This window comes from Phaethon aethereus (assembly GCF_964289735.1).
Source record: "Phaethon aethereus genome assembly, chromosome: 1".
NCBI classification, from domain to species: domain Eukaryota; kingdom Metazoa; phylum Chordata; class Aves; order Phaethontiformes; family Phaethontidae; genus Phaethon; species Phaethon aethereus.
The window spans coordinates 187,197,276-187,258,615 of NC_138575.1; the positions used below are offsets into that span (position 1 = coordinate 187,197,276).

Below are 61,340 nucleotides of genomic sequence, written 5' to 3' on the forward strand. Positions count from 1 at the left end.
AGCAGCTCAAGTTCGGGCTTGACCCCAGCAGCTGGGGGCACCTCTTTTGGCGGTCGTTGCACAGATAGAAGGAGATGAGAGTAGAAGCTCGTGTCTGGTGCAGCTTGTTTGCTGTGTAACACCTTCTAGGTACGATGGGGATGCTGAAGAGAAGTCCTGCCTCAGCCATCTGACCCTGCCCAACGCACACACGTGTCTATTCACATGAAACACAGTGGTTTCTTTCCAAGTTGAGAACAAGTGAGAGCTTTTTCCCATTTAAATGGGAGGTTGCAGGTCAGACTTGGGGATGGCATGGAGGAGACAGAGCTGCCAAGCTGGCACTTCATAGGGAGGCAGTGGAGAAGGAAGAGGCACCAATCCTTGGGATTTCACCAGTGTGGGGTCAGCACCTGAGAATCAGTCGATCCAGTTCTGTGGCAGGACCATTCGCTCCCACACCTTCTCTGCACCTCCTCATACAGTCCTCCACTGTCCAGCTGTATGGAATTGAGACTCCTGAACCGGAAAGCTCTTCCTTGGGCATCAACAAAAGTCCCAGATGTACTTCTCTGGGTATCTCAACGTTGTCCCACCTTGTACCATGCAAACATACCCAACCAAGCACAGGCCTGGATGGGGCTGAGGTTGAGACCTGTCTTACAAAGCTTTCTCCATACCAGGCCCCTACCACTTACAACCTCAGCTGCCCTACAAAGTGCCCTTTAGTGACTGGCGCCTTGTAGATGTGGAGAAGAGGCAGGTGTGAGGCATCTTCTGGACTTGGGAAGGTGGGTTTGCACCGTGTTTCCACTGTACAATGTGCTGAGATTGGTGCGGGTGGCTGGATGTGAGCCCAGACCTTCAGCGTACAATGGAGATCTCTGTTCTGGTGTAAGGATCCTTTCGCTGAGAATTTTCCATCCCTTGAGGAAAATATGCTAACAGGCTTTAAATAATTAAACAAATCACATTGCAGGCAAACCCAAGTTGATCTTTAAAATGCATTATCCTCAGAAGGCGAGAGAAACGCTCAGTGCTTTACACCTTCCTCCAACCTCTTCACACATTAACTAATTCATCGCACGAGGGACCACCCAGCTGCATCTCGACCACAGAGCGAAGGCTACACCAGTCACCTCCGTCTTTAAAACCAGTATTGCCACAGCTGGGGGCCAGGTTTCTTCAGCGCCAACAAGTGCAGGCAGTGGGGAAACAAAGCTCTTTTCATTAGGCCGAGCTTGCACGGAGGACGTCGTTCCCACAGAAGCACTTGCTGGTCTCGGCCGGGAAGGGTGGGCCTCCCTTATGGCAGTGAGATGCTCTGGGGCAGCTGCAGCCACTCCCTTTACAGGAGGGGTTGTGTGGTCACAACCACGGAGAAGTTTGGCTTTCCATGGGCAGAAGCAAGGAAATCAGCTACCTTGAGCACCTCCCATGGGCCACCGAGGTTGTGTATGTTGGAGATCTTCAAACAGAGGAAGGCAGAGCAGCTGCGAGGCAGTTCTCTCCACCTACCGTAATGCTGCAGATCATTTATCTAGCTCTGTGCAAGCTAACTCTTCTTCTTCCCCAAAAACGGCCCGGAGACAATCCTCACTGTGTCTGCCAGACCGTGTGAGGACAGGTGAGCAGCCTGAGGTCCGTCAGCAAGGAGAAAGCCTTGCCGGCAAGGAGCAGGGAAAGGCCAAGCCCACCCTCAGCCCTCCCTGATGTCCCCCCAGCCCACCAGCAGTGCTGAGGTTCGCCCCTGCGCTCGCAGGACCCCGTGGAGGACAAACGGGCGGGCAGAGGCCACCGCCACCCCCTCTCCAATTAGCCCGGTTGCACAGGGTGGCGTTTTCTGGCTCCTTGGCTCTCCCCTGTGCCGTGCAGGGCCCAGAGCAGACGGACCGTAACACGCGGAGCTTGAATTATGGGACAGGTCCCCGTTTCCAGATTAGGGAACACCAGGGAAATGGTGGCTTGCGGCGCCGTGGGGAAAGCCCTGGGAAATGGGGTCGTGCCGGGGGCAGTCACGGCTGTGAGGCCCACGGCAGCCAGCTCTTCCCAGGAGCTCACTGCCCCTTCTCCCGCCTCACTTGGCCTGCGGGTTCATGGCTTCATCCCTCGCTCTCCCAGGCTGTCCAAGGTGAAAGGTCCCCAGCTCTTTTCACGCTATTTCTCAAGCACTGGCTCCCCTCAGCTGTCCACACGCGTGAGGACCCCACTGCTCCAGGCTTGTCAAATCACATCTTCGGGAAAGGAGATTTGGCCCTAGCCAATATTATTATCGTCGCTGTTGCTAGAGCTTGGTTTCGTACAGAAAGCTCTGGAGGGAGGACGGGGAGTGCCCAGAAATGATGATTGCTCTTGGTCTTTCTCTACCCGATCTTTTATCTTTCAGGGAAATATTTATCCAAGCGGTCCATGGCTCCCACCTCCAGTTGAGCCATGGCACCGTACGCTGAACCTTCCCGTGAGAACTTACCCTTTTTTCCCCACCGTGTCCTACCCTCGGTACAGAGTTCCTCGAAGGAATGCACCTCTCACAGCCTTCAGTGGGGAACAGAGAGGCCCTGGACCACCTCGATGGATATGTCACGCTCCCCGTGGTCATTTCTGAGGACCAGCAATCTCAAGAGAAGGCATGGTAAAGTGACAAAAAGGGTCAACAGAGGAGTAAAATTTAGCTGAAGACGTGGTTGCACCAGGTGGCTTATTGGTTCTTTCACCCTGCCAGATTTAGTTCCTTAAATCTGATGTGAGGGGAGGGTTTTTTGGAAGAAACTTTTTTTTAAAAAAAAGTAGGGATTTGAATCCAGAGGAAGAAGTATTACAGATTGGATCAAAAAAAGCCTGATGTAAGATGCTAAATGAAAGAACAGAGCGTAGGTGAATAAGGATTAAACTTGCTGGAATCAACCCGTGCAAACGCCTCACAAAGGTAATGAAAAAAAAAAAAAGTGTTTAAAGTGTTGTCAGAAGGGTGAGTAAAATATATGTTTCGAGAGATTGTATTTGTGAAAAACATTCTGGTACTGCAGGCACCTCCAGTACAATCTCATTGGAAATATTTCCTAAAGTCAGGTCATGAAATTATTAGAAAAACAGTGCATAGATCGAAAAAGAGAAATATAGTTGATTCATGGGTGCTTTTGGATGAGAGGGGGAAAAAAAAAGCCAGTCTCTGCCTTTGCTGCAAAGCAAAAAGAAACTTAGCAGATTTCTTGTCAAAGTGTAAAGAAGCCTCTGGGAAAGAAACAGATTGATGCTACCAAATTGTTTAAGATAATAAGTACCTCCAAAGCACAAAGCCATGGTTGGAAGTTAAGAAAGAAACCAACCTATGAGTAATTTACACAGCATAGCTACAAAAGAGACCACATTGTTAAAGGTAGGAATGAAAGTATATAATGACAGCTAGTTATTTTATTTCATTTCTTTAATTCAAGGAAAACAGAAGGCACAGCCACTAGCTAAATTAAGAAAAATAAGATGAAGACATATGGATAAATGGGATTCAGCTCTGGGGAAAAACAAATCAGCCTTTAGTGACCTGGGGTGAGGAAGAGCAAACTGAGATGGGCCATATGTCCTCACCCGATCGTGGAAGAGGAGAGGAAGGATGTGGGCTAGGCGAGGTCCTGCACCCAGCGTATTTTGGGCCATCCTTTCCAGTGGGGCCAGCTCAGCTACACGGTGCCGTCCTGCTGGGGATGCACCCCAAGCAGTGCAAACGGGGATCCCCATCTTCTCTGGAGAGTAGCATCAAAGCAAAGGATGTTGCAGGGCTTTTCAGGGAGAATTTCAGAGCCTCCCAGGAAAAAGGGTGGTTTTGGCGTTTGAAATTTTGTGTGTTGCTGGTCAAAGAAGGCAGGACGGTGCCGGTGCAACCGCAGACATGGGGCATGGGGGGGGGAGGAGGAAAAGCGGGTATCCCAGGGGCACCGCAACGTCCAGGGTCACTGCAGAGATGAGGGCTGCAGTCATGACATACGTATGTGGTTTTTCATCCTTCGGTCTCGCTGCCAGCAAGAATCCATAGAGTTTCTCAAAATCCTCAGGCTGTCATGGGTTAAGTACCAAAGCCAAGATTTTCTTTTTCTGTAGGACTTTCTTCCCCAAAGGACATTGGTTATTTTGAAGAGACATCAAGTAAGTGGGGCCTGAACCAGCACTGAGTTACGGCGGTGTAAACCCATGGAAAAGCAGAGCAGTGAGCCGGGTGCCTGGTCTCAGTAGCTCTCACGAATTTCTGTTCAGGCCATCACGGAGTTCATGATGGGGACACTTAGAAAATGAAAATACAGAGCATAAGGCACCACAAGAGACTTACAGAAAGGCGCACAGCATCACCAAACCCTTCTAATTTTTAGTGTTTCCATTTCTCCTCCTAAATTTTTTTCTTTAAACTGAAAAATAATGAGAAAATGTGCTTCTTTGAGACAAGCCAGTACTATCAGCTAAGCAACCTCACGTTCATCGTAGCACTCCAAGCACTCTGGAATGCATTTCAGCCCAGAGGATAATAGTATTAGACAACCAGAAAGACTGTCCTGTAAAAGACTGTTATTATGATTGCCAGTCTCTGAAGTTGGCTTAATCCAGCTGAGCACACACATGTTATTTAGAGAGGAGCCTGAGCTCAGACACTAGTATCATCGTCATCTTTATTGCAAATGAAGAATTCAGCCAGTGAAAGGCAAGTCACTTTTTTTGTCCTAAGCCCTGCAAACGCTGGCTGTTGCGCTCGTCCTTGCGCTCCGCAGCGAGCGTCCGGGGCTGCTGAATGCTGGGCTGTTTGTACGGATTTGCATCCGTCTAAAAGATCCCGTTTTCTCTCTTGTCACCTACTCAACCAGACAGCTAACGATGAGCTCCCTGCACCCTCCAAGGAAAACAAATAGGTGCCCACATAAAAGGCAAAGCATGAGCGCAGGGGTTAACTGGAGGTGGTAAGCTGCAAACTGTATAACAGGAACATTTTTTTTCTCTTCTGTCTGCTTGAAATTTCATGCTGCTCTTCCCCCGCCTGTGGAACAAAAGAAGAAGAGGCAGCGATGCTCTGAGTTGGGGAAAAAAAATCTGGGATTGTTCACTGCATGCGAAAAATATGTTTGGAGGATTACTTGGGGGATTTGCACCTTGACTTGAAGAGAAAATGCCGCACTGCTGCTCTCCCAGGGTTTGGGCAGAACGGCTCCCTCACAAAGGGCCAGTTCTCCCACCCACACCTCCCCACATGAGCAGGACCTGCCTCACAGCCCAGTCCACGGAGGACTGGCAGCTGGGCACCCACTCCTGCAGATCGGCTCGTGGCTGGCACCGTTCCTTGGGATCGCGGGAGTCTGTCCAAGCCAAAATGTCAGGGCGACTGCCGCCCCATCAGTAGGGTGGGGGTGAGTCCTCCAACCCCATCCTTTGTGTTTCCAGGGGTGATATTGCACTTCACCACACAGCACCTGGAGTGAAGGAACCTCCACAAATATCCAGCATAGATGTATTAATTACACCTATTCATTCTTGCACCGATAGAGTCTTTGCTAATGCTCCTCCTTGACACCGCGTCCTCAGCTGCCCTTTAGCTTTGCACTTTTGACACTGTCCCACACAACATCCTTGCCTCTAAATTGGAAAGACATGGATTTGACAGATGAACCACTCAGTGGATAAGGAATTGGCGGGATGGTCACACTCAAAGAGTTGCAGTCAACGGCTTCATGTCCAAGTGGAGACCAGTGGTGAGTGGTGTTCCTCAGAGGTCAGTACTGGGACCGGCACTGTTTAACATCTTTGTTGGCAACATGGATGGTGATACTGAGTGCACCCTCAGCAAGTTTTCTGACAACAGCAAACTGTGTGGTGTGGTAGACGTGCTGGAGGTCGTGTCAACATGTGGTCGACATGCTGGCCAGGCATGAGAGGTGGGCCTGTGCGAAACCTCATGATGTTCAATGAGGCAAAGTGCTAGGTCCTGTACATGGGGCAGGGCAATCCCAAGCACAAATACAGGCTGGAAGGAGAATGGATTGAGAGCAGCCCTGAGGAGAAGGACTTGGGGGTGTGGGTTGATGAGAAGCTCAACATGATCTGTCAATGTGTGCCTGCAGCCCAGAAAGCCAACCATATCCTGGGCTGCATCAAAAGCAGTGTGGCCAGCAGGTCAAAGGAGGTGATTCTGTCCCTCTACTCCATGCTGGTGAGATCCCACCTGGAGTCCTGCATCCAGCTGTGGAGCCCTCAGCACAGGAAAAACACGGACCTGTTGGATTGGGTTCAGAGGAGGACCACCAAAATGATCAGAAGGCTGGAATACATCTCCTATGAGGACAGACTGAGAGAGTTGGGATTGTTCAGCCTGGAGAAGAGAAGGGTGTGTGGAGAGAGAGCAGCCTTTCAGTACCTGAAGGGGGCCTACAAGAAAGCTGGAGAGGGACTTTCTACAAAGGCATGTAGTGATAAGACAAGGGGTAATGGTTTTAAACTAAAAGAGGGTAAACTTAGACTGGGTATAAGGAAGACATTTTTCCCAATGAGGATGGCAAAACACTGGAGCAGGTTGCCCAGAGAGGTGGTAGATGCCCCATACCGGGAAATACTCAAGGCCACATTGGAAAGGGCGTTGAGCAACCTGATCTAGTGGAAGTTGTCCCTGCCCATGGCAGGGGGGAGTGGAACTAGATAATCTTTAAGCTCCCTTCCAACCCAAACTATTTCATGATTCTATGGAACAGTGCAGCCTCCCTCAGTCCTTCCATTCGCATCCCAGGGAAGGAGCCATTGAGGACCCAGATGGGTACCAGGATGGGGGCACAGCTGCTCCCCCAACTCAGTCGCAGGGAAGCAGCTCAAACAGGCTGAACTCCAACGAGCAGCAGCTCTTCCCAGGCAAGTGCTCCCTTCCTGGCACGTTATCCCACGGGAGAGATGAGCACAGGGGCCTTAAAATAAATCTGCCTTTTTAAAGCAGCGATGCTAAATAGAGGTTTGAGATCAAAGGCTGGGATTCTCACATTTTGCCAAGATAGACATATCCATTCACGAGATTTTTGGTGTAACAAAATACTTGCTAATGAAGAGAATCTTAATCTTATTATTAGCCCCAACCTACAACAGTATGTCATTCAAGAGAGGGCTAGAATATGCCCTAGTTTAGGCAGTTGCACAGTAGGCTTCACTTTTGATTTAATGAGCTGTGATTGTGTTTATTTTCGGTGGTAACTGTGCCCATTAAATTTTTGTTTAAGGTCTGATCATTAATGACAGTAATCGACAGGAAGGATGAATTTGGGTTGAAGGGAAGGAAAATGGGGATGGTGGCTCTGGGATTTGGTCCCCAAGCACACGGAGGCAAGGCTATCAGCGGGGCCTGAGTTTTCTCCAATTTGGCGTCGCTTGATGATGGTTTTTAAGCTATTGGTCACATCAGTGAGGGCACTTAGACATGAGAAACAGCAAAGATTTTTGCAGTTATGGAGTGGGGCACAGAGGAGAGACGAGTGTAGGAAATCAACTGCAGGGGCCAAACCTGCCTCTTCAGGGCACTCAGAGCTGGGATGAGCTGCGGTGGGACAGGGTCATTGCCTGGCCTCTGCTGTCAAGATCCCAGAAGGTTTAAGAGAGGACAACATGTCAGTAATGTGCAACAACTGAGCAGAGGAGACATAAACCTGCCAGATAAGCAAAATAGAGAAGAGAGGGGAAGAGAAATATAAACGAAGGTGCATACTTTGAGGCTGCACCTCGAATCCTGTGTTCAGTTTTGGGCCCCTCACTACAAGAAGGACATTGAGGTGCTGGAGCGTGTCCAAAGAAGGGCAACGAAGCTGGTGAGGGGTCTGGAGCACAAGTCTTATGAGGAGTGGCTGAGGGAACTGGGGTTGTTCAGTCTGGAGAAGAGGAGGCTGAGGGGAGACCTTATCACCCTCTACAATTACCTGAAAGGGGATTGTGGTGAGGTGGGTGTTGGTCTCTTCTCCCAAGTAACAAGCAATAGGACAAGAGGAAATGGCCTCAACTTGCACCAGGGGAGGTTTAGATTGGATATTAGGAAAAATTTCTTTACTGAGAGAGTGGTCAAGTATTGGAACAGGCTGCCCAGGGAGGTGATGCAGTCACTGTCACTGGAGGTGTTCAAAAAACATGTAGACGTGGCACTTTGGGACATCGTTTAGTGGGCATGGTGGTGTTGGGTTGGTGATTGGACTAGATCTTAGAGGTCCTTTCCAACCCTAATGATTCTGTGATTCTGTGAAAAAAATTTTGCTATTGCAGAGTTGGTTAGCACAGGCACCGCTCCGGAGTGAGACAGGGTCACATGTGCCAGAGTCTCCTCAGTTTAACAGCCCCCCTCTCCAGCACGGTTGCTTGTCTAGGAAACCGGAGCTGGACCACTGGGCAAGCAGGGCAGGACAGGGCAAAACCCAGACTGCCCCTTCATGCTCTTTTTGCCATTTTTTTTGCCTCTGCTTCCAGCCTTACGAAGGATACTCTGCTCTGCACTTGATAACGGCCGCCCCAAAGGGTCCAGCACCACTCATTTTCCAGCGTCAAAGAGTGCACGCACAGCCAGGCGCATGCACATTTATGTACAGGCAGGAGGTCCATACGGCGCATGGAGGGCACACGGATGCAGACAGACACACGGACAGACACACATAGCTAGTTGTAGCCCTGAGTTTAAGCTTCCCATGTACAGTATTAGAACGAGCAAATAGATGCAGAGGAACGTCCCTTCCAACCCAAATTCCTCGGTGATCCTACTGTACTTTAGATGCTCAGAAAACCAACGGAGCAATCACGAGTGACGAGGAAATGGAAGAAATCCCGGGGATACGTCCGCTTTAGAGGTCAGGTCGCGAGGTATCCATGACCTTTTTAAACGAAGAGATGAAATTATCCCCTGTGCTGTGCCCGCACTGGGGCGGCTCCAGGCCTGGGCTGGCTGCCCAGCCGCGGCCCGGGGCTCGGGGGGAGGCAGGGCTGTTTGCCTGTGCCCCACATCGAGGTGTTTTGCAGAGCAGTCACCGAACAGCACCTTGTCGGCTCTGGCGCCTGTGAATTCTTGTGGCAAGTGTAAAAAAAAAAAAAGTAGTTAAGACGCTGCTTCTATTTTAAAAGCTGCTTTTTACGATGGCCGTCTGTCTGCTGGGGCACTTCTCCTCTCTGCAATGGCAGGCGGGGGGGTATCCCCTAGGTATCCCCAACAACCCTGCCCCCCCTAAACTGGAGAGAAGCCCCGGAGGGGGCCGGGACTGGGCTGGGGGTAACAGCCCCGGGGAGCTCCGGCGGCTGCTGGGCAGCTCAAGGGGCTCATTGTGCCCGGAAGGGGGGCGGTCCTGCCCCCCCCCCGTCGGGGCAGGGGCCGGGGCGGGCCGGGGCGGTGCTGCCCCCCCGTCGGGGCCGGGGCCGGGAGCGGGGCCGGGAGCGGGGCGGCGGCGGAGCGCGGGGCAGCTCTCCCTCCCGCGGCAGCCATGGCTGAGGGCTCCGAGAAGGTGCCCATCGCCCGAGCGGGGCCCGAGGATGTGGAGCGGGGCCTGCCCCCCGTGAGTGCTGCCGGGCGGCACCGGGCGGGGCGGGACGGGGTTCGGGACGGGACGGGGCGGGTAGGCACAAAAGGGGCCGGATGGGATCGGACCGAACGGATGGTTATGGGTCGGATGAGGATGGGTCGGGTCCGGGAGGACGTGGCGGTCCGCACGGCCGGGCCGGGCCGGGGTCCCTGCTGGCCCGGGTATCCCTGCCGGCCGTGAGGGTGTAGGGGTGTGTGTGGGGGTGTGAGGGTGTTGCGGTGTGTGTGTGGGGCGGGTGTTGGGGGGTGTGTGGGCTCCCTGCCCTGCCCCAGCCCCGCGCTCTCCGCAGGCGTACGCGGCGGCGGCGGCGGCGGGGCCGGGGCGGCTGCTGAAGGCGGGGGCGGCGGTGCTGATCGCCGGAGCCCTCCTGCTCCTGGCCGGGGCCATCGGCGCCTTCTACTTCTGGAAAGCCACCGAGCGGCAGGTGAGCGCGGCCGGTCCCGAGAGCGCGTCCCTGCAGCCGGCGGGGTTTTGGGTTGGTTTGAGCTGGTTTCTTACAAGGAGAGGCACAGGCTGGGCATTTTTCTTGCCAGGTCGATAAAGAGGTCTTTAGGCAGATCTTTATTTTCTCCATGCTTAAAAAAAAAAAACCCAACCCAGCCAAACCTAAAAGCCAAGCCCGTAATCGTTATCTTTCTTTACTGGCTGTGTGGACGGAGCCTGCTGGAAGCACATTTCTTAATGAACACGAAACGTGTCTTTGAGAGCACAGACGCTACATTGATCCTCGGCAAACTCAAACCCCAACAAGTCCCCGGGGATTCAGATTCCTGGGCAAACTCCACCTCCCAGGACAAAAAAAAGCATTGAAACGCGTAAATTCCTTTTTCACATCATCAGCGTTCTTGGTCCAGATTCTACCTGGACCCTCAAATATGTAATGTTATATTTAACCCATTACCAGGCACTGTTATTTCATGCCAGTGGTTGGTATGATTGTGCATACACGAAAGCATTTATGGTTAGCAGCTGTGGAACAATTTTTAAAGTCGTGTAAGTTTTATTATTTACCTTTTCTGGGGTACGTGAAGAATCCTGTGTGCGAAGAACAAAAGTGAGAAGCAGCTGATCAGCCTAAGAACCGAACTTGGAGCATTGGCATGCATTTATCTATTAATGTTTCTTTGTTTACATAAGATTTTGGTTTAAAACGTATTTTGAAACATGATGGTGTACATTTGAATGTAACTTGCTCCATAAGTGCAATTAGTATCTTTGAATTTACTTTGGAAGAAGTTTTGTACCGCCTCCAGCCCCACGCTGGTCCTGGTCAAAGGAGAGCCTTGTGCGAATCCCAGCAGCCAGAGCAGAGGTCCCCCCCTGAGGTACACCCGTGCACACAGGGATAATTCAGATAATCAGAAAGTACAAGGTTTTACACCAAAAAGACAGGACACATTGCTGACCTCCAGGACATGCTGCAAGACCTGTCTGTTTCTGTAGGCTTTTGAAAAAGAAGGACCCGAATGGGGACGTAGGCAGGGAGGGGACATGGTGGGGTGGGTGCATTCATGGAGTACAGGACAAAGTTTCCCCCCTTTTTTTTTTAAATTGCTCCCATCATCTGAATTCTGCTTGGCAAAATGTGTTACCTTTGTAGTTGTCATTAAGCTTCAAAGTTGATCTCCAGGTGAAGACACTAGGAAAGCTTAGAGTTATTTTTCCAAGCTGCCTTCGAACTCAGAAAGGTACATTTGACTTCCAAATGTTCAGGCAGCAACCATAAAAAATTATATTTAGGGTTGTTCATAAAAAGGTTTAAGGCAATTTTTAAATTTTTATTTTAATTCTTTACATTCTCCCATAACTGACAGGGGTAACAGTCTCAACTCTAGCTCAGCCCCTAGCAGAGGAGACCATGTACTCTGGTCTGGTTTTCTGGACCACGTTCAACAGGAGTCCTAGACAGTGGAGAATATGGGACTGAATCTATATAACTGAGGAACCATAAATCTTTAGCACCTTAGACTTTCCTGAGTGAAAGTGAGAGAAGAAGAAATTTGTCTCTAGCTGTCAGTGTAAATTTTTCATGAAAATGCTGTAAGGCTTTTTTAAGACCAAAAGTAAACTGCTTGTGCAGCACTTTTAGCAGAACTGCACAAGAGGATCGAAAACCCTCCCCACAGATTGTGGTCCTCCAGCAAATACAAACCACGCTGCAGCTTTCCTCATTGAAAATAGGATAAGAGCAAATACGCTGACAAGGAAAATACGAGTCTATACAACTTCACATCCAATTTAAACAAAGTTCACATCCATTACAAGCTGAGAAACATGTTCATATTCAAGAACTCGTTTTCCTGTGCCTCAGCAGAACATCCTACGAGATAAATAGGGGCTGGGCTCTGTTAGAGGAGGGTGTTTGCTCCTGCTCTCCTTTGGGAATCCTGCCAGCATGATTCCTAAAACATGACCTAGAAGAAGGCTTTTAAGTCTGAGTGAGCCTGGATGTGGACCCATCCCACCTTGCTTTTGAAGTAAAACTGTCAGTACTACTGGAGTTAGTTAGGTTGCTCAGGGCTTTATCTGGTTGGGCTTTAAAAACCTCCAAGGATGGAGCCTGCACAACCTCTCTGGACAACCCACTCCACTGCCAGCCTGCCCCGACGGCGAGGTGTTGCAGTAGGGTGGTGTTGGTTGTTGGAGGGTTATCAAATGCCTACAGAAATAAAAGTTAGGAGCTGAATAGGGATACGACAGTCAGATTGACCCATTGCCTGGTGTAGGAGGAAGGCAATAAGTGACTACTGACGTGTACTACTGGTCTTTTATCAATTCCAGGTGTACAATGTTCACTATACTATGAGCATTAATGGAAAAGTACAGGATGGATCAATGGAGATAGATGCTGGAAACAACTTGGAGACATTCAAAACAGGAAGCGGGAAGGAAGAGGCTGTTGAAATTCATGATTTTCACATTGTAAGTACCACCACCCTTCTCTGTCATGCAACATGCTCCACTGCTGGACTCTAAGGATACCCTGCCCTGCCCTGCCTCCTCTGCCCGAGTCAGTCTCAGGTTCCATCCCCCAGCTATCCACACAAACATCCTTGCTCTCCCGGCTTGCTTTCACAGCAAGATGGGCAGTTTCCTCCAAAATGAAGTCTAAGTACCTTTTGGGGATAGGCCGTGCCAGGTCCCACTCCGGGAAGCAGTAGGGATTAGGCTGCATTAGGTTTGGCTCCACGTAACAATTTGCATTTTCAAATCATTGACCAGAGCTACAACATGTGCCCTTGGGGTCTTGCTAGAAAAACATTCTGGCAGGCTGCGACACAGCCCTTGCATGATTTCATATGATTTGAACTAGAAAAAAACACCTTCCCCTCCTCAAAACATCACCGTTTTCAGGAGCATAGGGTCAACACAGTAAGCCAGGTAGACACCAAGGAGAGACCACTCAGCCACCCAGGCAGCTTGCTCTGCCCTGAGACCAAGGATGGGAGCTGCTCTCCATGGCTTGGCCCGGCTTCATCCCCAGGGGAGAGGATGGAGGCATTTAGCACAGCTTACGCATCCGTGTGCCAAACGCATGGTGCTGGGCCGCTTGGGCTGATAGCAAACACGTGTGGGTACGCCAGCAACTTGGCTGTGGCTGCTCGGCGCAGAGCCTGGGCTAACAGATGCCAAATCTCAGCAGAGCTCAACAGCTGGGATAGAGTGGTTCACTGAGCTGTACCACCTCTGAGCTACTACAGGCACATCCATGTGATGTTGCAGAAACCTCCCGACAGGGCCCAGATCCTGCAGTTAGCGTTCTCAGCTGCAAAACACTCAACTCCAGAGTTAAGTCCTCTGTAAGTCAAAGCAGCACGTAAAATAAAGGTGCTGCTGCTAGGAAGACTTGCCCAGGGCTTCTGGAGCAGCCACTTTCCACTTGCTGAATCTAGAAAGGTGAGGAAATTCAGCTCCTTGTCTTCTCAGCAAGTACAAACAAATCCACGCCAGGAGACCCAGGACGCCGACTTTCCCAGCAGCTGCGGTTCAGCCTTTATGAAACTCTTGTTAGCATCACCACAGCAACATTATTAGCAGCTGAATAAGGGCACCCACAACAAGCTCTTCTCATTTGCCTTCACCCTTCCACATCTGCACAAAACCACCGGCCCACTGGCGAGATGCTGAATCCGTGTTTCCTCCCTGCGTGCTGCTGGTAAGCTACCGCCTGTCCCAGCCGGGTCAGAAGTCAGCTCCCAACACCAACCAGCTGAAGTGACCCCCCCAGGGACAGTGCCCGCTTGTGCTTACAGAGGGCTGGGGACAGGCACAGCCAGAGCAAAGGGATGTTGCCAGTTGGGTTTTGAGCCAGGAATGTACATAAAGGAGAAAGAAATTGAAGAGATGCGCTTCCAGCGGCCGAGTATTTATATTAGCAGCTTTGGGTTGACTGGCACTGCTTGAATGATTGCACGGTCAGCGAAGACTTGGAGTTGATGACGTTAGAATACTTCTAGCACGCTTGGTGCACCCATCCCCTCTCTCACTGCTTTAGAATTGGTCATTTTGTTTTGGTGGGCGTCTGTCCAACTGTACAAGACTTGCAGGCACACAGGACGAGACTCGGGTGCCTCAGTACCATCCATCTCAAGCTGCACGAGATGCCTATGGCATCCATGATACCCACACGAGGCAGGTGAGAGGGGTCATGGGGACACTCATGGCCCCCCTGGCCTGGCAGCCAGGGGCTAGGGCAGAAAACCAGCGTATCTCCAAGGGCACACTAGATCTTTATATTTAGGTGGTCGAGTGGAGCTCACGCAACCCTATGAAAGCCATGCAAATTTTGCAGTCTACAAGCAGACATCTAAATTCATAACGTAAAAGAGAACTCTTTTGTGGGTACTCAAAAACCTACAGCAGAAACATAGAAAATACAGACAAGGACCCCCTGCCCAGATGTTGGTGCCCCAGGTGCTGGCACATAGCTGGCAGATAGGACGCTGGACTTGTAGGAGTCCTGCAGCCGTCTGGAGCTGCTGGGATACCCGTCTCTTGCTTACAACTAGACATCCATGGTTTAGGCAATTGCATTTCACCCTCGTAGGCCAGATGAAGGAAGTCCCACACACAGATTTCTGCACCAAATTCCCCGTCACGAGCTTCCCCTTGCTGTTACGTGTATAAATTGGACCCAGCTGCCCCCAATATTTTTGTAAATCTGTGTCATAAGGATACCGCCCCGCCAGCTAACACGATTTCGAGGCTGCCTACGTTAGGTGCCAAGTTACAGTTCAAATCATGTCAACTAATTCCTTAACAGAGCTACTCCAAGTAGCCTACAGCTGGCATGGAGGCACTTATATAAAACACCCCCATGTTTCAGCAATCGAGCGAAAACTTCTAGACCCATTTGACCAAAATTGTAAAGCTAAAATGATGAGGGAGGAGTGTTTTATTGCATCTCTTTTTAAATAAGATTTAACCTTCAGACTAAAAATTCAGCGGCAATTTTAGCAGAGCTCGAACGCTTTCTTGGGGGTGGTGGGGAGCTGGAGGGCTGCACACAAGCCCCTGCCTTCTGCTTTTGCAGGGCATAACTGGAATCCGTTTTGCTGAAGGAGAAAAGTGTTACATCAAAGCTCAGCCAAAAGCTCACGTCCCCGAAGTTGATGCTATGACTAAAGCAAGCCTCTCGTCTGAGCTGGTAAGGGATAATTTTTTATTCTTTTTTTTAAAACAAATCTTTGTATAGAGAGGGTCTTAAAGCAATATTTAAATACAAATAAAAATGACATTTGAAAACCACTGTGGATAGTGGTAGGGTTGGACAGGACAGTTGAGAGCTCGCTGACGGATTGCAAAGGGACCCTGAGAGGTAAGAAAAGTAAGATTGGCGTCGGAGGTGTCACTGTGCCCAGGGGCATCGCGAGAGGCTGCAGCCTGGGGAGTGGGGGAAGCTTTAGACCGACGTCTAGCAGATCCACAGGAGACCTCCGTGACAGTGGCATCTGCTTGAGATCAGGCCACGCACAAGGCTGGAAGGGAGAGGATGGAGGAAGCAGCTGCTTTAGACAATGCAAAGAGGGGTAGTGGTAGATCTCAGGAGATTTCCATTAACACTCTCGAGCAGAAGCAGGGACTCCATCACTCAGGTCCTCTGAAATAGTCAATAAAGGGAAATTGTGGAAAACATTATTGCAAAAATTCAGCTAACTGAGAAAAAATAATAGTTTTAAAAAAATTAAGAATTTGCCTTCTTAGATGGCATCAGACTTCATTTTAGGACATCATGTTAAGTAAATTTGATGGAATCTGCATTGCAACCGCTACAAAAGCTGCCATTCTGACCCAGATGCTGCCAAAACCTCTCCTGACCCCACATTTGTAAAAAAGCCCATCGCTTTAGGTGTGCAAAGCCTGAGTTTCCCAGAGCTCAGACCCCCAAACCCATCGCTCACACAGAGGTGGCTCCAGTGACTCGAGTATGGCCGAGTATGGCCGAGCCTGGGTGCTGGCAGGGGCTCAGCCACGGGCAGGAGAGCACAGGAAATCCACAAACCCTTTCCCTGGGTTTGCACCACTGATGAGAAAATAAAAGTAGATAAAATTAGCTGGGAGAGAGGTGCCATTAAGGCTGCACCTACCAGCAACGGTGCTGTGATTACTGAACGTTGACTTTAAAATGAAGAGGGAAAAAAGGTCTCTCTAAATCCAATCAGTGAGGCACTAGCAATGTTACAAAGTCCCATGAAGTTGGTGAGATTTTCCTCACGATGGGGAAGAGATCTTGCCCAAGTTCCAGGCAAAGACCTAGATCTTTCCTGCCTTGCCTTATTTTAAAGGCAGCCTGGGCCTCTTGCCTTCATTAGCACGACTGCCTAGAGTCAAGGTTTCCAATTTTTCATCTTTTTGTAAGAATAAAGTCACAGTCCTGAAGACGTTCTCCTAAAATAGTCCAAAAGTTATTTCTAATCTTCTACCTGGCTACAGTAAACCTCTTTCCTTGTCCTGTTTTCTGTGCGTCTTCTCCAAAGACACATCACCAACACAACCACTGCAATAAATCATATGCACCGAGGCCAAAACGAGCAGCTGATGTAATCACAGAATCATTAAGGTTGGAAAAGAGCTCTAAGATCATCAAGTCCAACCATCAACCCATCACCACCATGCCCACTAAACCATGTCCCGAAGTGCCACGACCACATGTTTTTTGAACACCTCCAGTGATGGTGACTCCACCACCTCCCTGGGCAGCCTGTTCCAATGTTTGACCACTCTCTCAGTAAAGAAGTTTTTCTTAGTATCTAGTCTAAACCTTCCCTGGTGCAAGTTGAGGCCATTTCCTCTCGTCCTAAATTAGTGCTTCCATTGGGATATTCATCTTTCCCTGTTGCTCGACTTTCCAGGTTAGATGTATGACAGGAATGGCCAAGTAGTATTTCTTTTTCTAGAGCAAGTCCCCGCCTCTGATGTATTTAGGAGAAAGTATGTAAGAAAACGGCATACACAACACACATCATAACCCACACTGCCTATAAAAATGGTTGATTAAAATAAGCTTTTATAGATACCCAAACTCTGCCTGCTCACAAGTCAGGATCATCTCAAACAGAAACAAAGGGTATTTTTATTTCTGAAAACTAGATTCAAATATTTCTAATGCTGCTAAAAGCTTAAGTGGGAGAATATAAATAAAGAGCACTTCTCACTAGACAGATTGGATAGCAAACTTGAATGACTTGAGACCTACAAAAGAAATCAATAAACACATTAAAGGAACAGCAACTCGATGGAATAAATTGATCTAGTCAGTTATATAACAAGTTTTGATGACTTTTATGGAAGCAATTTAGAATTTTAACTTTGAATTCATACTGGTTTTCATGATTCAGAAGTTGGTTTTCTTTTAGTATTTCACTGTTGCTGTAAAATACTTACAAATTTTATGTAAAATAATACTTTGAACTAACAACTTTAAAGAATCAATCACTGGCATTTTCCTACATTACTTTGAAGATATGAACCAAAAACCTGCAGGGTACACTTCAAAAAGGCATGCTCCTTTAACTCGCACTTCAAGCTTCTGGTCAATTGAATTGCTTTTACCAAACGAGACCTTTAATCAGACCGATCACATTGACATAAAACTGGAAGCTGGAGCAGTTCTCAAACTATAATCCTCTCTAAAACTTTTGAGCAAGATTTTTTTTTTCCCCCCTCCTATTGTAAATATAGTTATCTCTTGGGAGTACATCAAATGAGAACGGGGCATGACAGAAGATTAGCGTCTTGTTTTCAGCTGGTGTATTTCATTGCTGTGCTCTGCTGAACGTGGTAAAATCTTCACGGTTTCTACCACCTGAAAAACTGGTGCTTTGGGCCGAAAGATCTCTGACACCTAGTCCTTTTATATGGGGCAAAAACCTTAAGGCAGAGACGGCTGAAATCTTAGCACCCAGCAAAGCTGACAGGAGTTTTGCCATTCGTTTCAGCGGTGGCAGCCCTTACTCAGGCTTTGGCTCAGTACAATCGCTTCACATTCATGAAATACAAGGACGCTCGCTATCAGCTGTGGCGGGTGATTATACAGTTTGATGCTCCAGAATTCACAGCAAGCAGGCACGTGACTGTTCACTGAGCTAGCAAAGGATTTGTGCTCTTCTATTTGCAGGAAGATGAAATCATGCCCGTGAGATTTGACGAAAACTCCCTTATCTGGGTGGCTGCAGATGAGCCTATCAAGCATAACAGTTTCCTAAGCCCCAAAATTTTAGAGCTTTGCGGGGATCTTCCAATTTTCTGGCTGCGACCAACATATCCCAAAGGTAACACTTCTTGTATTTGAAAAGTATGTTATTCCTCCCGTTGTCTAAACACCTTCCCCAAATCAGGTCTGCCACCGAGACTTGTGCATCTGGGAAACAACACCTAGACATTTGGTGTTCCATACCTGCACTTCCTCAGACAAATTTATACCCTCCACACGAGTGACTTCCTATGAGATGAAGCATTGCCAGAGAGGTCAGCCTCCTTCTACAGAAGGGCAAGACGATAGCTTAAACTAGCCCCAAAACGTTTAGGCAGCTGACACCAGGTAGCAGCAACACCCATACCTGGCCAAGAGTTAGGGAACCAGCAGGCTCCTGATCTGGGACCATAGCCTGTCCTATTTCCCACCCGCTTCTCCAGAGGATTTCACTGGAGTGGAGGCACAAGGTACTTTAGCTACACAACTGGCAGATGAAGTTTATGAGGTCCTGGAGGCAGTCCCAGGACTGAAGTACTCCCATCACCCACAGACAAGCTTAGCAAAGGTGTTCAGGAGTCACCAGGGAGACGGCAGCTTCTCCAGGTAACTTCCAGGCCTGGGAGGAGAGGAGAAGGCTTGAAAAGATTTACTCCTCCTTGGTCCAGTTAATATTAGAACACTCAAAGAGGGAAAAAAACCAAAAGATTTTAGAGCACCTGTGGATCCCAACTGCCAATATTTTCCACTTTTCTCATGACCTTTCATATCCCACTGGGCAAAAGAGCAGTGTCAAAGCTGTCTCAAAGCTGTTTCCACCAGGCTCACCAGCTGCCCTTGGGAGCAGGGCACCAGTCTGTCACAAAAGCACTTTAAAAAGTGAGATGTGTATGACTGGTCTTGCTAGCGCTGGCAACTGCTGCCAAGTTAACATCTTGCCAAGTCACCATGAGGTGGGTGAAAACAACCAACCAACCAACCACCCCAATTCCACACATGTTTTGCCTCAAGGAGAGGGGAGGGGGGGGAAGGCAATCTCACACTCCTTTGGACTGACACTGGCTGCAGATACAACACAAGAAGGCAAGCAGCTCCCATGGGGATGCTCATCAAGTTTGCCACCACACAGTTTCATCTTTCTCTCTGCCCCCTCCTTTTTTTTGATATCAAAAGAAATCACTGAAGCTTTAGGTAATGTGTGGATAAATACAAGGACACACTGAAGATAAGATTATCCTATTTCTTCAGGTAACCAAAGGAGAGAAATGAAGAGAAACAAACGCCAATCAGAACCAAACTTCGATACAGAAGACTTGGAAGCTGCTACTGAAGAAGTGAACACGAGGTCACCCACCACACAGCTGACTCAAGAGCTTGATCGCCTATCTAATGAAACCAGCCCAATGGGACAAGAAACCGATCAAACACTTAATCCAGACAACCCATATAATGTAAGTGTTTGCACTGTAATCTTCTTTCAGAGCCTGAGACCATTGTAGATAGGTAATACTAGTGATGTGGGTTTTGTCTTTTTTTTTTTTTATTTGTTCAATCTTTGCCTGTTTAGCTTTTCTCCAAAATTACTGACTTGTAAAAAACCTAAGAAGTTAAAAAAAGTCTTCCCTCATCCTCTTCTCCCTCCCTTACCCCAGTTTCTATTAGACTTCAGTCTGAAACAAGCACAAGTGCTTCAGGTGGCAAGACTAAGGCAAGTGGATGCCAAGTTGCTTTTCGGGGTTCAGGTCCATTCAGAAGCAGCACTAGAGAGATCCAACAAGGATAGTACCATATGAAAAGAAACCAAAGCTGCTCATGATCCGACAGCTGATCCACACCATTTACTGACAACGTAAAGAGAGAATCCAGTAGCTGGAAACATACTTGGTCCCCAAATAGAAGTTAGTATCAGAAGTGACTACTACAGAGGAAAGCAGTAGTAGGGTCTGGTTGCAAAGAGATCATGGTTAAGCCAAGTAAATCAGTTTTCTCAGCCCCTTCTCTACCAGAGTAAATGGCCCTAATCTAGTAAGCAATTGACAGAGGAGAACCTGGAAATAGTGGGTGGAGGATGAGCATCACGAAATTTGTTCTCGCTCTTCAAGATGAAGCAGCCCACGGAAAGAGCACAGGAACCGCCCCGCTGTGTCCCAACACCGTTGCTGCGCTGCAGGAAGGCTGACTGTACAGTAGGCACCTTCCAGTCTACTGCACCAGCGCCAGACGATTTACACCCACCATTTGGTGCAGCAGGAGTAAGTCATTTTAATACAACACTGTCACAAGATAAATGCCTCCTGCTTTGGAAATAAGTCCCAGCTTTGACTTGACGTTTATGCAACAGCAGGAGATCATTATACTGTGACAGCGTTCTGCCGAGTTGACATCCCTTAATTAAACTTAAATTAATCACTCCAAATAAAGTGGATCTGAATCAACTCTCTCACGAGGTCAGTGAAACAGCAGCAGCACTGGAATGTAACTTCTCCTCACAGCTACTAACATGACCATGTCCATGGGGCCCAAGCTGCCCTCTCTCTGGAGGGCAGCGGCAGAACAACTGTCGCAGGTCCCTTCTTCCAGCCAGAGGTTCCCTGGGCCGAATGGAGAACGTCCCGTCAGACGCGGTCACCACACTTCCCTCAGCCTGCAGGTCAGGACTCACTTTCACCAACAGTTACTGTGTAGATGCCTATATCTAAGCTTTCTTTAGAGGCAGATTCATTCAATTCAAAGAGAACCACCACTTATACTGTAGGCATTTCCCGTAGGACGAAATTAATCCTCCCTAGGACTATTTCTCTTCACCCGCTATGAGTGGAGTCTGGATGCTGAGCTCAGGTGTAGAAGGTCACACTGCAGATTATCCGAGTTCAAGGAAGATGAATCCTGCCCAAGGAAGCGACACCCTCCCCGCTCTCGGGGCTGGAAATGGGTCGCTGGTGGCCTGAACAACACCAAGCTGTCGCTAGCATCCTGAACAAGCCCAGAGAAGAGACAGCATCTTTCCGTGCCTCACCTTTTCAGTGTGCTGCTAGTTTTCTGAACGAAAAATGCTCAGGTAAAAAGCTAGGTGTTACTCAGGCATTTGCTCTTTGCCTCTGCTTTTCTTGAAATAACACCAGTGGGAAAAGAACAAATGAGCTTCAAAAAGCAGAATATCCAGGTTACTATTTTGAAGGTTGAAGGCAGTAGCAAGAGCCTGATTTTTACATATTTTATGCTTGCCTTCCTCCATGCAACTCCTTACTGTCAGATACGGAACAGGCAGAATTCCGACTGTCCACAGTGCACTTAGGTGTGGCAGAGGGAGCAGAAAAAAAAAAGCAGACTGAAAGACAAGGGAGAAATATTCAGAAAACTGCAGGGTAATAGCTTACTGAATAGTTTCCTGGGAATGCTGTAAAAAGCATTAGAATACAAAAATGAAAACAAAACATCAAAAGCACAGCATACACTTCAGACATTGTCAGCTACATAAAAGACACAGGTAACTGTCTTGAAATCTTTTCCATCACTAATATTTAAAACTTGTGAGTTTATTGCTGCTGGATCTTTTGCAAGGACTGTAGAAGAACAATAATGAAGTTAGAGCTCCCTGTTGTTTCTTTCCATTTTACATGGGTGATTGCACCAGTTCTACACTTCTACCAAACAGAGTGAGATGAAAGAAAAAAAATAAATAAAGCAAGATGCACAGATCAGTGGAAGTTGTGTTAACTTCACCAGGACCAAGATTTCAGTTTTTACCCTTTGTAGGGTTAACAGGAGCATCGGTATATTCTGCATTCTCTGAGAATGAGGGCACCAGAATGATTATTTAATATTTTACATTTCAGCAACTGGAAGGTGAAGGGATGGCTTTTGACCCCATGCTGGATCACCTAGGTGTGTGCTGCATCGAATGCAGACGAAGTTACACACAATGCCAGAGAATTTGCGAGCCTCTCATGGGCTACTACCCATGGCCTTACAACTACCAAGGCTGTCGTACCGCCTGCCGAATCATCATGCCCTGCAGCTGGTGGGTCGCTCGTATCATGGGTGTTGTGTGAGAAAAGGCAATCAGAGCCTTGAGAAAATAAGCAGGAATGCAATGACGACAAACCGGTAAAAGGCTACAACCAAAGCAGCAGTACCAATCCTGGCTTTTAAATCAAAGTGTGTGTTACTGCACTCAAAGCAAGGTCAGATATTCTAACTGGAAATAAAAATCTTAAGTTAATATTCCATTAGCTTTACAAATGACAAGGGTATACTAGCACTTACTGAATTAAAAAAACTAAGACATCCCAAAAAAAGACAATATTAAACTTTGCTCACAAGCTGGTTTAGCAGTCCATAAGCTTGCTCATAAATCCAAATTCAGCCTTTCAAAACAAAACACTCACTCCAAGCTAGATGTGAAAATTTACGTCCAATTAGGCAACTAGCTCAACTTGTACACTTGGGAGTACCTTTCATCCATGTAGCTTACTTAAATAAATCACAAGTTAAGTTGCTCCCTGTTGCTATTCACACCAAGTTGCCAGGTCATTATGAATGGTTATAAACCAATTACAGCATACCTTCCCACAAAGCTGCTCCGGGGGACACGGGAAAGCACACATTGTGCTAAATTGGAAACAAACGGCAGGAAAAGGGGCTGCGGAAGGGAATGTGCGTGGCTGCAGAATCAAAACCCTTTGCACATCCCAACATCAAAGCAGCCCCGGCATCAAGAATCTTGTATCCATGATACCACTGTAGTGTCTAACAAGTATCTGCTATCCAGCTACTACAGCAAAAGTATTTACATGCAGTTGTAGACCAAAGAGTCTCAAGACCCTTCAGAATCTACAACAGCCACTGTATTTATAAATCCTTGAACTAGACACTTTTGACACAAGATTACAACCCTTCTTTATTCCACATGGATAGCAGCCATTCACGCTAGCTCCTTTAGCTTTGCTGAAGCTAACCTCCATTCCCCACAAGAGAAACTGCTTACTGGTAAGGGGGGGGCGGGGAGGGGGGGAAAGAAAAAAGCATTTCTAACCTCTCCCTTTTTGCTTAGGGAAACTGCAATTATTTGGATTGATCCTATTACATATTACATCTCTAAGGAAGGTACTAAGCTGAAACACTCGCAAAGATGGAATGACATCTAGCCTAGGGAACAATTTCTAGCCTTGAAAAACAAAGATAGAGGTATTACACTGCCTTCACCCATACTGTACATCTCAAACCCTACCTTTGAGTTTATGGAGCCATCTACATGGACTTTATAAAGAGAATGGTCCAATTTTCCTTGAAGTTCACTTTCTGGAGCATTCATTTTTGTGACTAAACAGCTCTTGAGATGTTGCAAGCCTAGTAATGTTATTAACACTGCGTGACACAGAAAAAAGGAATTAATTTGACATAATCGTGGCTTAAAGAAAATAAAGACAACCTCATGTGGAATGCTAAACCGCGTATCTAAACAGCAAAGTGTTAATGAGAATAAGATGAGAATAGAATTCAGTATTTTGTTCTATTGTAGCTTTTTTAATAGAAGCTTCACCTTCCCTCAATCTGAAGAACACTTGCTTTGAAATATTTAAATTAAAAACTTCTTAAAGTGGGATTTAAAGGCCTGTTAAATTTGAGTTTCTGCTTTTTAAAATGAAAATGACCTTCATCATTATGTTGTTTTAGAAGTATGTCATTCATATGCTTAGAAAAGTCATTTTGCCTTTTTTTTTTACTGCAGATTAAACAAATACATTAAAAATGGCAATCACTTTCTGTGGTTTTTTTCAGTGTAGAAAGTGTAACAGTATCTTTAAGTACATGTTCAAGAACTGTCTGGAGAGAAAAACAAGGGCATCAGCAAGTGAAACACTGAAGGCAAAGAGAAGGAAATGTGACTGTATACACAAATGAGACTGTTGCTGTCTTTTATGTCTAAGGCCATCTTGGGGCAAGCCATGACCTGCTCTTCTACTTGTTCCCCCCAACTTAAAAAAAAAAAAAAAGTCGTCTTCAGAAGCCAGTAAAACACGATCTTGTAGACTATTTCCATGTCTAGGTGTTCTTACCAAAATTAACTCTTCCTAAACAAAAACTTGTATCAGTTGTTTTCTAGAGGCAGTCACAAAGCATATAAGAAGTAAAAAAAATCCTACTCATGAATGCGTTAAAATGTCACATACAGCATGTGTGCTTTGAGAACTCTCTTGTATGCGCCATGCCAAGAACGCCCCAGTGATCGTAAGAGAAGCAGACACACTACTTACACAGTCTGTGACTAGTAAAATTGCTGTAACTACAACCTAGCCTAAGTACAGAGGGCACAATTTATCCATTTCCAAAATGATATGCAACAAAATGCCTTCCCCAACTCATGCTTTAAGTAAGCAAATTCGTATTTACCTATATATCATATTAAAAAAAAAAAAAAAACATCTCTCGCCATGGCAAGGTGGAAAAAAAAGTCTTATTTAAGCACAGCATCTAATTTGAAGGAAAGTCTGAGGCAACATAGGAATGACAATAAAACTAATGATCTGACAGTACGGAAAGCAACATTCCCCACAGTGGTGGCTCAGACTACAGTTCTAACTATCCGCATCGATCCTGTTCACTACTGTACAGCATTTACTACCAAGGTTGCGGACAAGTTTTTCCACTGCCACCACAAATATAATGCATTGCACACTGAAGAGGTTACAACAAGTCTGCATTTGGGGGGCTAGGAAGGGAGGATGTTCCTTGAATTTGACCCTGCACTAGCAGAAACCAGTTCAAAACCTTCCTTTGACCAAAGTCTAGGGGAGGAGGAAAGAAAGCAGGATGAGCTTGTCACCAGCAGAGTTTCCCACCAAAGGTGGGTGGATGTTAGTCAGAGCACTGTAATTCTACTATCATTAAAACTTAATTACCCATGTGATTCTGTACTAGGAGGTTTAAGGTGGCAGAGCAGATCAGAAAAAGGGGATAAATTCAGGAAGGTGGAAAAAAGAGAAGGAAAACGGGCAACAAAACCATAGTGTTTAAAAAGAGAAAGCCAGTGACGGGAAAGCAGGAGGAGTCTTTCCTGCATCTACAGCCCCTTCTCCCCACTTACAAGGAATGAACCTGAGACTCTCCCTTTGTCCTTCTTGATATGGGAATCATCCTCCACTTGTATCTATACTGAGAAAGTAAGAAGCACCTGGGTGGCATGGAAGGGGGAGATCTGCCTTCTGCCTCCCTTTTATCACCTCACCCCTGCTGCAGCATGAGTAAATGTCACGAATGTTTCAGTGAGGAACAGACTAATCACTTGTTCCATGTAGTAAAGAAAAAAAAAAAAGTAGAGGCATAAAACTACAGTTGGCAAAGAACAGACTGTTGATTGGCACATCAGGGTGGACAGAATCTCTGCTCAGAAAGGGCAAGAGTTAGATTGAACCAGCAAGCACCACCACCTTCTGCTCCCAAGAGGCTCAACTGAACCACTGCACATATACCAAAAATGAGAGAGAGCCTTAAGCTACAACAGACAGGCATTTTCTGTGACCCTCAGAACAACAGCAGAGAGTAATCCCATCTGTGGTACTAAATGGGAAAGCTACTGTTACCTCTTGCTGTCCTGTTCCCGTATTTGCAACGGGACTACAAGTAAGAGCACTGAGGTGAAACTGCCTGGGTCTTCTAGACAGTACCATGACCGAAAGGCTTGGAAAAAACCTTCAAGAGAAGTTCGAACACAATTAAAACATGATACACTCTGTCCTTGTAAGCAGTTTCCTGTCTCCAGCCAACTCATTGCCAGTGCTGCCACAAATTCTGCTCATCCTCTTGGCCGTGAAAGAAATTCCCTTTTTCACTCATAACCTTCACAGTCTCTATTCAACCTCCAAGCTCCATGCGCTCTTTCTCTTGACCCAGGGCTTCTGGTACCATTTTGTGTGTCTTTTGTCAAGAACAAAACCTATACTGTTCACAAAGTTCACGAAGCACCTTCCCCCAAACTTTGTAAGGAAGTTTTACCTATTGCTTTGATCCAATCTCCTCCCCCCTAAAACAATACCCCCATAAGGCAGTAAGAGCTGCCATTATTGGTTCACCTAAATTTTAAGGTAGGATATACACCCACAGATTACTTGTCTGTGCTCAGGAACACGCTGGAGTTATGTTTAGACCTACAAGCTTTGCTCATAGGATTGAGATGGACAGGGAGGTCTAGCACTTGATTGCTACAAGTTTTAGCCCGAAGCTAAAGCATTGTATTTGCATTACATATGCCTCAAGAGTACATAAGTAGCAATGTATTTTATTTTACTTTTTGCCTTAAGCTAAGTGAATTAAATCCCAAAGTATTGAAACAGTACCCACTTAACAGAATATATTGTGCTTATCTGACAAAATATTCCCAGGGACTTTCTCTAAGTGAAAGTAGACAGAGAAAGCCCTACTGTGTTCTCTTCAGTAAGAAAGGACAACTTGGTTGGCAGAAAACATCCTCAAATTACTTTTTCATTTCTATTTAAGAGATTTTTATCTAGGCTTTTCCCACAGCAAGTCTTTGCTAAGCACTGTTAAGTGCTCTGAATGACATTTATAAAGCAAGGCTGGCCAGGAGACAAGAACCCAATTTTGTGACAAAGTGAAGTGCTCAGACATTTCTCTTCCTTCTACATTAGAAAGGAAGAAATGCCTTTTCAGAGCATAAATGAAAAGCAGCAAAGCACTTACCTAGGAGAATCGAGTTCAAGTCCCTATTCCAAATCAAGTCAACTTCAATGTTAGCATCCCATATGGATGGCAAATGTTCTAGATATTGAGCAACTAGCTACTCAGAATTCTCTGAAGGGCAAGAAATGCCCCACAGAAGCTAACAAATCTTCACTGAAATATGCCACAAGTATACCCTTTGAGAAACAGTATCTTCCAAGAAGCAAACATTGCTCAGTAAGAGCCAAGAGGTAAGGCACACACAAAAGCCTTCCTAAATTCAATTGATCTCCCTTCATTGTATTTAAAGGCCAGAATAACATTCAGTTCTGCAGGCCATCAAACCTGAGCTTTGGAAAACATGAATCCATTCTGAAGCTAACAGTGATTCAAAAAGAAATCGCTGCCCAGCTTGCATTACAGGACAATCATGATCCGAGCACATCAAGAAACTGCAGTTATGTCAAGACTGTAGTCTTAGTCTACAGCTGCCAAGTATGGCAATCTGAAGTTCATAGCTATGGCATATAACCAAAAACAAGCTCTTTTTTTAAGATTTGTGAGATTTTTAAAACCTTGGTACCTACTGCACAGGCACAGTAACAGTACTAGGAAAAGAAAAAAAAAAAAACCAAAACCAAGATCACACACACACATTGCACTTTCACAGCATCGCTGCAAAACCTAGATTCTTAGTTCTCAGAAGGAACAGAATACATCCTTTCTTCCTCCTCCTTAGTTTTTGAACATCTTTTACATACATTTATTACTGGAACAGCTGCAGACTTCACTTGCTGTATTAAAACACCTGTTCTAAAAGCCTTTTATATTTTTAACAAGCTCATCCGCTTCTCACTGTAGTAAAATAACGTATCAAATGCAAAGAAAACAAGCAGAATAACAAAAATACTGGAAAAGCCTACATAATTAGGAATGCAAGGAAAAGTAGCAAACTTAAAGCAGCATCTGATGGCTAGCAAGGAATGAAGTGGGCTGCCAGTATTTGCAGTTCACGGGGTTTTCTAGGATCTTAGAATACTCAGGGTGTATCTGAATTGCCAAGAGACAGCGGCACATGAACTAGGCCTATTTACCACAACTTTGTAAGTTCATATTCCCTTCACAGAATCACAGAACAACTGAGGTTGAAGGGACCTCTGGAACTCGTCTGGTCCAACCCCCTGCTCAGGCAGGGCCACCTACAGCCAGGTGCCCAGGCCCACATCCAGACAGATTTCAATCCTCTATAAGCCCTTGCAGACCTGTATCCAAGAGGTACAAGCACAGACAGTATTTCTTCCATTTCTCAGTTCTTTTTCTGTAAATACTGTTATTTAAAATTTGATCATGAGGGAAAAGCTGAACTGAGGGAAACAATTACGGACACATAGGCTTTTCTCTAAAGTATAAACAGCTTCCAATATTCTGAAATAACAGAAGTTAAAGCAACTGCTTGCTATCTTCGATTTCAGGCAACTGCAAGAGATCCTTCCTTTTGAATATAGAAGGCAGACAGATGATCCGCTTTTCTGTAGAAATTTCCAGCCACAACCTTCTCCTTTCCAGCACACATGACTGCAATTCAACTTATCAGCCAGGTGGAAGGACTCTACAAGTGGAAATTTTGTGTCTCCAACAAGAATATCAATCTCATTCTCTTCACCAAATGCACATTCTTCTCCTATACCTGCCAGCCTTTTCTTTTTTCTTTTATGCAGTGTATTCACACCCTTATATAAATGCTCTGACTCCCCCCCCTTCAAAAAACAAGATTACTAAAAATGAAATGAAGCAGCTTCCGTATAGAAAAAGTTATATTTACAGTTTTATTTAGCAGACTTAAAGAGCGAACAATTTTAACACTGTTGTTGACAAGTGTTTTTACACAAAGTTGCCAAGATCTAATAAGTTATTGTACAGAAATATCGGGCGTAAGGCAATAATCCTAACCAGCCCATTAGATATCACCCTATCCCTGAAGAGCAGAGCTGATAAAGGTGGTAGAAAATTTAGACTGATTGACTCAATTTCCAAAAATTAGACAGAGACGATGAAAACAGGGTTCCACTCTGGAGTATATGTTTAACATCTGCAGATGAAGGAATTTCTAAAGCACGTAAAATGCAAAGACAATTCCTGTTTCCAAGGGAACATTCAGTGCTTTGAATCAAAGAATGCTATGTCCATACACAGTGGTCAGTACATGACTATGGCAACACACAGATGGTAAAAGATTAAAAACAGGATTAGAATTTTTTCCATTCCATGTCATCAGGAGGATTTACTTCTACCTTCCTTTTACCAACATCAGACCAGTTGGTGCTCAGAACTGTGCCTCCAGACTCCATCTGCAATATGAGAGAAAGCTTGTTTAGTTTGCTAGAGGAATTCTAGCAATACAAAAGTGACATTTCTTAGAGCAGATAAAGACATTCTCAAGAAAGGTGAAGAATTTAGCTTCATGTAGGAGAAAGTTACACAGGAATTCTGTGTATATATAGAATAAAATTTGACAAAGCGATCATTCCATAATCTTTAGCCCAAGAATACTTTTATCAGTACTGGGCACAATGAGATGTTATTTCATTAACAAGAGGCTTTTAAGACATCAGTCAGGTCCTTGCATATGAAGTCTACAAATAAAAGGAACCAGATATAAACAAATAAAAGGAATTTGATCCTTTCACTCATGGCAACTCTTCAAGCTTTAGGTGAGCCAAAACCTGTATTTCCTTTGATAACACTGATTGAAACAGAGAGACCAGTGACAAAGCACAACTTTGGACTTAGTCACATTCATTAGTGTACAACACTGTAGCTTTCAGCAAGACTTGTTATACCAGTATCTCCCACAGAACCACTGACATTCATTATAGGCCCAAGGTTTTGGTAGCTACAGGCTTCCTTGTTCACACAAAGTTTAGTAAATTGTGTCAGTGTGCAAAAGTTTTTTCTTCGGGGAAAAAGAGTGAAGACTTACAAATGATTTGTTCATGGCACGTTTCACTTCATCTGTACCATCTGAATAAATTTGCTGGAAGAGTTTGTTTAAAGCAGCATCTCCTTCTAACTTCTCATTCTTTTCCTCTTCTTTGATTTCAACTACCAGTTTGTCCCAGTTCCTCGTATAGTGAGAGGATGATGGATATAAGTGCTGGGTATCTGAAATCAAAAGTGTTAGTTAACTAAGCATTTTCTCGTGATTTTTAGAGCAGCAGAGAACACAGACATGCGTATCTGATGAATCAGAGATGATAATGCACTATGAATCAGAAAATGCAAATGAATTGCTCCTTACTGATATAAGCACTGCAGTAACAAAAATAAAGGAAATTAAGAAATGCTAGAGACTACATTCAGCAGCTGCAAAAGTTTACCTTTAAGTAAGCTAAATTATGTAAATCTGTTATCCAACAACAACAACAAAAAAATGGTGGATAACAGCAACACAAATAATTAAAGTCAAAACGAGGCAATAAGATGTCAATAAGAAAAAAAAACAACCAAACACCAGCAGCCTAGAGCTAGAGGAAAATTTAAGCTAAATTTAAAAAATATCTGAAACCAATAAATCAGGAAATTCAAATTCTCTCAAAGACAGATTGTTAATCTGTCTTGAAAAACACTGCAAAAGCATTACTTTGCAAGAGAGATGGAATACTTAAGTAAATACTACTTAATTATTTAAGCAACGATGGAGGCATAACAGCGCATAGAACTGCAAAACAGTGACCAAAACAGACAGTCAAACAGATAAGCCCAGAGGAATTCATGACAAGCACGATTCCTTAACAATCCATCAGATTAATGGAAGTTATGACTAAATTTAATACCTAAATTTTAGTAATGCCCTGCAGACTTTTTCTGTCAATTCTTGGCAGCAAAAACAAGACTATTAGGCTTTTCATTGTGATTCAGTTGTGATTTTATTAACAGTATTTAACACCAAAAATATTATTAATAACTGCAAGGATCATAATACAAATAAACCATTTAATACTTAACAGTTCAGAGAACAAACCTGGTGTAAATTGCTTTAATTTAGGAGAATCTCCCTGGTCCTCCAGCTTTTCCCATCTTACGGCTTCTGGCTTCTTCATTTTTATCTCAACCTACAAAACACAAGACAAAGAACAAATTAATCCAGATGGCAAACAGTTCTGCCAAATAGTTTCAAAGTAGTTGGATCCTGTAGCAGTAAGAAAATAAATACATTTGTTTTTACAAACACAGTCTCTAATATAAAGCCTATATTTTAGCAAAATTTACCTACAAGATTAAGTTACATGACTTCAAGTCACATGTCAACTAAGCTCTTACATGGCTGCATAGCTCTTGTATCAAACTTTTACCCTTTTGTTTAGTACCACTTTCTTTCTTTCACTTACTATTCACTTGATACTTTTTTAAGTTATGGCATCCCAAAAGTAATGATCAGTCCCAATGTCTCTACACTGCCAGGCACCAAGGTATTCAAGCATCCCTTTCTTGACAGTCAGCTTTAAGAATTAAATAGCACTTCTGAAGGACTGCAAAATCCAACTTCTTCTAGGTTTACATTTCATCCACCAAAAAAATTTCATATTTGATGTGTAGTACACAAAACTGCGAAACACCCTGGGACTACGCACATCTTCCCACTGGAGAAATTCAGAAGCTGTATTCATTTGGTTCAATGAATACACACTGTTACGGAGAAAACTGTCTAGTATTCATTGACAAAACTGGCAATTAAAAAGGGAGATGGTTGCAATTATCATGGCAGAAACAAAATTAAGTGAAGTATGTCATGCCCTATTCACAACTACACATAATTTCTTTAGACAACCATATTGAAATTTTTTTTGTAATTAGCCTTATCCTTTGGTGACAGGGTTACAAAGTTGCAAAACAATGTCTGCAAAACAAGGACTGTCTAATGTCACCCCAAGTGACAAATTCACTTAAGAAAATGTCACAAAGTTCATATGATGCTATTAATTAACTGAAATCAGTGCTTGCTAAACTTGAGCAGTTCCTTATTTGTGAACAGCTCGGCAGGCGTGAGTTCTTAGTTCTACCTAAAGCCACTGTAACCTGGGGATCCCTGCAGACCCAAGAACAAAGGCACCTCTGTAAAAGCTAACCCTAGAGATCCTAGCAGCAAGCTCCTTGCACAGCATCACGTTGATCTGAAATTTGAACTTTATTTAATCCATTCTTCAAATCAGTCATTGGTAAGCAACAGACTGAGATACCTTATAAAAATAAAGAAATGAGCTCATTTAAGTTTCAAGGCTTCCATGTTTGCAATCATGTTGCATTTTAAGAAACGGAATATTCAATTACGATTGCTTCTTTTTATTCCCCCACCCCAGGGAAGCTACCATTTCCCTAGAAAAATGTTAAATACTTATTTTTCCACCACAAACTTGTACTTGAGAACAACAAAAAGTTTCAGACATGAGGGATGGAATGCCCTTCAAGGCAAGGGAGAGTTTCAGTAAATTTGTAAGTCCAACACCCACATGTATTTGACTTCCCACTCCACATGTTTGTTGGACTTCCGACATTTTTAGCAACTTTAGGAGTCACAAATTAAGTATCAAGGTATCAGTTTTTAAAATAGTGAAAGTCACAGTCACAGAACCAAAAGTAATAAGATAAAAATTAAATGTTGTATTACTCTAGTTGCTCAACCTACTGTCCCTAAAGGCCTGCATTCCAGAGTTTAATAGTGCAATCTGCAAAGATGCAGACATTTCTGATTAAACTATGCAGAAGCAGCATTCAAACTGTGCCAATAATTAGTCTTCAGTAAAACTACGTAAGTCAGCAAAGCTTCCTTCACTGGCCTCTAAAAACAGTTTGGAAATGACTACCTTAGAGTTCATTTTTGAACACCTACACTCATAAAGCTAATCCTTTGTGATTAGCTTAAGGAAGCTAAAAATAATTGTGTATCTACATATAAGACAAACAAGCAGTTCCACGAGTGCCAGAACTAGCAGTTGGGTTTTTTTGGTTTGTTTTTTTCCACCCCCCCCAATGGATTTGGATCTCATGAGTCAAACATTTAAGTTAATTAGCCACTTACAAAAGGCACTAATTAGTTGCAAGTGAAATGTGAGTATTAATTTAAAACAACATGGCTCTGCTCTGCTTCTATGTAACTCTTTTCAACCTGAAGAAACTGTATTATCAATTCAGTTGCACATTTAAGTTAAGGAGCCCTTAATTTTAAGATTTTTGTACTCTGTTTATTAGTGCATACCTCCCCCCCGCCCCATGATCTATTTAACAACAACAACAGAGTTAAATCACAGAATCACTAGGTTGGAAAGGACCTTTAAGATCATCAAGTCCAACCATTCATCCAGCACCACCATGTCCCCTAAACCATGTCCTGAAGTGCCACATCCACACGTTTTTTGAACACTTCCAGAGATGGCGACTCCACCACCTCCCTGGGCAGCCTGTTCCAATGTCTGACCACCCTCTCAGCGAAGAAATTTTTCCTAATATCCAATCTAAACCTCCCCTGGCACAACTTGAGGCCATTTCCTCTTGTCCTATCACTAGTTACTTGGGAGAAGAGACCAACACTCTCGTCGCCAGAACCCCCTTTCAGGTAGTTGTAGAGAGCAATAAGGTCTCCCCTCAGCCTCCTCTTCTCCAGACTGAACAACCCCAGTTCCCTCAGCCGCTCCTCATAAGACTTGTGCTCCAGACCCCTCACCAGCTTCGTTGCCCTTCTCTGGACACGCTCCAGCACCTCAACATCCTTCTTGTAGTGAGGGGCCCAAAACTGAACACAGGATTCAAGGTGCGGCCTCACCAGTGCCGAGTACAGGGGCACAATCACTTCCCTACTCCTGCTGGCCACACTATTCCTGATACAGGCCAGGACGCTGTTGGCCTTCTTGGCCACCTGGGCACACTGCCGGCTCATGTTCAGCCAACTGTCAACCAGCACCCCCAGGTCCCTTTCCGCCGGGCTGCTCTCCAGCCACTCCTCCCCAAGCCTGTAGTGTTGCATGGGGTTGTTGTGGCCAAAGTGCAGGACCCTGCACTTGGCCTTATTAAACCTCATACAGTTGGCCTCTGCCCATCGATCCAGCCTGTCCACATCCCTCTGCAGGGCCCTCCTACCCTCCAGCAGATCAACACTCCCACCCAACTTGGTGTCATCTGCAAACTTACTGAGGGAGCACTCAGTTCCCTCATCCAGATCATCAATAAAGATATTGAATAAGACCGGCCCCAGAACCGAGCCCTGGGGAACACCGCTTGTGACCGGCCGCCAGCCGGATTTAACGCCGTTCACCACAACTCTCTGGGCTCGGCCATCCAGCCAGTTCCTCACCCAGCGAAGAGTAAACCCGTCTAAGCCACGAGCCGCCAGTTTCTCCAGGAGTATGCTGTGGGAGACACTGTCAAAGGCTTTACTAAAGTCCAGGTAGACAACGTCCACAGTCTTTCCCTCATCCACTAGGCAGGTCACCTGGTCATAGAAGGAGATCAGGTTGGTCAAGCAGGACCTGCCTTTCATGAACCCATGCTGGCTGGGTCTGATCCCTTGGTTGTCCTGCAGATGCCCTGTGAGCACTCTCAAGACCAACCGCTCCATAATCTTCCCTGGTACAGAGGTCAGGCTGACAGGCCTGTAGTTCCCAGGATCCTCCTTCCGGCCTTTCTTGTAGATGGGCGTCACATTGGCAAGCCTCCAGTCGCCTGGGACCTCCCCTGTTAACCAGGACTGCTGATAAATGATGGAGAGTGGCTTGGCAAGCTCCTCCGCCAGCGCTCTCAGTACTCTCAGGTGGATCTCATCAGGCCCCATAGACTTGTGGGTGTCCAGGTGGTTTAGCATGTCCTTGACTGCTTCCTCCTGGATTATGAGGAGTACATTGTGCTCTCCATCCCCATCTTCCAGCTCAGGGGGCTGAATACCCTGTGGATACCTGGACTGGCTACTAAAGACTGAGGCAAAGAAGGCATTAAGTAGCTCAGCCTTGTCCTCGTCCTTGGAGACAATGTTCCCCGCCATATCCAGCAGGGGATGGAGATTCTCCTTGCCTCTCTTTTTGTTGTTAATATATTTGTAAAAACATTTTTTATTATCCTTTACGACTGTGGCCAGACTGAGCTCTAGCTGGGCTTTTGCCTTTCTAATTTTGTCCCTGCTTGACCTAACAAGATCCTTGGTTTGGTACTGAGACTGCTCTTCAATTTCTCTTCTGTTTGTTTCTTCCTTTGCTATCTCCTCTTACCCTTACGCTTCAGGCTTTCCACCAGTATCTTTCAGTATCTCAAATACAGGCTATTTCATCCACACCAAGAATGATCTCTAATGCAATATAACGCTTAACGAGAGAGCTACTAAACATGGACTTTTTTCTTCTGAGAATACCATCCTCCTCAAAGAACCCTACCTTTGACTATTCAGAGTACTCTGCCCACGCATAAAACAAAGAAAGAGAGGAAGATCTTTACTTCTGCTGCCCCAGTAATCCCCCTCTCCTTTTTCAATCTGCTAGTTCTTACACCTTCCTCCCTGAAACTGTCCCTAAGCTGGTACTACATGACAAACATCCCCTAAGGAAAAGGAAATGCTACAAACTAATTCCCAGTGTAAGATGCAGATTTCTTAAATCTAAACCATTTAGACCCTGCCAAACTAGAAGTATAGACAGCTGAAAAATTGAGGCAGAATGTATTTGACATGATTAAACCTCTACCCCATCTACCCCATCCACTTCGATTGAAGTTACTCATTAGGCAAAGCGGCAGGCAGAAGCGAAACTAGGGAAATCATTAGTTGTACACCAGTATACAACCACATTTTCCAAAAATATAAAGCTATAAAATTCTGCTTGTGAAGGCGCCTGTTTCTTTAACTTGAGAGCTTTATTCGATCTAAGGAGAAAGAACTTTTTGAGTCCCAATTATGTGCACAAACAGCAATAAATACATTTTAATGAACATTTTAAAGCAGATACTGATAGCTATCACACAGACAAGTAACATATCAGTATGGACATTGGTGTCATATTTAACACAAAAGTTCTATTAGCTTTTTCTTCTTTGAGAAAAAAATTCAGTACTCAGGCAAGAGAAATGCATCAATGCTTCACCAGCTACTTTGATTTAACATATATATTTCATAAGTGTATGCCTGTGTGCCTCGTGCCAACTTCAGAATAAAAGACAGGAAAAATTCCTTGCAAATTAAATGCTTTGCATGCCACTTAAGAACAAGCCTAATTCCTCAGCCTCTCCTCGTAGCTTATGCCATGCGGCCACCTGACCATCTCAGTAGCCCTCCCTTAGGACATGCTCCACTACGTTAGTGCCTTTCTTGCATTAGGAAGTCCAAAACTGAACACAGTACTCTAGATGTACGACAAGTTCCACCATGGAAATAACCCACTTTCCGTTGTAGTTTTTAAGTTCCCAGTATTTTGGGCTCAAAGTGAGCAAAGCAAAAAGGAAAAGAAACATGGAATGTTGACAGAGTAATTCATGCACTAATTGTTTAAAATACCATCTTGAGAGAAGCCTAACCCTCTGAGATGAGGATTGAATGGGGGATTCATCATCTAGAAGAGACTCCATCCACAGTGAAAGGATACAGAGAAGTTTCTACTCACAGAATTTTCTAGTCATAAAAGTAATTGATTTTTTAAAACCATAAGAGATTTAGACAAGTTTGTCTGCAGCCTAATACAAGTGCTAGCTATCAGAAAAGATGCCACAGAGTTACTCTCAGAAGCTATTCTAAACTATTTCATTGGTAGTACAGGGACACAAAAACCCCTTACTTTAAGATGACTGGCATAAAAGAGCATTCGTTCTATTTTAAGAAAGAATTTCTCCCCTTAGCCACAGATAAACACAACGCTAGTTAGCCAACATTAATTTTCTAAGTAGAAGCTTACTGTTAAAAAGCCCAAACTTCTGACAAACTAGATTTCATTTGAAATTACGTTCTGGGACAGCCATTGCCAGTTTAACTGAGAAACATTAAAAGGGAAAGAATTTTTATCTTCCTTCTTCGAAGGATATTCTGATGTACACTGACAAGTTACAGGAGTATTTTCTAATTTCTACTGTGTTCTGTATTTTAGAGTCCATGCTAAGGGAAAGTTCACTTACCACTGGCAAATTTGTGTCAAGTTCTGACAAGATGGACGAAGGAAATCAGAACTGGCAAAGCTTAAGCACTAGTTCAGCCATTAATTTTAAGATGTATCAAAAAATACCCTTTCAAATTCTGATGTTTTGCTATATTAAACACAAGAAAATGAGAATTCAGGGCTTCCAGTGAACTACATAATTATTTACTGAGCTACTGACTGCTTTGTCCACGTTGTAAAATTTAAGTGTTTAGAGTTGTCATTTTGCAATCATCTCATGTATTTTGTTACCTAAATTTAAGGGTAGGACAAAATAGCACTATCTTCTAAAAATGTATGACGTATTCAAACTTAACTCTAAGATAATAGGCACATACAGTTTTGGGATCCTAGTTATTCAAAGACCTTTTATACATTGCTTATATTCTGAATTCCAAGATCTTTGGTCCATAACTTTAAACAAAATATACTGAAATGAAAATAACTCTACAGTGTTATCACAAATAAATGATAATATTGCAACAGAAAGGACTTAGCATGCACCTTTCAGTTTCTTTGTCAGCTATTACTATGGAGAACTGAGTGCAAAACAGTCAAAGTTTCCACCTCATTGATATTACATAGCAGCCACTTGTTAAAATTTTCAATTTTAGAGAAGGAGACAGCAATACAGATTATTTAGGTATCCTAAAGCTCTTTGTCACCACATCCTCAATGTCAACCATCTTCTCTTAAGACAGAAAAACCCTTATGCAGAGTTTTCTTTTATGTATTTACATAATGCATGGGTGCGGACTTAATATGCCTGTTTAAAATATAGTTCTCAGAGTATGAGCAAGTTTAAATGTCTCACACCCAACTGAAGAAGAAAAAATAAAAATCAAACTTATTTTGAGCCAAGTGTCATGCCAATCATTGGGAAGGTTTCTTTATGGTCTAGCCAGGAAATTGCTCCAACTAGCCCTGCCTAAGAGATGCAAGAAATTCCAGAAAAACATCCAACTCTTATCTTAAATATCAGTTTATAATTTTCAGAAAACACTCAAGAATATATATTGGAGATATGTATCTGCATGAAGGCCTCACAGAGAAAACAAGTACATGAGAGCAGAGAAGTCTGCATTCAAGTGTCTGCAAGCAATTTAATGAAAATATCCAAAATGAGAAAGTATCTTTTAAGGCTCAGACCGCAACAGTAAGAACCGGCTTTAGTTAAAATAAATCTGTTCCTCTGTTTATCTATTTGTGCATATTTGCCTCTGAATAGAGGCTCTGACGACAGTCCAAGAGTGTGTGAAACAGTTTCACTCTTCGCCTTTTCCTTTACATTTAGCAACAGGCATCAGTGTGCTTTTCCAGTAAGCTGCACAGAGTATTTCAGAGTTTGCAAGGCAAAATGTTGGTCTGACGAAAAGAAACATTCTACTGATGCACACTACCATATTCTTGGCATGAAGCTGCTGAGAGTGTGCTTCTACCTCTGACATCTCTATGAAGTAACAAATGTCAACTGTAAAAGAAGCTGAGGATTTCTAACACTTCCCCTGTTTGCAGTGCAACTTTGATCTCTAATTAAAAGACAGTTCTAGGATAAAGAAACTACTTTTTACCACTTTTTCAAATGGCTCTAATTTGCTGCAAGTCATTGCTTGCAAAAAGCCCAAACCACTAAAAGTGAAAACTCACCGTAATTGTCCTCAGACTATTTGTAGATGCATGAGCAGAGAGGAAGAAAATGAGAAAGCGCTAGCTCAAGTTTCCTTCAAGTTCCTGAGGACACATGTTAGAAGTTCGTACTCATCCTCACTCTCCTCCTTCTAGGTCTAAGGAGATGAAAACCCTGAGCATCACTTAGAACAGAAGACCTAAAGAAACTGATCACATTACACAAGTTTCCAACAGAACATGGAAGAATAGTCCCCTGGAATCCCAAATTCACTGATCAATAGACTGAACAGAAGAAGGAAAAGAAAGCGAGGCTGATTGTGCACAGAGAACGGTTTCAGAACATTACAAATCCTTACACTATTTGTGCATTTCTACTTTCCTGACATATTTTCTGGACAGAGGAAGACCAGCTAGTTTTGTCTTAAAAATATTCAGTCACTCATTTCAAGTTTTTATGCCTTTTTCCTTTTATGACGATGATATTACACACAGTGAGTTACAGGGTATCTGCACACAGTCAACTTCCAAAGCGCAAACTTGCTCCAGCCTTTACATTTTGGCTCCCTCTTCTGGAAATAAGTAAAAAACCAAGTAGCACCACTAATGGATACCCTCCTCCAGTTAACTGCTGAATAAAACCTGCAGTTGTCAGCGTGGCACACTTTCCCCACTTAACCTGACACCCGAATGCAACTGAGGATGACCACCAAAATACACAAAAACCTATCTGTTGTATACAAAGCCATGCTACATATGAAGACCAGATCAGCTTCCATTTCTAAGAGACAAATCTCAAATATATACAGTGCTTCTGGACCTGCTGTTACCTTTCGCTTGATCAGATTACTATAGCAAGGGTCCTCTAAGCAGACACCCTCAACAGATGGGGAGTACAACCAATAACGTCAATTGATCTAGTTATGATCGATCAGCTATGCTATTCATGTACAAGAAAAAATTATTGGCAACAGAGATTAAAGACATCATTCTCTTCCGCAGAATAGCTATGCATTATAGAGCAATTGCCTCAAAGGAAGGACTCAATACAGTTGCGTTCAGCATTTTCTCACATGCACTCTAAGTTGAGGCCTTAGATCATTAGAATTATATGCTGAACGCCGGGTAATTCTAAGTAACACACAACTAAACGTGAACAGGAACCGTAATCAACTCAAAGCTGAATGTGCAAGTAGTGATATCTATTAAATAGCAAATAAACTTTTGAATTAGGTAAAATAATGTCTCCAAGCACGGCAGTAACACATACAGCCACTATTAAAGGCAGTCTGTATCATCTGCAAAACTACTGACAATTAGAGAATGCACAATATTAAGGATGCATAACAAAGAGATTAAGATTTTTATCTCAAACCTGGACTTCACCTACGCATTATGCTGTTCTTGAGTTGGTGTCAAGTGTTTTTACCTCTTCTAGTTCACAGCTTGAAGTTAAAAGTCTGCAGACTATGAACACCAATTTACTTCTGCACACACAGAAACCCTTCAAAGACCTCCAAACATCTATCTATGCTACCTCTGGAAAAGAACAGAGCTAGCAAATGGTACAAACAGGGACTTTGTATTTCAGAGATAGACACAGCATGGATTTATTGAAAGGTATAATTTCTATTTCATTGCTAGGAAAGAAACAATTCTTAAAAGGTATCAATTGCATTCTTCCTCACTGCTAACATTCCCTGAAAGAAACAATCCCAGAGTCTAAGTTCTGTCTGCTCTTTCCAGTTATTTTAGAATTTGTAATTCTGCAAAATACAATTAAGGCTATTTTCTCCTCCTGAATTTGCATCTTTACCTTGATTTCTTTGTATTTATCAAGTGATGATGAATTTCAAGCAGTATTGAGAAATCCCTCTCTAGCTTCTCTTAGTTACCAAAACATGCAGAATTGTTCTATTATCTGCCATTTCTGTTGTTTCATCCTCTATTCATTACATTTATTACTTTTATGAAGTCCATGGGAAACCCAAACTATCCATCACATAACCTGCCCATACATTCCACTCTGTTTCCTTATATATTTCCTCAAATAATTGGAAAATAAAGACCAGACTTTTCATTGCCCAGTAAGACTATATGATGTTAATGGAAACATGGCTCACGCATTCAAAGCGGCAATAGAAAATAAAGCAGTGTGAACACATGCAGTTATTCTTATCTGAAATTATTAATCCACAAGAACCAATCTGTTCCCGTCCCATGAAATCACAATTTCTTTAGGACAGTGTAGTCAAAAGTTCATATAACTGGGAAGATGACGAGATTATGTCTTTATTTCCAAGTCCCTACAAAAGGGCTTCATGTTAACAGTACATAATAATTTATAAAAAGTTTGAGAAGTTCTAAATAATAAGATTAATAAGTTTATTCAAAGTAATAACTGCGTATTTTCCATACCACTCATAATAACAAAGCACATCCATAAAACTTTTGAAAAAATAAATCTGAATTTCTAGTATCCAACCGCTAAGACCGCACCATTCCTTTAAAGAACTTAATGTTTTTCAAAGTAAAATATTCTAAGCCTTTAAAGAAGTCTGCATGCTTAACATAGACCTACTTTTAAATTTTTTTTTCCCCAGCCAGACGCCCTCTGCTGGTCAGAACCAGAATTAGCTGGGGCATCATTTAAATTATATTCCTTCGCTACGCCTTCACAGATGTCCTTATTCTATTCTTTTCTGCACGAGGAAGAACATGTTGAAGAACTGACTTCTGCTGTTAGAACACCTCCTGTGTTCTCTCTTACCCTGTTTTGTCTCAAAAATAGTGTCTCACAACTATATAGGAACAGTAACATTTGGAAACAAATGCAAAATATTCACAATTCAGACACTGCCTGAACATAACTACAGCTTTTCAGACCACTTTAGTAGTCTAGCACCTGATTTAGATTGAGGTTCCTAGAGAGTATTCCACAGATTTACCCAGGCTAGAGAAGGTAGCATAGAAAGACAAAGTCAAATCCATTTCAACAGTGCTCAGTAGCATGCAGATGCTTCATAAACGTATTAGTAAACTTCAAGACAAATGAAAAGCGTAACATGAGCTAGACAGGAACATAAAGCAAACCGGACCTCACAGTTACTCCTCTTGACAAGGTCCGTGCCCATTCCACTCAAATTTATATGAATACTAATGCACTAGCAGATTTTCTACATACTTTGAGAACTCAGCTTATCTCCCACAGAGTAAGAGCTCACGTAACTCAATCACAAAACCTCCCCAGCTTCTTTAGTGCAAGAAGTGGAAAAACAAGACCAACTTTCTATGGCAATCCTCTCAGACCATCTTGAAGTCTCTCTTCCCAGAAGCAATTAAAGAACTATTATAGGTACCTTTCCGAGAAGGGAACAGGTAAAATGGAACATGAGAACACAAAGGAGTTTCCAAAAGCTCTGCAGAACCATTGCTGAACTACAAGGAAAGAATCAACAATACATTACTGCTTCAGAGATTCAGGCTTGGCTCTATGGACAAAACTTATGTCTGTCTGTGTGTTATACCAACAAGATATGCCATGCCAGACCACAGTCAGTTTCTTGTTTTTCTATACCTGTAACATAGAAGATACAAAATGCTGAGACAAAAGCATTCTCTCTCACACCATGCAGTTTTCAAGTGTCTCCAAGCAAGTATTATTTCCAGGAACGGCGTGGAATAGACCCTCTTGAAAACCCAAGAACAGTTAACTGCATGGCTAACATTTACCAGCAAGAAAATGTCATGAAAGGGTAAAGAATCATTTCAACACTGAAATCCTCATCATCTGATGTTTATTTCTTGGGCACACAAAGATAACTGCTTCTTAAGGCAAATACTGGCTCACAGAAGTTTAGTAGAAAGGTGTTCGTACTTTGCTAATACCTGAATTTTAAGAGTGAAGACCACAGTCTTTCTACAGCAACAGATAAAAGCATCCTCAACATAACTGTCATTTGCACTTGAGTAAGCACCATCATATTACGATTTCTGATATTTGCACAAGTTTAAAAAGCCTCCCACTGGCTGAAATGCACCTTGGAGAAAGAAAAAGCAATTCTGTATGAAAAGCAAGATATTATGACCATTGCAGAGAGGCAAGACAATAGAGCAGAAACGTTTTCAACATCAGAACAGTCAAGAAATTATTTACACTTTAAGAAGCTTACCTTTGTTGAAAGCACTTTAAATGTACTTTGCTCTGGCACTACAGAATGAAGAAGAACAAGCTTTAAGTTGTAGTCTTCACCTGATGGAAGTCTCACTGATGCATTCATCTGTTAACAGTTGAAAACACATCTCTGGTCATCTTTGAGAGCAGTTTTCCATTTCCAAGTAAAAAATTGTCATTTGGCACCAAGATTAAGTGATTAAATTAATGACCCTTCACTAGGGCACTTAAAGCATCAGGCGTCAGAATTTCAGATGACACCATTACATTACTGCATTATTGAATGAGGTGTTTCTAAAGTACACTAGAAAAAGAACAGATTTCAATTCTTAGCCAGCAAGTACTCAAAAAGCCTATTATCTTGTCAGCTTGATCTGCATTCTTTGGTGAGAGAATTACATGGCAAATGAAGTATCAACACATTAATAACGTAACGTGAAAACAACGAGCAACTTCCCATCTAATACACACAAACTATGTGGTAAGTGCTCACACAATTTTAACAATCTAAAGCAGATAGTACAACCAAGTTCATGCAATAGTAACTTAGTTGAGAATAAGAACCTAACTCTTCAATATTCTCAGCTAAATTAAACATGAATGTGACCGGTACCACACACAGTATTACAGTAGAGAGATTACTGTACTTCCCCGAAATATGTATTTTGCTGTTATTAACAATTTTAGTAATGCCCAAACCAAGAAACACCCACCCACCAACATTCATTTTTTTTCTGTAATTGTCCTAAAGCAAGATACAACTCATTCAAACCTATTTTTAGAACACCTTGCCTTTGTCCATTCCTATTCCAGATGCATGCATACTCAAGTATTTTAAGTCCAGATCACATCCTCCCTCACCCCTCCAAACACACAGGCAGCTGAAAACCAGACGTTCCCTTTGCAGCACACACCACACTACTGCTTGTGTATAAATGCTATGGACACCGCTGTGGCAACAGATCCTGGTTCACTTGATTGGGCACGCACACATCTGCAGCATAACTGTTCATAAAAAAAGCCTCAGGCAGAAGACCTCGTGTACCATTTTTTTCATGCTCTTGCAGCAGATAACCTTCACTGGTTTAATTATTACATCTTAGGTAGTCTAGGGATGCGTATCAATCGGCAACACAAATCACCTCTTTCTCCGAGAACTGCACACTGACATCATCCTTCTGTGCATTCTTGATCATTATAGTCACAATTACTTGGGATTCTGTTTGGTACCAGTCATATCTAAAAACAAACAAACAAAAAACACAGAAAAGGAGACAGAGAGGAAAACCTGGCTGCAAAGAGTTGTACAGAAGAATACCAAAAGCTGAAACAGTACATTATGTAGTTTAATGGGGGAGAGAAGACATACAGAATTAGATTGCTCCAGTTCATCTAACAGAGCAGTTGCAGAACTGACAAGGTAAGTAGTTAAAGAACAAAGAATCATTTTTAATCAAGAATCATATAAAAATTAGGTCACTTTCTTAACCAATACATTATGTTGCTTACCTTCTGTAAATTAAATGGCACTTTTTAGTTCAGGATCTTAAAAGCATCTCAAAAACATTACCTATACTAGGCACAATGGGCCAGTCTTTGAATTAAGGCCAACATGAGAATTAGAAACAGAAGCCAGAATGCTTACTCTATTCCCCAGTCTCCCAGTGAGGCATAATCTCCTGAAAGTACAACTCAGTCTGAACAGAAGTGATGACACTGAGAAACATTTTGCTTAGACTGCCATGTTCTAAAGTTACAGAAAAAGAATTATCTTGCTTCTTCAATCCCCAAGTCAAAGAACAGTTATATGACAATTATTTTAATTCTCACAGTAAAGCTAAAGTCAACTTACTTGATCTTTGGTGGCAGAGGTTGCTGCTGTGTATTCTAGTTGAAGAATATTCCATTGGAAAGAAAGTTGTATCAGTGTAAGTGAAAATATACCATGAAGTACTACCCAAAGACACAAATCATTTTCATACTGATTGTTCCCCTTTTCTTGATTTATGAGCATTAACATACAGGTGAAGTTTTTCACTGTTCTTCTAGCCATTTACGCCAGATTAAGAATTAAGATGTTTTAATTTACATTAAATATGTCAGTCTGTAGCTCAGAATACTGGTCAGCTATTTTATATAGAGCAGTAAGTTTAGCTTTAACTCATTTTCTTCCTGGGTAAGAAGTATACCTAAGAGACATATGGTGGCTACATTGCTAATCTAAAAGTCATGAAGGAAACCTGAAACAGATCCGAGAACTTAGGATGCAACTTTCAAACATAAAAACCTTTTAACTGTAAGATTTGTCTTTACATACACCCACCATGTTTTGTGTACACTTTCCTCCTCCATCCTAGTCTTAAAATGTAAAAAATGGAAGTAACTATGAAAGAGGGAGCAGAACATCCAATGCTAAGTCTCATTTTTATCAAAAAGAGGGGACCAATTTCAACACTTCTTCTAAAGATTTACTGAAATCTCAACAAGTTACAGCAGAAAAAAGTCTGCACAAACCACCTGCAAGCTACTGGAAAGTTACCTTCTAGCAGTCACAAGCAATTTAGTACTGACAAGATGAGCTGGTTAATTTGTAGAATTAGGCCACAAACTGCAAGCAATAAAGTTAAAATTGACTTTAATGAGTACACAGTAATTGCCAGATTTGTATGCCATTCCTAAGTGTTTCCAGGGCTCAAATTTTGCAACCTTGGTCTCAAATAATATAACATGTTTAGAAAAGTTAAATCCTTCAGAACTGCATGCAATAGAAAAGATTATTTTTAAAGCCTGAAAGTTGTAAGAAGCCAGTGAAGTCTAAAAGTATGTTCTAGCTTAACAAAGAAATCGGAAATGTAAACATATTAAGACATCTTACCATTTCTGTCTGTGATGCTGCAGAAAGAAAAAAAGTTGCACTTTCAGAAAAAGACATATTGAACTTAACATGGAATGTACTTATTCCAGCTTTCTTCAGTTACTCCAGACATCTGCATTTATTCCAGTTTCAACAGGACAAGAGTTAAAAACATGACAGCTCTACCTCCAGTATTTTGCTTTTATGACAATCTACTTTTTATGCAGATGTCAATCAGCAACTTGTGCGAAGGAACAACTGTAATACAAACCTTGTTCTGATTAACAGAAGGAAGAAGCTTTCCATTACTTTCTCTTGCTTATCAGAAACCTATACAGAACTTCAATGAAAGCAACATCACAGCAAACAAAAGTTTTAAAAGTCACTTCCCGCAAGTCTGTACTAGGTTTATCATCCATCCACAGCACAAAGTTTTCTCATCAAATCTGTATCTCATGTTGGCAAACAGTTGGGGAATAAGATGGAAACATGGTCACTTATATGACCTTAAATATACTGTAATACTTGGATCTGAACTGGAGTGGTCAGTATGACATCTAAACATTTTCTCCTAAAATATTTCAGATTAAATATGTCTGAAAAGAAAGAAGCCTTCCCTTGGCTTCTTTATAATGCATACTGCTAAAAGGAGAAAGATTAATTAAAGAAGGATATTTAGTTGTAATTAAGAAATCAGAGGTTTGGGGGGTGTCTTTTTTTTTTTTCCCCTGAAGTATCAGATAATTAAGAAAATGGCTCAAAATAGAAAAGACAGGGATGAATATTCAAGATAAACCAGGACAACTGATTTGAATCAGACAAAGCACTGCAAAAAGTAATTATGACATTAGAGAAAAGTGTCAATTACAACCTCTTTCCTTGAGAGGGCAGAGGAAGGTGTCACCCTTACTCTTTGCCAGTAAGACCATACATGCCGATCACTTACCTGGTTTCTCCAAATAAAAATAAACCTGGCAAAAATGTACTATGAAGTAGAAATTTGTTCATTCCTATACAATAGGGTTCTCCTGCATTTGGTTTTTAGTCAGCAGGTTGGCTTGGATTACTTCTACTGCCCCATTCTCCAGTCTGCACCACAAAGATGGGGGAAGTCAAAACGAGTAGAGGAAAAAACTGAATCAGTTATAGTGTTCTACCTCATTAAAATCCACAGGCAGTTTAAGCACGGTGGATGAGTTCATTGCCAGGGCTGAGAGTTTGCAGGAAGGTATGAGAGGAAACTATAATCACACTCACTGACTACCACGGATAAGACACTAGAGCAGCAATTAGCACCTGACTAAAGCACTCTCTGTATGGAATCAGAGTAAAATCCCCAAATTTCCGCCTCTCTTCCCAACTTCATGTTGTGCAAGACTTGAAAATTGATTTTGCTACTGTTTTTAGAGAGCAAGCTGACACATGCTTCCACAGTTAAAATTAGCTAGCAGCTGTATATGAAAGTGAGTTAAAATTAATGATGATTGTTTGAACTTCAAATAGGTACTCCTCTGTCACAACTAATTATTACATTAAAAACCCAATATTAATGTTCCTCTAAATCTGAAGTACAGAAGTGTTCAGGATGTACATGGTGAATGAAAGAAGAGATAGGAAAAAGTGACTTTTTTTTAAGCAAAAAATTATCTTATCTTAGTCTAAGTAAGATATAAGCTGTAAACCTTTGAAAAACCATGACACGGCTTCAAAGCACAGGGCAGGCATATCAAATCCCTTATCAAGTAAATGTAGTTTCTCTTACCGTTTAGTGTGTCCTCACATCTTTTAATCCAAATTGTAAAGGTATCATCTACATCTAGATGAGATTAAACACAGTAACATTAAAACTCTTCAAGTACTACATGTATTGCATAAAGAACAATTCCTTACAACTGCCAGCTGGAATAAATTCAGTCCAAACTGACATGAAATTACTAAAAATAGTATTATTTCCTAGTATCTTCTTGCAACCTCTGTCATTCCAGTTAAGCCTTAAGTGTTTTTATACAATTCTACTATTTAACTCTGTTATATTTAATTAACTTCAAATTAATTTGTACAACACTACATTTTGTCTGAACTGACCCAAATACACTACTGCTTTCCAGTCTGCTCAACCTCTATATAACTGCTTCAAAGCCAGCAGTACAGTTTTACACATTTTTCATTATTCTTAAAATTATTTTTTCAAACACTCAGTCACAGAAAAACACTCAGTCTTTCTAGAGACATATCAGAAGAGATGGTCTGTTCTGAGGACAACCCAAAGTTGCACAAGTTTTCAAAAACACCAAGTATTTTCTCCTGGTGGTTTCACACAAACTCTACAAATACACCTGAAGTTTCAGGGATGTTAGGAATACATAGGTGCCAATTCCACTCTATGAATCAAAAACAAAGAAACAAACAAAAAAAATCACAGAAAAGTTTAGTAAGACCTTGATATTCTAGGAAGCAAACTCCCCACATAGAAGTGAATTCACTGGAAAATAGCTCAAAAGGTAGCAGTGCAATGATAGAGTGATCATCTTATTTGAACAAAATTCCCAGAAAAATCTTTCACAGTCAGAAAGTAAGAAAGTGGCAATGTTACTGACCAACTACTAAGAACAGCTAAACTTTTTATCTTTTTACAATACAGAGAATTCATATTGAGGGAGTTCACGCAGTTAACTACCCAGCAGAGGGCTTGAAGAGGCTCAACAAAGGAGTTCCCAGCAGACATGCATGTAACACCAAATGTGACCCCACTAAAACTTGTAGAAAGTATTCACCCCATCCCCTTCAAATATAAAATGTACATAAATTTTAAGGGGTGCCTTGGGTCTTAAAATTGCTACCCCACTCCGCAAGCCATCTCCTATTCCCATTTCTTCTGCCATCCCTGCCCGTCACCTTAAAAGTTATCTAAATTTCAAGCTACGTTACATTTATGTAATCTCTCAGTTGTTGTTAGGAAAAGATAAAAATGCAAATAATATGTCTGTCTTGACATTACAGTACAATCAGTCACTGATTGCAGTCTTTTCTATATTCATAGAAAGAAGATATCTATTTTCAGATGGAATTAACCAAAATTAACTATCAGAGGCTTCTGTTGTGGGATCCAAGGGCTGTCTTCCATTACCTAATGTATACTTAAGGTATTCAGATGGCTGACTGCAGACTGTTGTCAGAAGTACATGGGGAAAGGAACCAAGATGCAGCAAAGTTAGTTCTGATTAGGTAAGGAAAATTCTTTACTAAAAGAGTGGTCAAACACTGAAGCAGGTTGCCGAAAGAGGCTGTGGAATCTTCACCCTTGGAGATACTTGGAAATCAACAGTAGCAGGACCTGAGCAAACACATGCAAGTTCAAAGTTAATACTGCTTTTGGCCAGGGCATGGAATTAGATGAGCTCCAGAGCTTCCCTGAAACCTAAATTAATCTATAATTTTAAAACTTAGCACCCATACCCTGAAAAGACTTCAAAGTTTTGCAGCCAGGAACGAAGTTTATTAAACAAAAGGGAAATTAAACAGAATAGGTTAATGAGTCTAAGCAAAGAGAAACTGAGTTGAGCCTCCACTGATCCAGCCTCTGTCCTTCAGCAGCAGGTGAGGAATTCTCTTTTTAACTATGGCCTATGACAAGACAGCTATGCAACACAAGCTTTAAAAGAAAGGTCCAGTGTTCTCTTCCCTATCTTCCTAGAAGATTCCCCTTGACAACCACTGCCTCTTTCCCTGCATCCCAGCACATTTTATAATTCAGGACAAAATAATTTTTTTTTTTTGTACTCTACAATTGCATTATCCTCCCAAAGAACTAACAACTTCTATTAATAACCTTCTAGTTTAGAAAGCCTAACTGGGTCTTCACTTACTGAAAATCTACTAACTCTTAGAATACATGAAAAGTACCTACTAAGACATTTCTTTAAAAAGCTGACACGTTCCACCTTTATGAAATTCATTAGATAGTCACAGCAAAAAAACCAAGAATATTTGAGTATAATCGCCCTAAATCCACGTAACATACTGAAGAGATCACACTGCTTCTTCAATCTAAGGCAAATTAATGAACTCCAAAAATCCACACATATCTAGTCTCATGGTTAAGTGAAAGGAATCTTGCTTCCTAAGGTTATTTTATAAAATAAAGACACATTGCACATTCAACAGTTCATCACGTCAAGCCTTATTTAATTATCACTGTAGGTGGGTAATGGAAAGCTTGCTGTAGTACTGAGAGGAGTGTCAGGCCCAGGGTAACGGGCACAAGTAGGAAGCTCATCATTGTTAGAGTAGGAAGCTCATCATTGTTAGCATTCCAGATCAAGAGTTAAAACAGCCCTTACATCAGCCAGGAACAGAAACATGTACCAGTGTACTTCTGCCCCCTTGCGTGACAGAGACCAGCCTTGCCAGCAAAGAATTCCCCAGCACAGCAATTCTCTCGGAGGCAGCAACAGCTGAAGTCTTCTCTCTCTCTCACCTGCTTAGCCATATGTGGCAGATTTTCCCACTGCGCTGTGTTCATTTTACACTAGCTGCATTTAACTGGAAGTTAATTGTTTTGCCAAAATGCTTATGTTCACAATTGTTTTCACCTGGGATCCATCAAACATTCCACAGAACTGCAAAGGCAAGTTCTGCTACCAACATAAACTTGCCAGCAAATTAGGTAATATATGGAAAGGAATCTACTAAAAATCTGTAGTTTTAAAAAGGCCTTCAGGAGACGACTCATCTCACAGCAGGTCACAGAATTTTATAACAAGATATGGGAAGCACAGCAGAGGCCGTGATCATCTTCAGATGAGAGAGCAATCAGGAAGGACTGGGAAGCTTCAGAAACACTTCAACTCAATAATCAGCAAAACAACAGCAAATAAAATTCAAACAGGTAGAACTCAAGCAATTCAACACAGGAGAAGGCTGTGCTGTATTTCAGGGATTCTGAATTAGCTAAGAGGGTCCTGATTCACTGACTTATGTAAAAAGTTATGTGCAGCTCTGAGTGCTGTTGCACCCTAGAACATAAGTAGGATGTGAGGTTAAATAGAATGGAAAAAAAAAAAAAAAAGAAGTCATGCTCTGGCCTGAGGAGATTTTGTGTATAATCTGTATGTTGAATACCTCCAACTGACAAACTAGAAAGGTGACAAAATCCATGCACATGCAAAGCCTCAAATGGATAGCGGTTGCTTGAGGTGGGGCGAGAGTATGAAAAACTATAGATGAATCATTCAATTAAATTCAAGAGTGATAAGTTTAGAGATGTATGAAAAGTTACCTATCAAGTAAGGAGATCTACAGAAGTCACTGGAAGGAATCATTTCTTTTCATGGGAAGATACTAAATAGAGAACTTGGCTAGATTACAAAGACACATTTGTCTTTCCAGTATAGTGTTCTAGTGTCTTTCTAGTGGAGACTACCTAGTTATCAAATCTACCAAAATGGAAAAAACTTCAGGAAATTTCTTATATTTTAATTGCTATTCCAGAGCAGCCTAAGCAGACAACTAACAGTTGCTGCAATTCCACCACATCCTCCTTCCACCACCATCACCACTGCCCTAATACTGCTCTGCTGCTTCAAGTCTGCTGGTTTCAGCACTCACACCCTTTATTGCTCCATTTCAACACATTAATCTAGGGGGAAAACACTTTAAAAGTAGTAGTTTTCTGCAGACTTAATGCACTGAAAGAAGAGGCTAAACAAGCAAAGAGTGGGAGGGAACACAATCACTTGGCAGCAAGCACATCAATTAGCTTACACTCCCATGAAACTCCAGTTTTAGATCAGAGGAGCAGATCGCTTATTTGGGGGAGGCAAAGTAACTACATTTTTGCTAAACCTTCAGGTCTCAGCCACTGTTACAGATAAGAAAACATACTAGGAAGATCTGAGACCACGACAATGCTTATTGGGTTAGTGCACTTTGCTCTGTGGAACCTTTCAAGGCGCTTCTCTGAACAGGTTCTTCTGCTGTTGGGAAGGGAGGGAGTGGAATGGGGAGAGGGAGAGTGATTTAAAATGAGGGATAGGAGGGAAGAGAAAGAAATCACAACTATCTTGCAATTGCTTTGTTGTATGCTTCCCTGTGTCCTCTGCCAAAGCTTTCAGTATTGATCTACTCCTTTCCTCCTTCCAGAAGAAAGTGAGATTTTTAAAAAAGCTCTAATTCTCCGTAAACTAAAACATGCACAAGTCCAGTTGGGAGACCAACACTAAGAGATTAAAAAAATCCATTTTCTCAGTTTGAATGCCCATCAAGGTGCACGTTCTTTCTGAAGACCAGTCTGTCAAATGGTTTAGCAACTAAAAAATTCCAGCTACATTTAAGGAGCCTGTTCTGTTCAGAAACTTTTCTATTACACATTGCCACCATTTATTTGTAAGACCTCCGAGAAGCAGGAAAACACCCCCCATTTTATAAAGGAAAAAAACCTAAATTAATATACCACTTGCTTAATAATTTTCAAATGCATTTTTAAGCGGTTTTACTCTTTAATGCAGTAATTACACAAACCTTCCCAAAAGCCAGACATCTCAAATCAGGCACCTAATTCATTCGCCTTCTAAAGGAAAGAAAGCCTTTATCTTTACTTTCAGCTAACACATTAGAAAAAGTTTTTTCTCATTAGCAGCGGAGTACTGTGCACACAAGAAATGTTAATACTTACTGTCCAACCTTTGTCCCTCTCTGAAAGACTCTAAAGCAGATGCATAGTTTCTGATATGATATTCACCTAACCTGACATGAATAAGGACACAAGGAAATGGTAATTACTTTTCAATCTAAATGACATTCTGAAGATCACAACATCTTTAGTTTACACACTATATTGGTTAAAATTACACATGTAAGAATTTAAATTGCCTAAAACATGTGTTTTTGAAAAGGCCAGGATGTTAAGATAATCACCCAAACTAAACTGCTTCTTATAACCATGGCTTTATTATGGATGGGTTACAAGCAGTACGGCATTAAATTTATTCATTCATGGTGTTGCAAAAAGCTTGTATAGAGCTATAATCCAAATACTAGTATTGCCCTACAGATTATCACAATATTCTCAAAGCGCAATACATGATACGTACCCTTTTCTAAGGAGTGCCACAGCATTACTGGGGTTGAGTTCTAGGGACTTCTTTGCATCTGCAACTGCATCTGTTGGAAGTCAGTTTAAAGGTCAGGAACATAATAATATGTTATAAAAAGCAGTGAACTGTGAGACTTTCAGTAGTGAAAATTTTGTAAGGTGTACTATGTAAGCTTTCTTAGGTTGCACGCAAATCACTTTGAATTAATCTAGCCACAACTGCTATGGATGAACCCTTCATTCGGCTACAGAGATCTATGTAAGATGAAGCATGACTTAGTCAAACCCTCTATTTAGGTCTGAAGTGTGAATTTGTTTGGTTTTTACTAGAAAGAAAAAATAGATCAAATCTTAAAGTCATCGCATAGTTTGGGTTGGAAGGGACCTTTAAAGGTCATCTATAGTCCAACCCCCCTGCCATGGGCAGGGACATCTTCAACTAGATCAGGTTGCTCAGAGCCTCATCCAACCTGACCTTGAATGTTGCGAGGGATGGGGAATCTATCACCTCTCTGGGCACCTGTACCAAGGTTTCACCACCCACATTGTCAAAAATTTCTTCCTATTATCTCGTCTAAATCTGCCCTCTTTTAGTTGAAAAAAATTATGCCTTGTCCCTATTGCTACAAGCCCTGCTAAAAAGTTTGTCCCCGTCTTTCTTATAGGCCTTGAAGTACCAGAAGGCTGCAATAAGGTCTCCCCAGAGCCTTCTCTTCTCTGGGCTGAACAACCCCACATCTCTCACCATGTCCTCATAGGAGAGGTGTTCCATCCCTCTGAGCATTTTGGTGGCCCTCCTCTGGACCCGCTCTAACAGGTCCATGTCTTTTAATAAAAAAGACATTAAAAGTTATTATATTAAAGACTTAAAAGTTACTCAACTAATCTTTTTCCCAGGCATTATCCAGTTATCACATTCCTACCGTTACAGGATTCAGTCTCTACCAAAAACACAAGGATGGAAGATGCTTACAACACAAAGCTTAAAATCTGCCTAAGAAGTCTACTTAAAAAAAAAAAAAAAAGCTGTCAAGATAATACTAGCCAAAAATCAAATGGAAAGCTGGGTCTGCAGAGTACTCAATTCTGCAAGTTTTGCAGAAACAAAACAATCAAAGACAAATTATAATATTATGCCCTAACTGTAGAATCAGCATATTAAGCTACAGGTAACACTTTCTGTTTTTACTGTATTTGTCTGCAAATTGAAGACATCTTCTGTAAAGAACATGTCATAATACACTTGTAAGAGGATTCTGTGTTGTCTGAAGATGTTACCAGCATATTTCTGTAGAAGAATATGAGCATAAGCTCGTTGACAATAATATTCGGCATCATCTGGATTCTTCTCCAAAGCTGTTGTCAGTTCCTGTATTGACACATAGAAAGACATGAAACGGCACCTCGGAAGTCAGGTAAAATACAGTAATTTTATTAAAAATTAAAAAATACAGGTAAAAACCATAAAAATACAGTACCAAACTCTACCAAGCAAGAGACATTTCAGAAGAAAATATCCTAACTGGCATAACCTGTTGCTCAGTTCTCATCCACAAAGCTTAAACATCAGATCTTGAAGTACAAGGAACCTGCCAATTATATCAAATTCAAGGAGCCTCTTTCTTACTGAGGCAGAAACAAGATTTTGAAATGCCTTAAACATAAAGTCTAATGAACAGGTGATCCTCCATATTCCAAAGACCTGTGTATAAAAATGCTGAGAATTGTAGGAAGGTCTGCTGGATTTAAGAAAGCACTGCAGTATCAGGAATTTGGAAATCAACATGCAGTAAGTCAAAATACCTGTGTGGAGATACCATGTTCAAAGCATTGTAACACATTACACAATATTATTGAGCATAGGAAATTGTTCTGATGTATGCTGAGCACAAAAGCAGGAGAACAAAAGACTTATGCAGCACAGAGCTCACAGGAAATATTGCTGTACAATGGAAATAAGCACAAAGTAGTTCCTTGTTGGGGGGATCAGTGGGTATACAGATGAAAATAATAATATTATGCTCGCTATGAGAAAAGTTTATGACTTCTGCATAACAGAATAAAATCACAGTAACTCGATGGATACACCTGGAAAGAGTACCTCCAATTCTCCCCATAGTAGTGAGATAAGTTCTTCTCTTTGCCAGAAGACAGTAGGTCTTTCAAAGCCACTACAGTACATCTCTAAGTACAGTAACTCTGTTTGCTAAGATGACTGGACTCCTACTCAGGATTTAGCAAGCACAAGGACAGCTAAGATACAGGCTTCAAACCTGCATGAGTATTAGTGCAGTACAGCTGCCAAAACACTGTCCCACCAAAGCCAGAGAAAAAGAGCAGGAGGACCTGCCTTAGTTTTATTCAGATCAGTACCTTGTTCTGTTTCACAGCTTAAACACTTACACCAACTAGGAGTTAAGTGGCCACAACAGCTTCTTTTAGCAGCAGCATGAGTTCTTATCAGCATAAGATAAAAATGTGGGCTATACCTATTTGTAAGACCTTTGGGGTCTCTAAAAAAAGTGGCGGGTAGTAGACAGCTGTAACATGCAACACTTGAACACAGATGTCCTCTTAAGATTTAAAGCCATGAAAAAGCAGTCATTACAGAAATATTCATGGCTATAGGTGTTCCACATGGGACAGACATGAGGTAACGCATATATTAATAGGTGCTGAGAGGTGAAGTACAGCTTCTGATCCTCAAAGCCAAGTGCGGTCTGACTCTGACACTGAACATCACATGCATTTCACAAGCAGAGTCACTTCTGTGGCTGATCACCTCTCATTCTGAACATTATTTCCTGTGATTTACACTGATGACAGAAGCACCAATTAGAATCAGCACACAACGTATGAACGGATTCTTCTACAGAACTAGCTCTCACCCTAGGAAAGCAAAAACAACCCCAACCCCAAGCATCTCGAACAGTATGAAACTCATCTCTTTGTTGGCTTGCAACCAAGTTGCAAATCTATTTCTAAATACATTGGGACCTTTCAAGTCCCTCCATGCTCATGATAAGAGTTTGTACCAATTAAAGGTGCTTTTGGACTCTTGAATCACTTGTGCCTGAATTTAAGAGGGTCACCACACTTAATTCTCATCTGGCAAAACACCTCCCCCAAAAAAAGCCAATGAATGTTTGTTCTGACATGCAGTTTTGATTCTCTCCTAAATCATCACCACTCACATTGCAGACCATTTTATAAATGAAAAGCAAATAGAAAACATCCTTATTCCACAACCTATTTTTTCAACTTTAAGTGACAAAAAGTCATTAAAGAGTTTACAGCTTTATCATTCAGACGGTATTTAAAGATGGATGATGACCTTTCAGTTGTACCAGATCCAGGTGCAAAAAGCTAAGCATGCTCTCCAGGAGTTAAAGGAATCAAAAGTCCTGAGGACACAGTGCAGAAATGCCATGCCAACTGGACACAAGTCTAGTCAGGTGTGGAAGCACTACACAGCACCACTTCTATAGTTTCATGGCCCAGATTAGAAATATTAAGTACATGAGCTAAAAGACCACACCTAAGACCGTGCAAACATGGTGTGCTACCTGTAGATCCAAGCTCCTAAGTCAGCAAAAAGCTACACTGCACTATGGGACCTACCCGTTCAAAGATTATCAAGTACAGTCTGCCTATTCAATTCAGTACTTTTAACAAAGGCTACACAAGTGACACCGGTATTATTGTTTCAAGTATTAAATAATGCCTACAGAATGTATTACATATTAAAGCGTTGAACACACAAAGAACTGAAATATAAACTAGAAAAGCAAAGCAACTATGTTAATACAGAAAAAAAAACCCAAATGCATATTCTGATAGCATTATTTAATCATTCTGAAGACCTTTTAGTGTTGGGGTTTTTTTGGTTTGTTTGTTGGTTGTTTCTTTTTTCCTCACAATGGGAAACTTGGGGGTTTTTTAGATCTTAAGTTAGTTTCACTACACCAAATACATTTGCAAATTGCTTTTTAGACATCATTTATCTTCTGAAAACTTTAATATGCTACAGCCTAAACCCCAAGAAACTGTCAGATTTAGCTTCACCATTTTCTTGATGGAAAGATAATTCAGCATCATCTCAGGCTTCTGCCACCTACTCTATTCAAGCAGAACAGAACAGAACCATAGAACAGGCTGGGTTGGAAGGGACCTGAAAAAGATCATCTGGTCCAACCTTCCATGGGAAAGGCAGCCCAGGCAAGATTATCTGGCACTCTGTCCAGTCATGTCTTGAAAACCTCCGGTGATGAGGACTCTATCAAGTCCTGGGGAGGTTGTTCCAGTGAATTATTGTGCTCACTGTAAAAAATGTCATTCTTATGTTGAGGCGAAATGAAAATCAGTTCTGGCCCCCACAAAATACATAAAGAGGAAAAAAAAAAAATCAATCAGGGCAGAATAAAAACTAATAAAGGTTAAATACAATTCTCCGGTAAGCTTGGGGCTTTTTTAACCACAAATCACAATTGATTTAGTTATTTGAACTGCCATCTACCTACATGGAAGAGAAAGTTGGTTTGGGGTTTTGTTGTTGTCGGGTTTATTCTCCCTTCTTCTTCACAAGAAGACAGCACAACTGTTTTGACAGAACTGCGCTGAACGCCGCGCAGCCAGACCTGACATGAGAGAGGTTTCCAGGGGAAGCTCCGCAAGCCCCCCGGCTCTCAGCAAGGGCAACCGCACAACGCTTCAAGCCGTTCCCCTCGCCCCGACCAGCGGCGGGGCACGCTGCAAGCCCCGGCTCCCTCCAGCACCCTAACACTGGCGGCTCGGCAGGCCGGCAAACTTCCCAAAACCCGAGGGGCAAGGCCCGCCGTCGGCCCGCCCCGCCCTGGCCCTCACCTGCGCCGCCGCCCCCGGGTCCCGGTCGATGTACCCGTCCGAGAACCTGCCGAGGAAACACAACGGCGTTAAGAGGGGGGAAACGGGCACGGGCGGAAAGAGCGCGGGGGGATGGAGGGCGGGGGCTCACCGCGGAGGAGCCGGTCCCGCCGCTGCCGCCGCCATGCCGCCCACCCCAGGAAACTTCTGGAGTCGCTGAGGAACCCGCGCCACGATCCCCAAGGCCGCAGCCGCGCAAGGCCTGACGGGATGCGGAGAGGCGAACCGGACCCGCAAGCTCCTCCCGCGCCTCTCTGGGCGAGGCGGGGCAGCCATGGCTACCGAGGCAGACACGCCTCCCTCGCCTGCCATGGAGGTGGCGGACCGGCCGTGGCAGAGGGGCTCGTAAGCCTTTTCCGCCCGCCTCTTCCTCTCCCGGCGGCGCTGAGGGAGATGGCGGCGGCTGTGGCGGCTTGGCGGCTCCTTCCCTGCCGAAGTTTGCCCCGGATCGCGGGGCCGGCTTCCCAAACGGGGTCCTCGCGGACACGGGAAGGAGCAGCGCGCAGCTGCCATTTGGGGTGCCGAGCCTGAGGGAAAGCGGGGTGAAACTGAGACGTTCGGGGCCGCGGACGCAGAGTCGGCCCGCCCGGGAGGCGCCGGGTTTGCCTGAAGCCCAGCCACCGCCTCTCGCCCCAGCCCGAAGGGTGCCAACACCCGCTGCTGCCGCCGTGCCTCAGCCAGCCCCTCCACCCGCCTGGCAGCCCGAGGCCTCCTCCTTCTTCCTCCTCCGCCCCGGGCTCCCTTCCGTGAAACGCCTCAGAAAAAAAAAAAGCGTCTTCCCACACGCATGCTGAAAAGAACTACGGCCTCAAATTTTTATACTGTTTGTTTTTTTTTTTTCTCCCTGAAATCAGCAGCGGCTGGGATTTGAGAGTGTATGTTTTGCTTGGCAGCTGCCACAGGCAGGAAGGCAGCTGTGAGAGGGGAGGAGTTGCTCTAACTCCACATGCAAGCTCTCGGTTTACGATTTACTCCAGCTTCTTCTTTTGTCAGGAAGGCCTACCCTGCTGAGAACTACATGTATAGATACACCCGGAGGCGGGGTAGGCTGGAGCCTGAGGGACATGGGGAGAGTGACATTTTCACATACAGTTGGTTACAGAACAGAGCCTGCTGTTGGAGACACGCTGATGGAGGTTTTTCTCCACCTTTCCAACTGACATAAACTAAACTGATAAATCATCTTCCCTTTGCAATAGTTGCATCTATGGCACGAGGTTTTGTTGGCAAGCCTGTGGCCTTAAGGTGTTAACACGTTTTTTTCATGTTTCCAGTAAATCAGCAAAACAACTTCCCCGCTCTTAGAAACACTAGTCAGTCAAGCCTTATCATATCCGGTCTCCTAGTATTACGAAATACTTGTACTACAGAAAAAAGTCCCTATTTTATAGTCTAGTTAAAAAATGTTGCCTCCCTCTCCAGTGCTTTCAGCACTCTGAAATAGCCCTCAGGATACAAACTGCATCAGATGCGTGTTTACAAAGCTTACCCGCGTTCCTAGCAGCGTTGCCAGTACTCCCCAGCTGCGGGGAACAGCTGCCAGATAAACCACCACCAGTCAGCTGGCAGGAGTCGCTTGGGTTTGGGTACAGCCCCCCTTCCTGAAAATGGCATGAGGTGTGTTGGATTTGCTGGTGGAAGTCTGACTGTATGGGAGTCAGAGGGAAGAAATGCTGAATTAAAACAGTTTCAACTGCCAAGAAACAGGGCAGCTGTGGCAGAGAACTTGCAGTTTGTGAAGTTACTTGTATTCAACCAGACCAAACTATCTAGTTTGGACTAGATATTAGGAAAAATTTCTTTACTTGAGTGGTCAAGCATTGGAACAGGCTGCCCAGGGAGGTAGTGGAGTCACCATCACTGGAGGTGTTCAAAAAACATGTAGACATGGCACTTCAGGACATGGTTTAGTGGGCATAGTGGTATTGGGTTGATGGTTGAACTTGATGATCTTAAAGTTCTTTTCCAGCCTTAATGATTCTGTGATCTGTTACAGTTCTGCTCCCATTAGTTTTTCTAGTACTCATATGCTTATCTTTAAATTCAACCTTATCACAGAATCACAGAAGCACTAGGTTGGAAAGGACCTTCAAGATCATCAAGTCCAACCATTAATCCAGCGCCACTGTGTCCCCTAAACCATGTCCTGAAGCACCACATCTACACGTTTTTTGAACACTTCCAGAGATGGCGACTCCACCACCTCCTTGGGCAGCCTGTTCCAATGCCTGACCACCCTCTCAGTGAAGAAATTTTTCCTAATATCCAATCTAAACCTCCCCTGGCACAACTTGAGGCCATTTCCTCTTGTCCTATCACTAGTTACTTGGGAGAAAAGACCAACACCCTTGTCGCCACAACCCCCTTTCAGGTAGTTGTAGAGAGCGATAAGGTCTCCCCTCAGCCTCCTCTTCTCCAGACTGAACAACCCCAGTTCCCTCAGCCGCTCCTCATAAGACCTGTGCTCCAGACCCCTCACCAGCTTCGTTGCCCTTCTCTGGACACGCTCCAGCACCTCAACATCCTTCTTGTAGTGAGGGACCCAAAACTGAACACAGGATTCAAGGTGCGGCCTCACCAGTGCCGAGTACAGGGGCACGATCACTTCCCTACTCCTGCTGGCCACACTATTCCTGATACAGGCCAGGACGCTGTTGGCCTTCTTGGCCACCTGGGCACACTGCCGGCTCATGTTCAGCCGGCTGTCAACCAGCACCCCCAGGTCCCTTTCCGTCGGGCTGCTCTCTAGCCACTCCTCCCCAAGCCTGTAGTGTTGCATGGGGTTGTTGTGGCCAAAGTGCAGGACCCTGCACTTGGCCTTATTAAACCTCATACAGTTGGCCAATCGATAACACTCCTACATGAACTCAATCACAGAAAGTCGTATTTCCTGTAATTTTACATCCTGCTAATCTTAACAGGCATCATATTTATGTTTATGTTTAATCCACCTTCTGCTGAAACATTGCAATACATGAGGTTTTTGAAGACCTAGCAGTCTGCGCCAACAGATGAGCCACAAAGACCTTTGCGATGAACGGCACCCCAGAATTACATTCAAAGTTTTGGGTTGTTTGTAACATACTGGAAAGTGACAGAAAAGAGAAGTTTAAGTCCAGGTCTTGGATTTAGCTCGACTGTCATTTGAGCTACAAAAACGTACAGTACTGCTGTTTCAAAGGATACCCACAGTGTGTTGGGTGCATTCCAGTCTGTTCAGAAGTGCTTTGTGAACTGCTCATGTCCCACCACAGACCCCTGCTGATTAATCACGTTGTCCTACTCCTCAGTGTATTTTGGTTATTTGTGATGATCGTCAAAATACTGTAATAGTATAAAAACATTTCAGAGTAAATACAGAAAAATGTTTTTCCACTTGATTTATTTTCATAATAAACCAATTAAAAATACAAAAGACAAGGACCCAAGGTTCAGAGGGCTCCATCATTTAAAAATTTGTCTTTAAATACAAATTCACTCTGTAATATGAATACATATAACATTAGACCTCTAAACATAATGATCTTATTTGCATCTATCAAAAATTTGCATGGAAACAAATTAGCTGAAAAAACTTCCTTGCGACATTGAATGTACATTATTTACAATCAAAAAAAAAAAAAAAAGAAC

The 61,340-nt window shown here is 43.0% G+C and overlaps 2 protein-coding genes across 3 annotated transcripts; one reads left to right on the forward strand and one right to left on the reverse strand.

Annotated features, from left to right (window-relative positions):
* Positions 1 to 8,734: 8,734 nt before the first annotated feature.
* On the forward strand, positions 8,735 to 22,277 carry CNMD (chondromodulin; the record flags this gene model as incomplete). Its single annotated transcript, XM_082014487.1, has 7 exons — positions 8,735 to 9,506; positions 9,823 to 9,957; positions 12,315 to 12,455; positions 15,067 to 15,180; positions 18,151 to 18,304; positions 19,474 to 19,676; positions 22,062 to 22,277. Exons 1-7 carry the CDS (start codon positions 9,435 to 9,437, stop codon positions 22,275 to 22,277), a joined length of 1,035 nt encoding a protein of 344 aa, XP_081870613.1. The 5' UTR covers positions 8,735 to 9,434.
* Positions 22,278 to 29,150: 6,873 nt separating this feature from the next.
* SUGT1 (SGT1 homolog, MIS12 kinetochore complex assembly cochaperone) lies at positions 29,151 to 58,882 on the reverse strand (the record flags this gene model as incomplete). 2 transcript variants are annotated; one of them, XM_082002698.1, is made up of 13 exons in its annotated part: positions 57,802 to 58,882; positions 57,672 to 57,717; positions 54,087 to 54,177; positions 52,807 to 52,876; positions 52,389 to 52,459; positions 47,478 to 47,531; positions 45,737 to 45,753; positions 44,714 to 44,739; positions 44,004 to 44,100; positions 42,860 to 42,967; positions 30,926 to 31,016; positions 29,885 to 30,066; positions 29,151 to 29,252 (listed from the first exon to the last, which is right to left on the reverse strand). In XM_082002698.1, the coding sequence occupies exons 1-13, from the start codon at positions 58,221 to 58,223 to the stop codon at positions 29,151 to 29,153; spliced, it is 1,377 nt and encodes a 458-aa protein (XP_081858824.1). In that variant the 5' UTR covers positions 58,224 to 58,882. The 2 variants fall into 2 exon arrangements, with proteins under 2 accessions (XP_081858824.1, XP_081858825.1); XM_082002699.1 differs by lacking the exons at positions 57,672 to 57,717; positions 57,802 to 58,882 and having other exon boundaries at positions 44,714 to 44,748; positions 54,087 to 54,352.
* Between the last annotated feature and the right edge of the window lie 2,458 nt (positions 58,883 to 61,340).